This window comes from Rhinichthys klamathensis, unplaced genomic scaffold (assembly GCF_029890125.1).
Source record: "Rhinichthys klamathensis goyatoka isolate OS25496 unplaced genomic scaffold, OSU_Roscu_1.1 h1tg000412l_1, whole genome shotgun sequence".
NCBI classification, from domain to species: domain Eukaryota; kingdom Metazoa; phylum Chordata; class Actinopteri; order Cypriniformes; family Leuciscidae; genus Rhinichthys; species Rhinichthys klamathensis.
In genome coordinates, this window is record NW_026606912.1 from 2,273,304 (window position 1) to 2,342,372 (window position 69,069).

General features: G+C 40.7%; 7 protein-coding genes across 9 annotated transcripts; 4 read left to right on the forward strand and 3 right to left on the reverse strand.

Annotated features, from left to right (window-relative positions):
- Nucleotides 1–7,469: 7,469 nt before the first annotated feature.
- Nucleotides 7,470–12,244, reverse strand: LOC130070593 (kelch-like protein 10). Its single transcript, XM_056235014.1, has 8 exons — nucleotides 12,098–12,244; nucleotides 11,251–11,740; nucleotides 10,325–10,744; nucleotides 8,766–8,963; nucleotides 8,401–8,550; nucleotides 8,101–8,217; nucleotides 7,724–7,815; nucleotides 7,470–7,602 (listed from the first exon to the last, which is right to left on the reverse strand). Exons 1-8 carry the CDS (start codon nucleotides 12,238–12,240, stop codon nucleotides 7,470–7,472), a joined length of 1,743 nt encoding a protein of 580 aa, XP_056090989.1. The 5' UTR covers nucleotides 12,241–12,244.
- Nucleotides 12,245–17,800: 5,556 nt separating this feature from the next.
- add3b (adducin 3 (gamma) b) lies at nucleotides 17,801–34,294 on the forward strand. 2 transcript variants are annotated; one of them, XM_056235034.1, is made up of 15 exons: nucleotides 17,801–17,924; nucleotides 18,885–19,132; nucleotides 21,184–21,319; nucleotides 21,479–21,630; nucleotides 24,492–24,572; nucleotides 24,737–24,886; nucleotides 27,655–27,798; nucleotides 28,084–28,182; nucleotides 28,824–28,994; nucleotides 29,142–29,402; nucleotides 30,105–30,221; nucleotides 30,418–30,507; nucleotides 31,493–31,610; nucleotides 33,122–33,229; nucleotides 33,392–34,294. In XM_056235034.1, the coding sequence occupies exons 2-15, from the start codon at nucleotides 18,911–18,913 to the stop codon at nucleotides 33,721–33,723; spliced, it is 2,181 nt and encodes a 726-aa protein (XP_056091009.1). In that variant the 5' UTR covers nucleotides 17,801–17,924; nucleotides 18,885–18,910; the 3' UTR covers nucleotides 33,724–34,294. The 2 variants fall into 2 exon arrangements, with proteins under 2 accessions (XP_056091009.1, XP_056091008.1); XM_056235033.1 differs by having other exon boundaries at nucleotides 18,888–19,132.
- Nucleotides 34,295–34,634: 340 nt separating this feature from the next.
- On the reverse strand, nucleotides 34,635–38,156 carry smndc1 (survival motor neuron domain containing 1). The gene is made up of 6 exons (XM_056235039.1): nucleotides 37,997–38,156; nucleotides 37,369–37,488; nucleotides 37,034–37,176; nucleotides 36,752–36,910; nucleotides 35,395–35,548; nucleotides 34,635–35,289 (listed from the first exon to the last, which is right to left on the reverse strand). The coding sequence occupies exons 2-6, from the start codon at nucleotides 37,486–37,488 to the stop codon at nucleotides 35,152–35,154; spliced, it is 714 nt and encodes a 237-aa protein (XP_056091014.1). The 5' UTR covers nucleotides 37,997–38,156; the 3' UTR covers nucleotides 34,635–35,151.
- A 1,886-nt stretch (nucleotides 38,157–40,042) lies between these two features.
- bnip4 (BCL2 interacting protein 4) lies at nucleotides 40,043–42,383 on the forward strand. Its single transcript, XM_056235000.1, is given in 6 exon segments — nucleotides 40,043–40,259; nucleotides 40,807–40,885; nucleotides 40,887–40,916; nucleotides 41,011–41,092; nucleotides 41,511–41,740; nucleotides 41,826–42,383. Coding segments are annotated over 6 exon segments (510 nt in total). The 5' UTR covers nucleotides 40,043–40,216; the 3' UTR covers nucleotides 41,872–42,383.
- A 1,414-nt stretch (nucleotides 42,384–43,797) lies between these two features.
- Nucleotides 43,798–51,416, forward strand: ebf3b (EBF transcription factor 3b). The gene is made up of 16 exons (XM_056235087.1): nucleotides 43,798–43,960; nucleotides 44,671–44,827; nucleotides 45,705–45,768; nucleotides 45,888–45,943; nucleotides 46,167–46,240; nucleotides 46,431–46,499; nucleotides 46,780–46,861; nucleotides 47,462–47,573; nucleotides 48,441–48,571; nucleotides 48,834–48,960; nucleotides 49,176–49,264; nucleotides 49,801–49,866; nucleotides 50,115–50,268; nucleotides 50,345–50,608; nucleotides 50,890–50,966; nucleotides 51,209–51,416. Exons 1-16 carry the CDS (start codon nucleotides 43,887–43,889, stop codon nucleotides 51,221–51,223), a joined length of 1,611 nt encoding a protein of 536 aa, XP_056091062.1. The 5' UTR covers nucleotides 43,798–43,886; the 3' UTR covers nucleotides 51,224–51,416.
- A 1,409-nt stretch (nucleotides 51,417–52,825) lies between these two features.
- On the forward strand, nucleotides 52,826–55,167 carry mgmt (O-6-methylguanine-DNA methyltransferase). 2 transcript variants are annotated; one of them, XM_056235088.1, is made up of 4 exons: nucleotides 52,826–53,001; nucleotides 54,185–54,336; nucleotides 54,761–54,900; nucleotides 54,979–55,167. In XM_056235088.1, the coding sequence occupies exons 1-4, from the start codon at nucleotides 52,871–52,873 to the stop codon at nucleotides 55,123–55,125; spliced, it is 570 nt and encodes a 189-aa protein (XP_056091063.1). In that variant the 5' UTR covers nucleotides 52,826–52,870; the 3' UTR covers nucleotides 55,126–55,167. The 2 variants fall into 2 exon arrangements, with proteins under 2 accessions (XP_056091063.1, XP_056091064.1); XM_056235089.1 differs by having other exon boundaries at nucleotides 54,200–54,336.
- Nucleotides 55,168–66,527: 11,360 nt separating this feature from the next.
- On the reverse strand, nucleotides 66,528–68,269 carry gnrh3 (gonadotropin-releasing hormone 3). The gene is made up of 4 exons (XM_056235026.1): nucleotides 68,141–68,269; nucleotides 67,148–67,292; nucleotides 66,895–66,969; nucleotides 66,528–66,800 (listed from the first exon to the last, which is right to left on the reverse strand). Exons 2-4 carry the CDS (start codon nucleotides 67,283–67,285, stop codon nucleotides 66,729–66,731), a joined length of 285 nt encoding a protein of 94 aa, XP_056091001.1. The 5' UTR covers nucleotides 67,286–67,292; nucleotides 68,141–68,269; the 3' UTR covers nucleotides 66,528–66,728.
- Between the last annotated feature and the right edge of the window lie 800 nt (nucleotides 68,270–69,069).

Consider the following 69,069-nt stretch of genomic DNA (forward strand, 5'->3'; position numbering starts at 1 on the left):
TGATTGACAGCCGCAGAGGAGGGAAAACGAGTTTCCGTATACTTAAATGGTGTAAATAGACTTCTGTCCCTCACATTAAGCTATGGAATGACTTCAGATGACTTTGTCACCCAAACTGACGTAAAAAAAAAGCGAGAGGCGCCGAAAAGCGCGCTGTTTCCATCCCTGCTTGTCAAAACGTGGCAAAGACACATCAAAAAGCTGCTGTAACAGTATACTGTAACCATTTGGCACTTAAAAAGAACGTCACGACACATAATGCCCCGTCTTCTTTTACTAAAGAATATTTTTGACTTATTTATGAAATGCATAACTGATGCTACTAAAATGTATTCTGGCCATTGGGGTGGCCATTGGGGTGGCCAGGAGTCGGCCAGGGGTGGCCACGGCCACCCCTGGCCACCCCCTGGTGGCGCCATTGCTCGAGTTTGGGCCAAATGACTGCAAAGTCATCCTCAAACCGAAGCACGGTTATGTCCCAAAAGTGTTGGGCACTCCCTTTAGAGCACAGGTCATTTCTCTTTCGGCTCTGCCAGTATCTGATAGTGAGAGCAATGTTAATCTCCTCTGCCCCGTCAGGGCGCTGAGGACTTACATTACGCGCTCCGCCCCTTTCAGGCGTTCAGAACAGCTCTTCGTTTCGTTTGGTGGGCGCAACAGGGGTCTCGCCGCCTCGAAACAGAGCCTGTCTAGATGGATAGTGGAAGCTATCGCATCCGCCTATGGGTGTAAAGGCCTGCAATGCCCCCTGGGCATCAGGGCGCACTCCACTAGAGGCGTGGCCTCGTCGTGGGCTTGGTCCAGCGGAATTTCCATTCACGACATTTGTGAGGCGGCAGGCTGGGCCTCTCCGTCTACTTTTGTCAGGTTTTATAACCTGGAAGTTCCCGCCCTGCAGGCTAAACTTCTGTCAGTATGAGATGTGTGTTCGTCTTGCCCAGATTTATCATGCGCAGACGACTCTCATGTGACTCTGGCTCTTCTGGTTGAGCCGCACTGTATGGTGATTATTATATGGACCGGCGCTGCCGCTCTGTATACCCTATATGTGCTATATTTGTGCTGGCCCGCTATGCTGGCCACCTGTTTCCCACTTATCTATGTTCCCCGGGAATCCCTGGGACTTATGGAGTGGATGCTGGACACGCACGACGTTGACAATGGGTTCCCGTAGCGTAAGCAACTTACACAATACGAGATAACCTCTCGTAAGAGAACGTACTCGGTTACGTACGTAACCTCGGTTCTCTCTAGTAGAGGGAACGAGTATTGCGTAACCTGACAATGCAGGCGCCAAGAGCGATTTTTCGCTTCAGCTGATGAAATCAGTGATGCAGCCCCCAAGCCCGTCTTATATACGCTAAGCCACCCCCCTTTCTGGCGGGCTGTGACGCGTAGAGGGCGCGACGTCACGCGCGAGGCTCAGCGGTAGGCTGCAGCAGTTGCCGCAAGGCAGCCAATGGGCACGCAAGATAGCCTGCTCTAGGTCTGCTGCTGCTGCACTGCGTTGACAATATATGGAAAATAAAGGATAATTTTTGGCTTCAATATCTCGAGAAAAGATGACTTTACCCGTAGCGTAAGCAACTTACGCAATACTCGTTCCCTCTACTAGAGTGAACCGAGGTTACGTACGTAACCAAGTACGTTTTAACAGCAACAAATTTCTAAAGGTTTGTGTGTGTTGACGGCTGGTTAGAGGGCGGAAAAGTGAGTGCTTCACTGTTTCAGTTCACTGTTCAGTGTGGCCGCGGTCATTCCCCTGTGTGCTTCGGCACTGGTGATGGGTCTTATTTCCCGAAAGAGCAACACGGGTGCGTTTGCGTCTTTTAAAAAAAAAAAAAAAAAGGGGTTTTTTTTTTAAAGATGTCATTCCACCTGTGCGTTTCTGGATGCGGTCGTTCCCTTTTCTTCTGACGGTCACAATTGTTGCATCACGTGTTTGGGCTTACAGCACGCTGAAGCAGCTTTTGTGGGCGGTACCCTGGCCTGACAGACCTATAGCAGCGCCATGGCACGCAAGAGGAGGCGGCTTGCCCACAGGCTTTGTAAGTTCTGCCCGTCGGAACGGACGAGAACTCACAGGCCTTAGGGGGGAGATGAGGATTCCCCCAAAAGGCAGCGGCTGCCGGACACAGGTGCACCATTGTGGGAATATGACTGTCGCGGTGTTGAGATTGACCCTTGCCTTAGTCCGCGAAGCGCGAGTCCCCATTACCATGCCCCACCCCCGGGTGCCGTGTGGGATGGGTGAACAGAGGAAAGTGATGGAGGTCTCGCCCGGTAACCATTCCCTGTGGGCTCCTCACTCCTCCATCACACTGCAGCCGATGGAATTCCTGTTGAACGTGCTGGTCCCTCTGTAATGGACCGAACAGCTGTTTCAATTGGGGTTCCCCCAGAGGATAAGATGTCGATAGCAGCATCGGAGGGTGCACCTGTGTCCGGCAGCCGCTGCCTTTTGGGGGAATCCTCATCTCCCCCCTAAGGCCTGTGAGTTCTCGTCCGTTCCAACGGGCAGAACTTACAAAGCCTGTGGGCAAGCCGCCTCCTCTTGCGTGCCATGGCGCTGCTACAGGTCTGTCAGGCCAGGGTACCCATGGACATACACGAGGGTAGCCCAGACCGTGCGCTCATAGGTGAGCATCGCACTGCATCTGACCTCGCCCTCCGGGCACGAGTGTCGTGGCATGCGCGATCGGTCTGGCGGTGTCCACCTTAGTGGTCCAGGAGTGCCACCGGTGGCAGTTCCTCCGCCTGCTCGTCGCCGAGGGCATTCCCCTGCCGCCGCTCCCACTGGGCCTCCGCAGCAGCCTCCAGCCAGGCCTCAGGACGCCCAGCCCGCTCCAGGCGCTGCCAAGCCAGGTGGCAAGCCACAGCGAAAGCATTCCGGAGCGGGCCACTCAGGGATGGAGGAGGATGCTCTGGGAGTTCGTCACCAATCCACTCCCTTCCCCCGGGTGAGGGCCGGGTGGAGTCTTTGTGTGTGTGTGTCTGTTCCTCGGCTGCTCCCAAAAGAAGCGGAGCAAGCGGTACCCACACTCCAAAGAAAGAGCAAATTCCTCTGTTCCTGGGTCCCAAGAGGGCGAGTCTGGCGGTGTGCGACCCTGTAAGCCTTGCACCCCTCAGCCGCCTCTTGTTCGCCAGCACGGCAGCTGGGTGCGGTTCGAGGACCCGGTCATCCGCCTTCTCACGCATCCCTGGCCGTCTCGTGGAGACAGGTAAGTGTCATACACCACACTCCGACCCTGCTTCGGGCCGCCTCCGGGCCTTCCGAGCCGGGTCCCTGTCCTCCACCTCGCTGCCCCACCTCGGGTGCGTCTGTGGTTCCCTGGCCCCTGGCACGGTGTGTGTAAGCATGAAGATGCTTCCTACAGCTCCAGCTGACCCCGAAACTACCAGCAGACTCGGCTTGCGATTCATTTCGCTTGGCTTCGCCCTGGCTCAGTGATATTCATCATACCTAGGTGTTGAGCTGAGATGCTCCTAAGATTAGTGATATTTATCACACCTACGTGTTGAGCGCTGCTCCTGTCCTGTGTGGGCACGTCGCAGTCCTACTGGCGAAGGACGCGATGTTGCCTCTCCTCCAGCCGATATGAAGGCCGGTTTCTATAAACCCGTACTTCATTGTACCCTAGATAGGTGGTGGGTTATGGCCATCTTGGACCTGTGTCAATTGAAACGGGCCCTTTTTCGAAAGCCTCCGTTCAATTACTACACAGAGGCATTTTCAAATGCTCCGTCCCCAAGGTTGGCCTACAGCGTTCGACCTGAAGGACAGTACTTCAGATCTCTATCCTTCCGCTCCACAGACCATTCTGTGTTCTGGCGTCAAGGGTACGAAGTATCAGTACAAGTCCTACCCTTCGAGTGATCCATAGCCAGTTGGGTCTTCAGGTCAACTGGGAGAGAGTAATCTCGCCCACGGGCTGAGTATTTCTGTTTCAGTTCAGGAGAAGGACTCGGTCCAACACGTCTCTTCAAGAAAAGTGTGTTAGGCTAGTGCTAGAAGTGAGAAAGGGTTCCACTGAAAATTTCAGAGGCTCCTGGGGCATATGGCGGATGCAGCCGCTTGGCTTCCTCCATATGAAGACCGCTTCAGCATGATCGAGTCCCGAGGTGACCGTGGCAGAGCGGCACGCCCTGTGTGATAAAAGATCACCCCGGCCTGCCGCCAAACTCTCAGCCCATGTTCAGACCTTCAGGTCCACTAACACTGACTGAGGGGCCATGTACAAAGGGCATGCTTTAACGGAGGCCTGGGCGACCTCCGACTGCATTGGTATTCGTTACCTCGAGTTGGCAGTTCACCTCCCTTTGAGCCACCGCTGCTCAGCCAGCTGGTACTGGTCTGAAAAGACAACATTGCGACCGTTGCGCTAAGCTTCCCTCGCATGTCACAACTCGCCCGTCACCTGCTCCTTGGAGTCAGAAGCTTCTGAGGTCGCTTCATTCCACTATAAAATTCTACCAGCCTGCTCAATCGTGCCGCCAACGAGCCTCACGACAGCTATGGCCAGGGAGAGTGGAGACTCCAATCCCCTGGCGGTCCAGCTGGGCAGGGACCACTTTGGGGCCGCACAGTTACATCTGTTGCCCCTCCGGACTCGTCGCTCTGCCAGTTGTGTTTCTGTCTGAGCGGACATCCCTTGGATAGACACTGGCTTTCAGCTGACCCCGGGGCCCAGCAGAAATGCGTTCCCCAGTGAGCCTTCTAAGAAAGCGGCTATGCGATTCATTATTTTTTGGCGCTGCCCAAGTTCAGTGATGTTCATCACACTCAGGTGTTGAGCAGAAATGCTCCTGAAGCTCAGTGAATTATCACATCTAGTGTTGAGCAGTGCTCCTGTCTTGTGCGTGCATGTCGCTTGCACCTACTTTGCTAAGTCAGGAGTGGCACAGGTCTTGATAGTTGCCCCTTTTTGGCCCAACCAGATCTAGTTCCCTCGACAGCCTTCCTGACTTTCCCTGAATACATTTCAGGGACGGGGCATGATGGCACCCGCGTTCAAATAACTGGACGGGGAGGTTCAGGTCGCTATCACAAGGGTATGTGGTAGTAGTGACCATCACTTCTGCAAGCACCCCCTTAAAGGAGAACTCCGGCGCAAAATGAACCTTTGGTCTAATTACACATTGTTACCTAGTCAACCGTTATCTGAGATTTGTTTTCATGATTATCGAATGTAAATAGTTTTATCTCTAAAAACAGTTTAGCCTATAAAGCTAGTATAACGCTACTATATTGGGCATAGTGTAATGACAAATAAAAATCGCTTGTTAATACCACTAACAAGGCTCAAAATAGCCCCACACTAACACGGTAGCATAATGAGGGTCCCTAACTTCAAACCGAAGCATTGAGAACTTTGTCAGTGTCCAGACAGTTTAATAAGAAGATATTTTAAACATACAGTCAACTTCGCGTATACAGGCAGAAGCCATCTTTGAAATAAGTCTCTACCAGTCGATCTACGAACGCCGATCCAAGTGCGCTGGTGAGAATGTGAACGAGCTATAAGTTGTGATAAGGTGAGCGCGAACAGCAGGCTTGGATCGGCGTTCGTAGATCGACTGGTAAAGACTGTATTTCAAAGATGGCTTCTGCCGGTATACGCAAAGTTGACTGTATGTTTAAAATATCTTCTTATTAAACTGTCTGGACACTGACAAAGTTCTCAATGCTTCGGTTTGAAGGTAGGGACCCTCATTATGCTACTGTGTTAGTGTGGGGCTATTTTGAGCCTTGTGCCTGCGCCCCTCTTTATCCTCTTGGGCCTGTCTCTGGTGCTGTTGCAATGCAGAGACCGCCCCTGAGCCACTGCAGGCAGTAAGTTAAAAATTCTGTTTTTAACAGTTCTCCTGCTCGCATGGTCTCTTCTAGAGGGTAGGGACATGCTCGCTTTCGGTCAACGACTTGTGCCTGGAATTCGGGCCGGCTAACTCTCACTAGCTGAGACCCCGGCCTGGATATGTGCCCAAGGTTCCTACCTCTCCCTTAAAGGGACCAGGTGGTGAGCCTGCAAGCGCTGCCTGGAGGAGGCAGACCCAGCCCTGGCTTTCTCTGTCCGTCCGCTTCATTGCGGTTTTACGTGCACAGAACGCAAGCCTTAGGACCTCAGATCAGCTCTTATCTGTTAAGGAAATCAGCAGAGAGGGAAGGCTGTTTCCAAGCGAGGTTGGCCCACTGAAGTGGCTGCCTTCATCTTGGTGAAATTCCCGAGATGCACATGTCCACTTAGGTGGTGAGCTCCTCTTAAATGAGTGTGTGCTCCCGCTTAGGCGTTGACACAGAGTGCTTCGCTGACAGATATTCTAGAGTTGAGGGCTGGGCGACACCTCAGTCGAACCGCTGCTTCCCGTGGGCTCCCTTCACATGAAGCCAGTTTCACTGTAAGCCCGGTTCGTTGTGTCGGCTTGCTGCGCCATTCCCCTCCTCTGGACTGGATACGTGCGCAATTCTTGCTCCAGTTAAGTTCCCCTTTTTAGCCGAACCCTGTCGAGTTCCTTCATACCCTTCGGCAACGGACATGGCGGAATGTCCGAAGCCAGGCCTATCACTCGTATGCACTGGTGGAACCTGTGTTAGGCTGGGTCCATATGCTGTGATCCCAACGGCGATCCCATATGTGTATTCTTCCACGGTACGGTTCCCGGTGGCGAGCCCGTGTCTTCCCTTGGCAGAGCCTGCTCTGCCGTCATTGTTCGGTTGAGTCTCCCCCCTGTTAGGCTGGAGCCACCCCAGTGACATTCCATATGTTGTACTGCCCGGTCATCCGCCCAGTTCATATGTGTATTCTCCACATGTTACCTCCCTTCGGGCAGGATGTGGCTTCCGCAGCGTCCCTTCCTTCCATGTTCAGGGAACGCTTTCCCAGTGGTCCTGTAGGAACAGCAGTGACTTCCCTGGCCTAAGCCCTGTCCCTTCCCCGCCTAATTTCGGGGGGATCTGGAGGCTTTTGTCTAGGCACTGGAAGGTGGCAACACTAGATGGCGTTTTAATTGGGATCCCAATCAGTCGACACGTCGACTACGTCAAACGTGAGTGACTGAAAGGGAGCGTCTCGGTTACGTACGTAATGGAGACGTAGTCCCGTCGCCACTATTGCTGGACCACCGCTGACTCCGAGTTATGCTCGGCTCCTCAGCGAAAAACAACTAGTGCGTGCATCCACTTCCGTATTTATACCCGCGCTGCGGGGACGGAGTGTCAGTCGACTACGTCGACTACGTCTCCGTTCCCTCCTTCAGGGAACGAGGGTTACATACGTAACCGAGACGTTCTCAATATTAAATGTTGGTTTGTTGAGCTGTAAAGATCCCTTGCAAGGTTTCATTTTTTAAATGAACAACACTACACCTGAGAGAAAGTTTAACATTCAGAATACAGCCTCTTTTTTAATGCATTTATTCAGGAAACATGACACTCCATTTGTAGTCAGACTGTCAGATCTGCAAGAAGGAGATCATTCACTGTCAGACTCGTCTTGTGTCTGTACGGTGTCTCGTAGGGCAGCATACTGTGCCATGTTAGGCAATCCTGATGCTACACAACAGCTCAGAGCACTGCGGAAAATGGCCATTTCATTTCCATCAAACCTGTATAGAAAACAGATGCAAGGAATGCAATGAAATATAGTCTGTATTAGACTTATAGACTTATACTTATATCTAACGCAGTGTGAAATGATCTGTGAGATTTAGTGTTTGTGGAAGTTACCATTCATCTGTCTTCTCATCGTAGCACTCCACATCAGAGGTGGTGCTGAATCCATTAAAGCCTCCGACAGCAAACAACTGACCATTTACTACCTGGATTTTGAGGAAGTTAAAAAAGGAAAATAAATAATGTACAGCTAATGTCTTTAGCTTTACATTAATAAATCTTATTATAGATGCAACGCTTCATTTAAACATAGTTAGAATGTTTTGACACGCATTGATCTTTGAACCCTTCTACAATTAGGGTGCAACTTTCCAATTATTCTCAATAGGGGACCAAAAAAAATGTTCCCCCATATTCATTATCATCAAATCATTGTTGTAAAGTTATTTCATAGTTTCACCAGAGACAGATATTAACTGTCCACATCTCACCTCAATGCCAAAGTTGCTGCGTGGATTGTACATTGATACAACGTCACGCCAAATGTTAGTCAGCGGATTGTAGGCCTCCGCACTCCGCAAACGACTGGCACCATCAAAACCACCAACCTTTAAATAAATATACTTTTTATTTATGTATTCTGTGCATTTGTATATGCACATTGCACATCCATGCATGCATTTACAGAAGTGCAACCTTTAAACTGTGATGTTCCATATTTCTGTATTTGTGTCATGGTTATCATAGTTAATTAAAACTATAACACTGATATGTGTGTGTTTAATACTCACAGCATACACTAGATCTGCATAAGCGATCACACCAACACCACTGCGGCGGGTACTCATGGGAGCGATGAGAGTCCACTGGTTTGTTTCAGGGTTGAAGCTCTCAGCAGAAAAGAGACACTCGATCCCAGTAAAACCACCACAGATATAAATCTGACAAACACAAAAATAACATGCATGATGTTTGTGCACAATCATCACAGATTGATCAGAAAAGCAGTGTTTAAAACACTCTGTAAATTGTATGATATTCCTTTTCATATTTACACTATTCCCATGCCATATCTCAATTTCACCTTTCCTTCATGCTTTACAGGCATTAATAGTGTCCAGCAGAATAGTGTGGAATCATGGGTAAGTGCTCTTACCCTGCCCTGCAGTGAGGTGGCGCTGGAGTCACTCCTCCGTTCATTCATGGGTGCCATCATTGTCCACTGATTGGTGTTTGGATCGTAGCACTCTACTGTTTTAAGCCGTTGGTGTCCATCAAAACCTCCAATGGCATAAATGAGCCCGTCCAGAACAGCAACACTAATATAGCATCGGCGTTCATACATGGGGGCCACCTACAACACACCAAATACATCAGTGTGCGAACACACATCAATACACCATCTCATTGGTTCTGTCCTATCAGTTGCACAAAAGTACATTATTACTATTATTATTTTTCTTAATGGTATTTTTTTTTTACACAATCATGATGGTAACTCTGGTGTATTATATTATATTATATTATCTATCTATAAATTACAGGAACGTCTGTCTGTGTGTCTGTCTGTTATTCGCATATCTCTCGAACCGTTAGTCCGGTGGATTTCAAACTTGACAGGTGTCTTGCTACGGGCACAAGTAAGTGCAGTGCCAAGTTTGACGTTGTTTGGATTAGAAATGCAAAATATATCGGTAAATATATCGGTAAAAGAAGCACACATTGAAGATGTTTAGATGATGTTTAGAAGGTTGTGGTTTAAAAATAAAAATTCTGACATAAACACTCTGTCAGCTAAACATTAATTCAGCTACACTGTTTACTTCTAAATATTATATTTTGTTCACGGCCATCATTTGTAGTAGCCTATTCACAAACTGTTTGCTCAAGCATAGAGTTTTTTCGGAGTTCACTGTGTAGCTGCTCCCTGAATCGTTATTCATGGATGTTAACTGAATCTGTAAGTCAGCTACACTGTTTACTTCTGAATATTATATTTCATTCTGGTGCGCTTAATGTTATCGCTGTTTAATAGTAGCCTATGCTACTCACCAACTAAACATATCCTATTCAATGCGTTCACAGTCTCTTTCACAGCCATCATTTGTAGTAGCCATTCACAAACTGTTTGCTCAAGCATAGCCTGGTCTCAATGCTAAGTTATTACTGTGTCATGCGCGCTGAAGTTAGCCTGTAACTATGTGATGTTGAATATGCTATGTTAAATTGCTATGTAATCTAATCTAAACTCCTGCTACCTGTACACAGATACATCTCACCTAATATCACCTTTATAAATTGTTATGCAACCAGTTCAATTTTCCATATTTATTGTCAGTATCAGTATTTGCTTTCTACCATGCACAAATAAAAATGTCACTGAACTTTTGCTGTGTAATTGTAACAATGAGCACTCAAACACACCAAACCAACAATTACTAAAAACACACAAAACAGATTTTGCACGGGCACTGCACTATTATTATTCAAAGCTACAACAGTTGCTGGAACACAAACAAAAATGTATCATGGTTTTACCACTTTTTAGACATGTAATATGGTAATACAGTGGTATTCTTTGAAGTAATGTGGAGTACAGCACATCATTCAGCACTATGAACCATGTCAAAGTACAATCCAGTACCATCACTGTACCACAATACTGTTTTATAAAGGAAGCTAAATTAAAGTTACATGTTGACCTACATCACTCACCTCTTGCCAAGTCTGAGTGATAAGATTGAATTTCCTCACGCTGTTGAAATACTCCACACGGTCAAAACCACCAATACAGTAGACAAACTCATCCAGGACTGCTGTACCATGATAGGCTCTGGGACGCTCATCCTCTTGAGTCACACTGACCCAGCAGTCTGCCTTCACATCATATGCCTCAATCTCATTGGTGGGATTGCCGTCGCTCCATCCTCCGATGGCCAATAGGATCGATGAGGGCAGACGTGGACGTGTCAGTTGATGCATGAGTTCTGAGTTGGTGGGTTCATCCATGTTGAGGTCAAACAAAGTCTTCATTGCATTGATGATAACAGGCATGCAGGCTTGATTCTCCATCACTAGTGCATTGCCCTTTACATTATTGATGAAGTAGGCTGATGACATCAACCCCAATCGAACCTAAAGCACAAGGCAGCGTTTAGATTTTCAGAGACTGTTGCAAGACTATTAGTAAGCAGTTATAATATGGTGTTCAAAAATGAAAAAGGATTTCCAATGTTAATGCTTGAAACGAGAAAAAAAAACTGTCAGAAAGGGAAGAGAAATAAACTTGTTTGCCCTTTGAATTAAGTTTCTTTTTATTACCCCATGCCAGGATTATTGTAGTTAAACTAAAACTAAAACCCTAAAATAAAAATAAAATTAGAATAAACTTTAACTGAAATAAAATATTTAAAAACTTAATCTTAAATAGTTGTCAAGGCACCTTTTCTCATTTTCATTTTATTTCATTTCAAACTGAAATAAAATTAGTAAATTATAGACACATTTAAACAAAAAAGAAATGTAAATGACAAAACCACAAAACAAAATGACAAAAAATAAAATTATAGCAGAAAATGTATCTTGATTTAAGAGTTTTGAGATATTTGTAATGAAAAACAAGACAAAAATCTCTGTTTTACCTTTGGCAAAAGCACTGCAATGTGTTGCCTCCTGTTTGCTGGTGCATGATTAATCCAGTGGAGGACGGCTTCAAAAACCACCTCCTCCTGTTTGATGTTCAGCTCATCCTCATCAATGATCTCCTCAAGCTCTTCCAGGGAGAGCTCCAGGAACTCCCCAGATACGTGCAGAACCTCCTCAAAGTGCTGCAGGATGTAGTGCTTTGCTTTACAGCGGAGCTTTGAGCAGGAGAAAAAGTCCTCTGTAAACTTGCAGATGCCAATGCAGTTCTCTGGGCATAAATGTGACTCCAGGAACTGACAGCAGGAATCTACAAGACCTGAGACTAAGATCATTTCAGCCGCCACCAAGAGCTCCACCACATTCTCTTGAGTAATGAGCACAGATCTTGTGTACGCATACTGGATAATAAGAGGCATGATGTCTTGGGATATTCCTGGAATTTCACAGAAATGTTGTGGGCTGCTCCAGTTGTTGGAGAAAAGAGCCCTGTAAACAAATTTGACAAAGAAATGCATTAATAATGAGTATAAAATAACTTTTCGTTATTTACATTTTAATTTCAGCCAAATTTACTTAGAGAAATAGATTAGTTTCATATTAAATTCGAAATGCTGGGTAAAACTTCATTCATAGCCACTTCCAGAATCAAATTTCAAGAATGTTTTTTTCCTAGATATCATAGTTACATTCTTTGTTCTGGCAATACACTCATTCATTTTCATGCATTTATATATTTGGACAGCTTAGGCAGTTTCAACAGAATAATGTTAGCAGTGGAAATGATGTATTATAATAATTTCTAGGTAATTTGCACACAATTGCAGTTCAAATGCTGCTTCTCACCTAAAGTAGGTGCTGCAGCCACACATGATGATCTTGTGCACTTGAAATTCTCTGTCGTTTGACTTGATGATCATGTCAGTGTGTTCTCCCAGTAAACGTGCTTCATCAAACACGTCAAAGGCTGTGGCTCTTATGTTCTCCATGTTCTTTCAGGACTCTCAGTCTTCTCACCTCAAACTCTGATTAAAGTCACCTCAGGATTTTGTCTTTGTGGGGACTTTTGCTCAGGAGAGTTCTGTAGAATGTCTTTGTGACATCATAGTTGTAGAGCTTGAATATTTTTTCAGTTTGTGTCTTGGCCACATACAGTTTTGTTTTATCGATTCCTTTTGCATAAAACATCTTCACAGTCACAAAGATATTATTAAAAACTCAGTGAAATAAATAAAGCATGGGATTAGTGATTTGAATATGCAATCATCCATTTTGATTGCACAAAATACTAGTGAGTTTTTGACAGTAGGACAGATTTTTCTTGCATGGTTTGACTGTGACCCCAAATAAGTTTAACAGAGGCCTGTATGAAGATAATTATTTTTCACAGATGTCATATTCCCATTCCAAGGTTACTCAGCATTAGGCCACATCATGAGGGAAATGTCTTGCTTTTATTAGTTAAATCTGTAAATTTAGAATTCCTGCTATTATAAGTAAAATTACCAATAACTGGCCAAGCTGAGTTTTTTTTTAAAACAAAATTTACAAATGGAAATATTCAACAAACAAGACTTTGAACAGTCACTAAGACACTAAAGCTGTATCTGAAATTGTCCCCTATACCAGCTGCAGTTCTCCAACTGGTTTTATTATTTTAGGAATTTGACCTTCTTAAAACAAAAAGAACACTGAATTACATTTAAATACAATAAAGCAATACATGCACACAAAAATGTGTAAAGTAAACAAATGTTTCAAACTGATTCAAGTGCAAAAGAATTATAAAGAACAATAGGTATCACTTTACAATAAGGTCTCAGTTAAAGTTAGTTAATGCATTAACTAACATTAGCAATAGCTACATTTGTTACTTTCTTTGTTATCAATTAGTTTAAAAAAACAATTGATCATTTTTAGTTCATGTTAGCTCATGTCCATTATACAACTTTTGAATTTAATAATATGTTGATGTTGAAATGTTGAAATTAATATTAACTAAGATTAATAAATATTTTAGAAGTATTGTCCATTGTCAGTTTATGTTAACTAATGAATCGGAGCCTTATTGTAAAGTTACCAAACAATAATAGAATCAGAACATTTGCAATCAATGTGTAGAGCAGGGGTTCTCAACTTCTATTTTCCTGCAGAGTTTAGCACCGCACTTGATCAAACTCACCTGCTTATTGATCTTATGGGGACGTTTTTGGTCCCCACGAGGAAAACAACTTATAAATCATACTAAATTGTGCTTTTTGTTTGTTTGTTTGTTTGTTTGTTTGTTTGTTTGTTTGTTTGTTTGTTTGTTTGTTGAAAACTTTAAAATGGAGAAAGTTGTCGGTAATGGGTAAATTTAGGATTAGGGGATAGAATTTGTACAGTATAAAAATCATTATTCCTGTTGAAAGTCCCCATAAAACATGGAAACCCAACACGTGTGTGTGTGTGCGTGCGTGCGTGCGTGTGTGAGTGAGCAATAAAGCCAGAGGTGTCACAAATATTGTATGTGTCATGATCCGGCCTTCTTGTCCTTGATTTCCTCTAGTCTTGAGGCTGGATCATGACAGACCCGTGTTTTGTGTACAAGCGCATGGCCAATTGCTTGGGCCATGTGCTTGTGTTGTCTCCGTTACGTTACCCCGCCCCCTTGTTATCCTCGTCTCGTCATTATTGTCTTGTCAGTTTCATCTGTCCTTGTCTAGTCAGCTTCACCTGTCTTTGTAATTAGTGTTCCCTTTATTATCCCCTTGTGTTTGCTGTCCTGTGCCGGTTCATTGTGAAACTTTGTGATTCATGTCTGAGTGATTGTCTAACATTGTCATCCTCGTGAGTATCCTGTCAAGTGTATTGTCTACAGAGAAGTTCTGCTTCCTCGTTTGCCGTTTTGTTTACCGTCAAGTCATTATCTAGTTTTTGTCGATCCTGTTCCAGTCCTGTTTTGCCCCCTCTTTGGTTTTGTTTTCCCTGTTTTTGTCAGTCAATAAACCTTGTGTGAACGCATACTGTCTGCGCTTGGGTCCATCCTCCATTTCATGACAGTATGCTGTAATACTATTCAGGTAACTTAACAGGAAACAAAGAGCAAGAGCGGGAAGATTGATTTGATGCCCCGGGTGGTGTCCTGCTTGCATTTGTTGGTTTCAGGGTTCAGATGATTCAAAAGCAGGCCAGTGGCTGCTGGGGCATGAGGTAATTGAACAAGCTGAACTCTCACACCTCTCTAAGTGATAATTTTTAAATGTTTACACATCTAATTCTAAATCTATTGTCTCAAATACATGCAAAACGTTTTGGTCTTGTAAAAACATGGTATTTTTTAAGGTCAGTGAACCTACCAAACTTCCACCATTTATTATCTTTGACATGGTGTTTCAGCCTTTACAGACCCAGAAACCACTACTCAAACTTTTTTTTTTTTTACACTTCTTCATTGTTGATTCATTTTCAGAATGTATATTAGCTACTGTTAGTCTGGAAATTTGTATAGGAACTTAGAACTAAGGTAAATGTATAAATTATTAAAATACAAATTTTGTACCCTATAAGTTGTTAAATAGCTCATGTCATGATGCCTAAAATGTATTGTGATATCGAATTTGTACCCCTTTTACAGTACCTTTGCAGACCCCTAGGGGTCCACAGACTCCTAGTAAACCCTGGAATAGTTTATCCAGGAAATGTAGATCTGGAAAGATTGGTAATCTGGAGAGGTTTTATAAAAATTATATAAAGTGTATATATAGTGTCCAAACGACTGACTGACTTCCACAGAAGAAAGTCATGCAGGTTTGGAAACATGTAAATGATGAAAAGATTTTTTGGTACGCCTCTAAGTTTATCCAATAGCCCTAAGATTTCAACATTCTCTTATTTCTCTGTAGTTCAACAAACATCCACCAGAGAACAGCTTGAGTCCATGCTGAGAGAAGGCCCTTTTTTATGTTCCAATAAAAACAATTCAGCAAGCATGTGGGTGCTGATTTCAGGTCAGCATTTTTATTCTACATGTGAATGTTAAATGAAAAAGAGAATTACTTGACTAGGACAAAGCATAATTCATTTTTCTTACTCTCTTGCAAACATAATACATTTTTTTTTTTTGGTCTATTTTTTCTCTCCCTTTTTTTGTCTCTGATACATGCAAGAACTGTGAGTCAGGCTAAGTAGGCGGAGGTGAGAGCGAATTGTAAAGGGAAAGACGCTGCAGATGCTCACTGTATTGTATGCAGCATGAACACATAATATTCAGTAGAGCAATACAGATTGGTTACTACACTACCATTTTGGACCATAAGCCACAAAACTCTCATTTTGATTTCACAGGGTCTTTTCTAAGGTGTGTCAACCATGACAGCTGCAATAGCACAAAAAACTACATTGATTATGACATCACCAATACAAATAACCTCTAAAATGCCAGCAATCCCTTTGCCGAAAACAGCATTAAATATAAAACACCACAGACTAAAATGCAGAGATTTGTAGACTTGAATTATTTGACTGCTGCAAAAAAACATTAGAAAGTTTTATTTTCAGTTTGAACAGAGCTTAATTACAGTCATGAGATGTCATGATGACATTAAAAGCATCTCCAGAACAGATCATCGGAATTTAACAGAGCTGAATGGGAACACGAGAGTCAACAGTTTGTGTGAATGGGAGTGTATGTCTCAAGAATAAACAGCAGCGATTATGCAAGATCCTCATGGGGAAACTGTCCAGATGTGCCTATTGAGACATGATACTTTTTTACTCTCTTTTCTGTCCTTTAAATGTACACTTTAGTTCTGTGACATCTGGAAACTCAAAAATATAGAAGCAGTCACCCTCCTCCAGATCTTACAAATGTTAAACACTGTTTTGATGACAAGAGTTCGGGACAGGGGTCATGAGTGTTATGGACAACATAGTTATGCCTAAATTGTATTTGCCATTTTCATAAGGTCAGAGGTGGAACAGTATGTATGGGACTGACTAATGTCAGCCAAGTCTTTCTTTCCAACTTCATCATCCTAACGGGGTTGTTACAAACAAAATACAAACACTATTAACTCAAATTCAAGCAAGTTTTCTAAAACTGAAAACTAATGCAATTCTCATAAGTAACTTAAGTATCATAACATAACTTCTACACTGACCCTAAAACAACACAATACATACATATATATATATATATATATATATATATATATATATATATATATATATACACACACACACACACACCAAGAATGATTCCTTTATCATTTTTTATGGGACATGTATAAGCAGATTCATCCTATTAATCTAATGGCAAAATCTTATTTGTGCCGTTTAAGTAATTAGGAATCACATACCAGGGGTTTTCAACCTTTAGAGACCCAAGGACCATCACCAAGACACACTTATCTATTCCAGAGATCCCCAGAATAAAAAGAAATGGCATTAAAAACGAATTTATATGTTTTATATATTTTCCAGGGACCCTCGACATAAACAGTTTTGTAAATTTATATAAATTAAAAATTCTAATTTCATCTATGTGGAGAAAATTCTCATAGCGGCCAAAAACAAAAGCAGGTGTTCATGTGTGAGATAATGTGAAGAATAATTAATCATTGTTTGTCATTTGTTTGCTCAGGTATTGAAGTAATTAGTGTAATTATCCACATTCAAACACAAAAAGGGGGCAGGATGGCCACAGAGTCCTGGCGTGTGCAGGGCTAAATGATTTACTGAAAGAACAATGCATGGTGGGTGAAAAAGAACAGAACCAGTCATGAGAGATGTCAGATCTGGGAGGCTAAAAAGCAGTTATGACATAGATATGGTGTGTTTTGTGATATAAAGTGTGTACATGTGTGAGGCTGAAAGTGTAAGAAATAGAAATATCATGAAAAAGAGACGACTACAACTTCACTTTGTTTTCTTATTCTATCCTTATCTTTGGGAGTTCTTGTGCTCATAATTGCTGTGAGTTTGGAGCTAAACCAACTAGTTTCAGAACAATGTGTGTTTGGGGATAAAATCCTAGTGCTTTTTTATGAGGTGTATTTAAAAACCTGTGTAGATCATTCAAAAGTTGGTAATGTCAACATTTAATAAAAGCTTTAGAATTATTTTTACTCACTCTCGAACAGATGCAAACAGGCCCAAGGTCAGTTTATATGTGCAATATAAAAATAATAAGCTTTTTATGGGGAATATATTACATATACATGTTCGTTATTTATAGATGTTTAAGAGAACAGAATGATGCTATAAAGCTACCAAACATCCCATGCAGCGTCAGCAAGGTTGTATTAATGTGTGTTTGATGTCTAACATCTGGCTCGTATCTTCACGTTTGTATAAACTCTTCTCTGTGTGTTTGAAAGATAAGGCTCAAGGAGGTTGTGGTGGTCCTGCCAAGGCGCGAGCATTAGTGGGCGGACAGGACTAGTCACGTGATCCTTTCACCAAGTTCCCACGCAAAACACTCCTCACGTACATCCACGCGCGCTCGCGCTTTCGCTGCGCGCTCACGGCCCTGATCGCAACACAGTTCTTCAGAGAAGAAACTGAGACTTGAGGGGGAAATAGACGTGGATGCATCTGATGTGCTGTTGTTAGGTTTCCTGGCTGAACTGATTTGCAGAGTTATGTTTCCTGCTGCAGCTCTGGGAATAAACTTAAGCTGAGACCGAGAAAAGTGAGTATAACCATAGCTACTCCTTTATATCTACTAATGGACTTGTTTGGATTTGGACAGACGCAAAATGTTTGATAGGCCTAAAGTGCGTCTGCACAGCAGCAGCTTGGTTATCTTAAATTACAACATGAGTGTTCGATCTTAAATAATTCTTATCTTTATGAATGTTAAATTAGTGTCAGTTAAATTTCATATTTAGTTATACTATAACGCAGCAGCAACTACACAGTGTTAGTGAACTCAAAACTTGGTGAACTGCCGACCTAGACAGCATTTCGGAGCATTAAATTCGTGCGCAGTTCTGTGGCAAACTGACTCGGAGCGCGCAAATAAAACATTCGTGCCCCCCTGATGCCCCCAAAAAATATGTGGCGCCTATGACGCCGAAAAATGCTGTCTAGGCAGCTCACTAAGTTTTGAGACAGCTAATTGCTTTTACGCATTCAGGCTGGGGTCGCGAGACGCGCGTCAATGATGAGGGAGATTCAGGAGCTGCTTTTCTTTGCGAAAAAGACTTTGCCTGACATATATGGGAGGGTAGTTATTTTAGTTTGTTTATGCATACACGTCATATACATTAATGGAGCTTTAAAACAATTGTACAATTGTATTGTACGCGAAATAAATAAAATGAAAAAAAAAAAATATTCAGATGCAAAAACTTGTGTGGGGGTGCGGGGTGATTTCAGGCTATCAGGGTGGAGGGGAGGGTCACTAAAGGTGTGAATTGTTCTCTGTGGGGTGCGTGCAGATATGCATGACTTGTATAGGATGTCAGCTGGAGAGCAGACACACAGGTGTTGTGTGAATGCATGTTTATTTGTATGTGTGTGTACAGACAATTCATTTGTAATCCAAAGTGCCCTGGCCTTTTTGTATTCAAGCAGCAATTGTGAACACCGCTTCAAGTGGATCAGAAAAAAAATAGCCTACCCCTCTATTTTTTATCTCTCTCTGAAGCAGAAGGTTGTGTGTTGTGTTTATGTATGAGCGAGGGTGAGCGTGGTGAGATGATTGCGGGCGATGAAGAGGGCGGATTACGCATCCGCCCCCCATCCAGTCTAAATGTGAAGAAGGTCTACAGCGAGAGCGCAGAAGAACTCCAGTCCCCAGAGGCTCTGAGGAGCAGCGCTATGTCACCTGACCTGAGGCAGGACTTCAACATGATGGAGCAGAGAAAGAGAGTCACACAGATTCTGCATAGTCCAGTAAGACGTCACTCCCACACACACTCGCACCAAAGTGAGAATTCGCATGCTCTCTCTCTCTCCCTCCCTGTGCATTTTAAAAGGAGCCCACGCTTGTGTTTGATTGCATAACAACCAACAAGTGGAGACCCGTTGCCATTAGTAACCATGCACAGATCACCAGAAATGCTGGGAATGAGTGAATTAAATAAAGAACCTGAAGTGATTTCTGTGTATCATGTTTTTGCAGTATACTTTAGTCTAGGCACGCTTTCTGATGTCTTAGATGAAGCTCATCTCTTATGTGATTATAGCTTTATCTAGTTTTAATTTCCAAGTAATTTGGAGTGGTATAATCAACAAAACTGCATGATGATAATGCCCTAAATACACAGAAAATTCTTGATGTTAAAGTATGTCCATGATTGTTTTAAAACCAACATCATGATTTTAAGATTAAAGGTAGCCTATATAAAGTGTAGGCCTATATCTTTTTGTCCTGTAACAAGCATGTATTTTTTTAAATAATGCTAATCACCTTTTTGCCTTACTAGTGAATGTTTAGTAGTACAAATGGTCCTGTGGTGTGACAAAATAATTTGTTATTAAATTAAAAAGTACAAATATTCCATGCATTCTCTCAATTTATATGAGGTCATAAAAGCTGTATGCATGATAGCCTAATTATAAAACGCATAAAATGCTGTTTAAAATAGTATTAAATGAAGTATAGCATGTCTCACCGCAGGACATGTCATTGTCAACGTCCCGGAACTATTTCACAGTAAAGGCACTTATGACTGGACCTTCTGTTAACTGAACTTTCTCTTAAAGCCTGTTTTGTTGTCAGTGATTATTCATTACCATGACATAATAAGCTATGAACAAATCAGAAATGTCCTATATTTAAGGAAAGTATTTCCACACTTAAGCCACACTTTAAATCAATTTGATTGGATACACATACCATACAAAAGTTTAGGCTTGGTAAGATTTATATTAAGAAGTCTCTCATGCTCATCAAGGCTGCATTTATTTGATCAAAAATACAGTAAAAAAACAGTAATATTGTGAAATATTATAGCAATTTAAAATAGCTCAATATATCTTAAAATGTAATTTATTCCTGTGATTTTAGTCCATTAATCTAGTCTTCAGTGTCACATGATCCTTCAGAAATATAATAATCTATATAATAATAATCATTCTAATAATATGCTGATTTGGTACTCAAGAAACATTTCTTCTTATTATCAAGGTTGATTTTGATTGCTAAAAAAATCTTTTTGAGCCCAAACTTTTGATTGGTAGTTTAGAATAAAATATTCAGAAGATCTGCAAGCAATGTATGCTAAACCTTTTCTTAGATCTACATCTTAGAAATACAAAGTTCTGTCATGAAACTCTAGATGGTGCAGACTGATAGGTCCTATAATCTGCTTGTAATCACATCATTCTCAATAGGGCACAGCTGATTGGTTCCTGCTGTATCAGTAGCCAATGAGCTTGCTGCTCAACCCCTTCAAATACTGGTCACAGTAGTTTCTGTAGCAGTTGCATAGAGTGTGCTTTCAGAAACCCTCCACCTGTATAGATCTACTATGGATAATTCATGTATGCTATTTTGTACAGCAGCAGAATGTCTTACTTGCTCACATCAAGCGTGTTGTGTATGTATTAGTCGTAGCAAGTCCCATACTTACTCTGCAGCAGCAACAATAACCAACAGCAGCAGCATAGCAGATCTATTCCGCCAAGACCAAACATATCAACATTGTCATATCCATTACCATGCTAAACACTCAGAGAGTTGTCGTGACAGAACTAACTTTCTTGAATTTCTCGCAATTACATTTAACCAACTGGTCATTTTAGTCAATATGTATTAAACGGACAGCATATCTATAATTTTAGAAAATGTTGTGCTTGAAAAACAAGTGTTACTAATTGCCAATTGGTTTGATATTTTGTTATCCAATGCAATGACATTCTTAAGTGTGGCTTAAATGTCCAAATATGTTTTTTTATTACATTTTAGTTAACGTCTCTGTCTGTGTGTGTGTGTGTTGCAGGACTTTAAGGAGGAGTTGGAGTGTATGGTAAAGGAGCAGTGCTCTAAAGGCAGTAACTCTGGTGGTTTACTTGGTCACATCGCACACCTCATCATCAGCAACACTCTCAGCAACACTGGAGTGTACAGTCCCAGCAGTGAGTGCACACACATAAACACTTTTATTTACACTTTATACTTTCCCATTGAAGATTATTTGTTGTCATGGTAAACAGGCAGGCATATAATTCTGAAAGCACGTCCAGATATCGCCAGATATTTATTTTTGTTGTGTCGCTGTGTTTGTGTGTTTCCAGGTGCAGGGTCAATCAGTCCGGTAAATGATCTGTGTGGGATGGAGTGGTTTAATTGTTCTAAAGCTGAGAGACAGGGCCGCTGTAAACTCGCCTGCTTGTATCGTCTTCTGGACCTGTACGGACACACCCACTTCCCAAATACATATATAACTGTGAGTACTCGCATTCATTACACACTTTTTTCCTAGCCTGACTTCGTCAGACTTCGTACTTCCGCTCAATTTCATTTCGCTTCTGTACTTAGTCTGAGACATCGACATGTCTCTCAGTTTTCCTCCGGCCTGAAAACAGCCGACCAATCAACGAACAGAGGGCGGGCTGAGAGCCTTGACGTAGACGCTAAGCGCCGAGTTTAAGATTGGAGAAATCGAAAACAACCGCGGATATGGAGACACGGGATGCAATTCGCTCTGTTGTGGAGAATATTCCTGGCATTTCCAAACTGAAGCCCGAACAAGAAGAGTGTTTGTTAAACATTTTGAATGGAGGTGAAGTCGTGGCCCTACTCCCGACAGGTTTTGGGAAAAGTTTAATTTATCAAATATTAATGATCGTCAGCGAGAAACTGGGCAGGCTAAAGCCCGGCAAGGCGATAGTTGTGATTGTGTCCCCCTTGGTTGCACTCATGGAGGATCAGGTTAAGGAGGCAGCAAAACTCAGTCAGCCATGTTCACTCCAATGATTTTGCCCCCGCCCGCGATAAAGAAAACACTTTACAATGATGACATGCCAGACTCTGTCTATGAAGCAAAGCGCAGTAGCAGAGTTTGGTATTACCAGGCTACTTTTTTCCACCCTCAGCACACAAATTGTTTTTCAAATCTGATCTAGGACTGACTGTGCTCCCTGTCATTTTGCATGCAATAAAATTGGATCCTTTTGTTCGGACAACATTGGTTGTCATAGTGATGGCTTAAGTGTCAGAACAATGCAGAGAGAGAAGAGAATAGCTGCCATTGTGGAAAAAATAGACGAAAAACTGTTCATTCTCCCTCTATTCTATCATGACATGTCACCGTGATGTTATAGTCATCGAACAACCAAAGCATCAGATGGATTACTGTGCTTTACACAATCATGCATATGTGCCGCCTCAATCACCATTAATTTCATAGTGAACATGTGAGTGCAAATGAGTGAACTGAGACAGCTGTAGTCACTAGTGCACTTTGTGTAGGATGTCAAACTCATTTGCACCCTGAATGATATAAAATTTCAATCTTATTTGCCAGAATTTGTGAATTCATTCTGATTCACAAAGCATTTTTTTTTTTTGCTGTTTATCGGTGTTGCGAAAGCTACTCTGAAACTGTGGCTTAACAAGCTACAAGCTACTCATAAGTTACATTAGTTAAGATACAGTCAGTATAGCGGCAGCCAGTAACCGCTAAGAGGCTGAGTAGAGGGAATAAAGTTGACGCGTTTCCACTGCTAATCCGGTGGTTTATTGCAACATTGAAACTGACAGAAACATGATGAATGAGGACAGTAAAGTAAGCATAAAGCAATTAAATGAAAATAAAATTAAATTCAATGAAAACGGTCAACAGAAAGTGAGCGTCCCAGCTACTCACCCCCTTCCTACATGCTAACCACCCGCAAACTAACAGGTAATATACACCTAAACCAAGTGACGTAACAAACTGAAAGTAAAAATTTCAAAATAAAAGACATCAACCCAAACCTGGCACCTACAGTCAGGCTACCCTTCTGAAAAAGTAGTTAGCTACATTACAAGTTACTATCAAAAAGTAGCTATCTACATTAAAAAATACTTTACATTTTTTTTACAATGACATTTTATATTACAAATAATTGTTAATGAAGAATGTTTTAAAATATTTGGGGTTTAAAACAATGTAATGCAATACAATTATTATTTCAAAGAGTATTGTTTTATTTTGTACACTATCCAAAGACACGCACAAAACACAAATATATATCTCAAACTGGCTGTCAAAGTGCAAAATTGCTACAAATGTAACATCAATGCAAGAACAAAATGTATGCAACATAAATTGGATACACAGGTGTAGTCGAAAATGTAGGTTAAACTCACAGCACATGTAGTGATGGAGCTCTGAGATGCGAATCATGAGCTGCTTGCATTGGACACAGTGGGCTTCGCTCTGAAACCCGCCGCAACTTATTTAATTAGACCACAGTTTTCCGTTCGAGTGACAGATGCTTTGCCATTTTAAGTTTTGGTTTGCAAAATTTACATACTATAGTGTAACCTTTATTAGTCGATTCATGTGAAATATCAACCCACTACTGTATGTCTTTTACATAATCATTAGACGATCTCTTCTCAGTGAACTGTAAAGAAACAATAGACGGTGGTAATGCACAATTTTAGTTTAGGATCTAATAAGAATTAGATGCTGCGCTGCTTGAATGTATTGCAGGCTCATCAAAACGCAAAACAGAACGTAGCTTTTGGTCGCGCTACGTGCTGAAAAAAAGTAGTTAGCTACTGGAAAGGCTACACTGTTTTAGAAGCAACTGAGCTACTGTCAAGCTAATGAAAAATGTACTTAAGTTAGTAGTATCGCTACTTGTACTTAGCTACTCCCCAACACTGCTGTTTAGATAGTCAGATGTCTGAACATAGTCCGATCCTCATTTTAGCTTATTCTGGCCAAATGCCGCCCACTTAAAAAGGAAGAGGCCACCTGTGCTGTTTTTTACTTGCTGTTTAACTGTGGAGCTTGCAGTTTAAGATAACTAGCTTACTTGCTACTAATCCCTCAATCCAATTACACAAAAGCAGCCAATCAAATTGGAATTGGTGATTTCCAATGCATCTGAAGTTCTTGTCTTTTTCTGTGTCTAATCTTAAGGCTTTGGACTATCTTGAGCATTTATGCATTTGATACTAGAATATACTATAATGTTCTCTCTCTCTCTTTCTCTCTCTCTCTCTCTCTCTCTCTCTCTCTCTCTCTCTCTCTCTCTCTCTCTCTCTCTCTCTCTCTCTCTTTTACAATTTCTCTGTCATTTTCTTCTTCAGTTGCGCATCAACAAAGAGCAAGATCATATTCTTATTCTTCCTAGAGGACTGTCATTCTCTGAGGCCACAGCAGCTAGTCTGGTACATACACCCCCACACATTTTGAACATGATTTATAAGGTTGGGAACCATGTCCATTAGCAATTGAATATAAATTCACTATTGTATATAAAATATGGAAAAAATATATGGAAGAAGCTGATGAATAACATTCATCTGTTTCTTGCACCGTGTGTTGTTTACAGGTGAAGGTGAATCTGATTGGTGAGGTGGTTGATCAAGGAGCGACTGCACTACCTGTGGATGTTTTGGGATTCAAACCACATTCTGCAGTGTATTCTGCCCGACCAGATGCCAAATGTGTTATACATACATACACACCAACTACAGCTGCAGTGAGTATACACGCAAACACACACACATTTGCCTTTCAGGTCTCCCACATTCACATTTGTTTGAATTCAAGTAAATGGAACGAAAAGTGTGTAAACTCTTTCCCTGCCATTGATAGAATTTTCCGTCTTTCCATGTTTTCACTGTTATATGATAGGGGGCACTATTATGCATCTTCGAGAAGAGTAGAGAATCTCCGGATCAAAACACAGGCAAAAAAGGATCAGAAACAAGCGATAAAAGCATTGTTAAAGGACAACTCCGGCGCAAAATGAACCTTTGGTCTAATAACACATTGGTACCTAGTCAACCGTTCTCTGAGATTTGTTTTCATGATAATCGAATGTAAAGAGTTTTATCTCTAAAAACTGTTCAGCGTATAACGCTAGTATATAGGGCATAAAGTAATGAAAAATAAAAATCGCTAGTTAATACCACTAACAAGGCTCAAAATAGCCCCACACTAACACGGTAGCATAATGAGGGTCCCTATATGCAAACCGAAGCATTTAGAACTTTGTAAGTGTACAGACAGTTTAAAAAGAAGATGTTTTATAAAGACAGTCCACTTTGCATATACAGGCAGGAGCCATCTTTGGAAAACAGTCTCGACCAGTCGAACCACGAACGCCGTGCCAAGTGAGCTGGTCGATCGGAATTACGTTTGTGAAATCTAATTACATGGGAATGCATGAATTATATCTGTTTAAGTCTGCACTGGCTGGGGAGAGGGAGGGCAAGAGGTTTTTGCCCTCCCATGCAGATCAATGAGCAAGACTTACAGCTGGCGATGCAAACTAAAATCACGCAATATTTGCTCTATATATCAGAAATAATTGCACCGATTTAAAACATAACTTGTCTAGTGTACTTACTCAGTGGATAACTGTCCATATGGTCCCTCCGGTATCGGGTCGCCGCCTCCAATTTATTTTCGGGACATGGAAAAAAGTTTCAAGTAACTTACAGCCTTGTTTATCAGAGCGGGGAAATCTTCAGACTGTACAAAACAATGCGCCTCTTGGTTGCCGCGACTCAACAGGTCCCGCTCCGTGCAACACAGGCACTCCTGTTCGGTGTCCATAGCTTCACAATGTCCGCAGGTACACCACCAGTTTCCCGAAGTACGAGGCTGTTTTGCGGCATTGACCACCGGTAGCTCTCTCTCTCTCTCTCTCTCTCTCTCTCTCTCTCTCTCTCTCTCTCTCTCTCTCTCTCTCTCTCTCTCTCTCTCTATTTATTTATTATTTTATTATTTTCTCTGTTGCGTTCAGTGCTTCTCTTATGCGCTCACCGCTCAGTGCTTTCTTCCGGAAACAACTGACCATTTCAGATTCACAGTTCAGCTCACTTAGCACGGCGTTCGTGGTTCGACTGGTCGAGACTGTTTTCCAAAGATGGCTCCTGCCTGTATACGTGAAGTAGACTGTCTTTACAAAATATCTTCTTATTAAACTGTCTGTACACTTACAAAGTTCTCAATGCTTCGGTTTGCATGTAGGGACACTCATTATGCTACCATGTTAGTGTGGGGCTATTTTGAGCCTTGTTAGTGGTATTAACTAACGTTAGCGATTTTTATTTTTCATTACTCTATGCCCTATATACTAGCGTTATACGCTAAACAGTTTTTAGAGATAAAACTCTTTACATTCGATTATCATGAAAACAAATCTCAGAGAACGGTTGACTAGGTACCAATGTGTTATTAGACCAAAGGTTCATTTTGCGCCGGAGTTGTTCTTTAAGCATTGCAATATATTAATTAAAGTCATCCTGCGGCTGAGGCACCCTAGTGCAAGTGTGTCCGACTGCGTCCCACAGTACTACAAACCATGACCACTAATTACGCCCCCTACCTCAAGTTATGCCCCCTACAATGAAACAGCTATTCGTGATGTCATCAGAGCCCCTCCCTCTGAAATTGTTGATGTCGTCACTACTGCTCTTCTTCTAGCTTTATGAAACTCTACAGTAAATTTTTATTTTATGGAAAGGGTAGTGTAGCAGATGTAAACGTTCAGATCAAGGGAAGGAAGAGGACAGGGTTGGCTTGAGGAGACTGTGGGTATTTATTCAAACTCAAAACTCTTTTCACATAAACAAAAGTCGCGCAACGTGCGCTGAACAAAACAGACTCAGTTCGCTGCAATCAGCTGTCATTCGACGTCACTCGCTGTCGTCGATCTCCACTCTTTCTCTCCCGTCTCAGTCCAGTTCACCCACAAGTCTCCTCCGGTCTCTCTCAGCCATTCTCTCGTTTCCTTGTGACTTTTATCCGTCTCCCCACGCCAATTACTGAAATAAGACACAGGTGTTTGTCATTCACACTTAACCCACTCACGCCGCACCTGTCTCCCGATCCTCTCTCCCATTACAGACTTAGCTTAACCACGCCCCCCTTGCCACAGGTAGCTTTAGGGTAAGGTATAGGTTTGGTTTTAGCTATTATTACCATGAGTCTGTATTCATTTGATAGTATAATTTATGTTTTACTAGCTGTTATTTCATACTTCATAAGATTCTAAAGCAATATAAGATTTCATACATAAAACATAAAAAAATGTACTTCAAAAGATTGTTTTAGTTAATGACATCCATGCCCGTTTCTTCGCGGGAGGTGTAACTTGCTGTAGAGGCGTGGTTTCTAGTACTGCAGGACGCAGACAGACCCTTCTCCCCTTGTGGGCCCTGGCACCTTGGTTAAAAACCACTGGCACAGACACATATTCACTCTGCCTGTTACATGTCCTTTCTGTGTGTCCTGTAGGTCTCTTCTATGAAATGTGGCATCTTACCCATTTCCCATGCAGCTTTGCTGCTGGGAGAGGTGTCTTATTTTAGCTACCATGGTGATTTAGCTGACGAGCAGGAGAGGATGGAACTTCAGAAAGCTCTGGGTCCCACTGCCAAGGTGACTGTCTGTGAATTCTGCCATTCGTTGGCATGACAACCCTTAGTAATTCACTATAGTACAGCATGGAAAAGCTTAAGCAGGGAAAAATAGAAGGTTATAATCATTGGCACATTAAAAGATGCTTTTTTTAAATATTTGTTCATTTTTGTTTAGTCAATGCTAATGTTAAATTTATAGCCGTTAAATAATATTTATAGTATCATATTTATAATATTATTTTGTGCATAACTGGGATGCGTTACGTTGGATTCGTAAAACTGATGCAATTCTACTTGTTTTTAGGTTTTGGTCCTGAGGAATCAAGGTTTTCTGGCATTTGGAGAGACGACAGAGGAAGCTTTTCACTATCTGTATCACACCCACCAAGCCTGTGAGATACAGGTACACACACACAATCAAAAGGAAATGAGCATATATGTGGATTAATAAACAAATATGAAAATAAAGTTTGAAGAGGTGAATACTAAATGGAAAAGGAATATATGTACTGGATCAAAGTACACAGCAAATGGAATGGATTGACAAATCAAACTGCCAATCTTTTTTTTTTTTTTTTTTTTTTGAAGGCCCAGATAAGGTCCAGCTCAATTCTAACTATCAGTACCTTAATGTCAACAGACAGGCTGCGTCCGAAATCACATACTCGCTTGAGTAGGTACTTATTTTGAATAAGTTATTACTTCACAATCGCTAAATAAGTACGTTCTCTATATATATATATATATATATATATATATATATATATATAGTATATGTGTGTGTAGCATGAATGTAATCCGGACATACTACATTTTGCCATGCTGTCATTATCATGTGACCTACCAGCGTCAATCACAAATCCTCAACAGTGGCCTCATCTGCTTTTTGCCTACTCTTTTATGAGTACTGTGAATTCGGACATACTACTTTTGTTTTTCACCTACTGTGTAGTATGGAAGTATGCGATTTCGGATGCAGCCCAATGGAGTGGTTAGACTTTCATTCAACATCATCTCTGTCTTTCTGCCTTTGTTTCTCTTCAGGTAAGCGCTCTGCTATGTGCGGGTGGCGTTGATAACCTTTGCGTGTTAGAAAGAGCAAGTCTGAAAACAGCTCCTATGAAAAATCCCAGTGGACAAATGCCAGACGGACAGATCAGATGGAGGGTTGGAGAGGCAGAATTTGAGTCGCTTATGAGGATGTTAGATAACTTAGTGAGTGGCCTGTGAGCTAATCTATACCAGATGTGTTTGCAATGTTTAAATGTTGTCTTTTTGATGGCATGGAGGATGTATTATGAAACATTTGACAGTAAAAAAAAACAATAGTGCCTACCAACATGCCACCTTCTGCATTTCCAGGGTTATAGAACCGGTTACACTTACCGCCATCCCATTGTTAAAGAGAAACCTCGACATCATAACGATGTGGAGATCCCAGCAACCGTCACAGGGGTGGCACTAGAGGAAAAGGATGTCTTTCCACAGAGTCCATTGCACATCCTGGCACAGAAGCGGGACAGAGAGAGGATACGATGGCTAAACTCTCCGAACAGCTACTTAAAGGTCAATGTACCTGAGGAGTCCATCAACGGGACCTGCAGCCCCCGGTCCAAAACTACGGTATATTTGTATAGAATGCTAATTTACAAACATGCCCAAACACAACATGCTAATATTGAGGGTTTTATACAGTTATGCATTATTACTATTCATAAATTCACTTCAGCAACATAATGAGTCATATTTCAGTGTGGTTAATCATGGATCAGTATGGAAGCATGTTTCCACCAAAGAATAAAAAATAAACAGGTCTTAGTCAGGGTGGTGCCATATTTAATTTTTGACCAGAATGAAAATGAGGCCGTGAGTGATAGAAGTAAAGTGTGTTTAATGGATTTGTACTGTAGTTGAACAACTTTGCCAATTGTTCAGCTGACAAAACATCTTCCCAAATAACCTTTCAGTAGACAAAAACGCCAACAGCTTTGAAAGTTGTGAGTTTTGAAAATCATGTGATCTAATACATTTATATAGTAAATACCAAGACTGTAATCTATCCCTCACTGCCTTGTTTTCATCCACACAAATTCAATATGGTGTCTGGTCTGACTAAGGTCTATCGTGAGATCAATTTTAAAGTAAGAAATAACAAGAAATAGTGACAAATTTGCAATTAATTTGTTCTTCTTTTATTACACTAAGGGAAAATGAGCTTCCATAGATCAGAAACTTTGAAAGAAAAATTAATATATATATATATTATGTATGTGCTGCTTAATATTCACTGTTTTCTTAAAATCATTATTTTCTTTATCTTTTTAGTGGATGAAGTCAGAAGATTCAGGCAGCTGCAAGGACACTCCAATTAGGATTGAGGACCCCAACCAGTTTGTCCCACTTAATACTAACCCCAGTGAAGTACTGGAAAAAAGAAATAAAGTGAGTGAGTGAGTGAGTGAGTGAGTGAGTGAGTGAGTGAGTGAGTGAGTGAGTGAGTGAGTGAGTGAGTGAGTGAGTGAGTGAGTGAGTGAGTGAGTGAGTGAGTGAGTGAGTGAGTGAAAATACAGACTGAACAGACTGTGTCCACAGATTGTGTTCACTACACTAAAGCACTGCTTTGTTTGTGGTGGTTTAGATTCGAGAGCAGAATAGAGTAGATCTGATGACATCTGGACCGAAGTCTCAGCTGCTGGCAGACATCGTTATAGACAAGCCTTCTGGACCAGTGCGTAACTACACTAACACAAATACTAAACAAACAACCTTTGAAAGGGCACTAAATAACTTTTTCTTCTGTAATAGTACTTTTGACAAATATGTTTAAAATGACACTCATGAGATGACAGCATCAGGCTAGAAAAAGCTGCCTTGTCATGTGATTTCATATTGTTTGTGTATTTTGTTTCCTCAGAGTAAAACATGTAATTGCAACTTTATCTCACAAAGTGACTTTACTTCCTTCCATTATACCAACAATCTTTTTTTGCTCTTCTTCTTCTGTTCAGAATGCTTTCCTTCCTTCCTTCCTTCCTTCCTTCCAATCTTTTTTTTCTTTCATTCCTTCCTTCCAGCATACCAACAATCTTTATTTTTTCCCTTCCTTCCTTCCATACTAACAATCTTTTTTTTTCTTTCATTCCTTCCTTCCTTCGTTTTTTTCTTCCTTCCAGCATACCAACAATCTTTATTTTTCCCTTCCTTTCTTCCTTTTTTCTTTCCAGTACACCAACAATCTTTATTTTTTTCTTTCTTAATATTTTTGATCCCTTCCTTTAATTCCAACATTTTTTTCTTTCCTTCCTTACAGTATACCAAAAATGTTTCTTATTTCTTTCTTTCCTCCCAGTACTCATTTATTTAGTCATTTCTCCTTCCTTTTTCTTTAGTTCTTCCAGCATAGCAACAAATTCCTCCTTCCTTTAATACCTTCCTTCATTCCTTCCTTCTATACCAAAAATATTTATTTCATTAATTACTTCCTTCAGGTCTTCAACAATCTTCCTTCCTTTCTTTATTTCCTCTGTCCTTCCTTACATACCAACAATTTCTTTCTTTCTTTCTTTCTTTTCATTTTTCTCTGAGGTAGAAACATGATTTCATAGATAGATGCCAGTATAAAGTCCAAAACCAGTGTCCTTGCAAAACATAAACAAAAATTACATAACAGACACACAAGTGTCAGTCAATCCCTTTGCCATTATTATTTTCAGGCATTCATTTATGAGGATGAGGAACAGGCAGCTGTTCTACCACCCAACCCTTTCAACCAATCAGAGGCAGAGCTACAGGAATACACACAAACTGTGGAGAATAAGAGCAGCCAATCAGGTACAAGCACACTATGCATACAGAGGGTGCTTCTCAATTCTTATTTGTGCATCCTCGTTTCCTTTCCTCGCGTCTCAGCTCCACCCCTGCAGGATGCGAGGGGAGGCTGCAAAGAAAAGAAAAGGAGGACGGAGGAATCGAATGAAAGCTTTTTTATACATTGGAATACTTGATCACTCGAGCGTTACTTCACAGCGTCATCAGCAGTGCTCAAAGGATCTACCCTTATGTTGTTAAAGTTTGGTTATTTAAAGGTCCCGTTCTTCATGTTTTTTTGAAGCTTTGATTGTGTTTACAGTGTGCAATTTAACATGTGTTCATGTTTCGCGTGTAAAAAAACACAGTATTTTTCACACAATTGACTTATCTGTATACCGCTGTTTTCACTGTCCAAAAAACGGCCTGATGACTTCCTTGGTCTATGAAGTCCCTCCTTCAGAAATACGTAACGAGTTCTGATTGTGCCAGCGGTTCCTGTGTTGTGATTCGACAGCAGCTTATCGCACGTTGCCCGGAAAGGTCACGCCTCTTACCATAAATTGGAGATGCATGCACAGCTGAAGTGCTTCTTCTCTGTGGGAGCGCAACAAGACCACGCCCCCTTTTTTGTGTATTCCTGTGGGCGGAGATTAGTCAAAAAACTGTTCTAGTTACGTAATTAAAAAAGGAAGTAGAGGGATGTAGTCCAAACCGGCCGTTCGCTGTATGCTTTGAAAGGGGACTTCTGTTAAATAAAATATCTCGCTAGCCATTGAACTTTGAGCTTTATAATTTTACAGGTATTATTTATGCTCTAACAGCAACATTACACACTAATTAAAGTTTGAAAAATGGAATCGCGAAGAACGGGACCTTCAAGAAATTCATAATAAATAATAATAAAGCAAGATACCCTGTTGAAATATGTGAGATGTGTAGTTTATTTAAACTGCAAAGGTAAAGTATAAATTTAACTTATTGTGACCGACGTAAAGGGGGAGGAGAATGGATACTTGCGTGTTGCGTCACGTTTAGTCGGTAAAACTCTTCCGCAAAGGATCCACCTGTGTATCCTCGCTCATGACTCCTCTGGAAGCCTACTTACTCCTCGATCCTCTCGCGGCGCAATTAGAGAATTGAGATGTCCTTCAAGATGGCTGAGCTCGATCGGTTTCCGGGTCATAGGATGGAGGAGAGGAAACGAGGAGGGATATTGAGAAGCACCCAAAGACACAGAATGACACTACCATTCAAAGGCTTGGGGGCAGTTAGAGTTTTGAAAGAAATGAATACTTTTATTCAGTATGGAACCATTAAATGGATTAGAAGTGACAGTAAAGGCTTTTATAATTACAAAATATTTATTTTTAAATGCTGTTCTTTTGAACTTTTTATTCATTAAAGAATCCTGAAAAAGGATTTCACTAAAGTATTAAACAGCATGACTGTTTTCAGCATTAGCCATCTCTATTTAGCAAGATCGTAAGGCTTCGCTTAACCTTGTTTGTTAAAATGTGTTTTCTTGACATAAGCTCTTCAGTCAGAGGCCGATGAGGAGTTCACGGACGGAGAAATGACCACATATGACGGCTCCACAGTGTCCCTGTCGATCTCACCTCTCATGAGCCCTGAAAGAGGAGGTCAAGATTTTCTCATATAATCTCTTGTAGTCTCGTATAAACTGTTGGCTGGGATTGTATGAGCATATTATCACACTGGTATTTGATAACCAAATTAGTTGCTGTTTTATGGTTTCCAGCTGGATGACCTCATGCTGAAAAGTCTCTTCCTTTCATCCTCAGACTGTCTCTCAGCTCTACTGCAGAGCAGTGACGGCGATGACCTGACGCAGGATGATGACCTCACTCTACAGGTCACGGAGCTCAGCATCACTAAAGAGATGGAGGTCTCCATAACTACCACTGTCGCCAACAACATTTCAGTCACCAGCTCTTCTGATAGTCAGCCAAAGTCACCTAAAAAGAAGAAAAAGAAATTTCGTACTCCTTCTTTCCTGCGAATGACGAAAAAGAAAGAAAGAAGAGAAAAGGAGAAAGGAAAAGACAAAGAGAAGGAGAAAGAAAAGGAGCAAGAAAAGGAGATAGAGGAAGAAAAGGAATGCAAAAAGGACTGAGTGAACAAGTCTGTTAGACACATGCTGTACAGGGGCTAGTGGGTAATGTAGTTTCAGAAGGGTCCAATGATAAATGTGATGACTAGCAGGGATATGGATATGGATATTAGCGTTAAAGCAATGACTTTTATGTATTGTTATTAAACAGAATATTTCAGAATACTTTTCTTACAGCCATAAGCCATATTAAAAACTAGAGCAAAAAGTCTAAATAGCCTAAGAATATCCACCTACACTTTTATAAACTGTACATAAGAGCACACGTATACACAAAATAGAAATTCTAGTTCTGATCCGCAACTCTAAACGCTGAATTTGAGAAGTATCAGAAACATTTTGATGGCTCTGCATTTTGTTTGTAGATGAATTGATGTTTTGTGCTGATATATCCAGGTGACAGTGAATTGTATGAAAGACTGCATCTGGATTCCTGCACATTAGGAATATTAAAGAAATGGGAAGCTGGCCATTCAGTGTGATATGAAGCTTTTTTGATTTGCTGGTTTTATAAATGGAGATGTGGTTGATAACATTGTTATTCTGCTTCTAGTTTTATTGACTGATTATATACGGATTATGTTGTACTCACTATATGTTGATTATATTAAGCTATTATCACTATACTATCAAATACACCGTTATTAACCAAAATCTTATGCTGTATTTGTTAATAGTGATGTATTCTTGTGCTCACCAAGGTATTTGTCTTCCATAGTCAAATACTGCTTTTGTAATTTGCAGTGTCTCATGGTCACATGTGTAAATGTAATGTAACCGCTGTGAAATAAAAGTGTGCTGCAAATTCTTCATAGTAAATGTCTTTATAACACAGATCTAACCTGTCATTTGGAAAACTTGAATAAAAAAAAAGTCAAATTAATTAAAATAAACCACAAATTATTTTAAGAATGTCAAGAAATCAATGTTTATTCCTCTCAAATATGTAAATATACAAAACTGAAAAGCAAATGTAACAACAAATGGCCTGCAGTAGAATGCTTATTAGACACAGAGGTGAAGACAGCAAAACAATCTGTTAATCTGTTCAACAACACCAGTCAAAGGTGTATGAGGGCGGCCAGAGCTTTCCATATGCATTTGTTCAACACATCATAAAAACTATAGAGCAGTTTCCATCCTCAGCAGCTCGTGCAGAGACTCGACCTGAGAGCATGAGGAGAACCAGTAAAACTAACCAGGAGCTGTCCTTCACTGAGGACTGTTGAACATCCAGAGACTCGTTCAGTACAGAACAGCTCCAACATCCACAGACTAAATACCCACTATTACTGCAAATAAAACAAGGGGGAAATGTGTTACTATATTCATATCATGTCCAATCCGATTTGTTTATGACTTCTAAGTGGGTTTCAGTTCGTTTCATTTTTTATGGTGGATGATTACAGATGGTCACAGACACAAGGGAGATCACTGGGGCATTAGGTGCCTGACATTATACTTTGAAGTGTCATTGTACTGGGTCATGGGTTTATCTGCGATACCACACGTGCCGACGCCAACCTTTCCATTCACACTCTCTGGAGATGCAAATATACTCCTCTTCACCTGCAGAGGAAGATCATACAACAATGTAACAGGTTTTTTTTTAAAAAACAACAGCATTTAAGAGAACATTGCAAAGTTAATCAGGCTTTATTCTTATATACACACCTGTCCTTTCTTATTTTTTGAATAGGCTTTATTGTTAAACTGCTGCCACTTGGACTTCTGAACTTCTCTCTCTTGCTCCAGCTCCTTCATGCGCAGCACCTTCTTCTGGGCTTTTTTCTTCTTATATTCCCTCTGTTCTGCCAGCAGCTCTTTCCTAAGAGAAAACACAAAAAGATTTGTAAAAATTAAAAAAAAAACTCTAAACTGTTGTAGTGTATAATGTCTGTGCCACTGATGGAAAAGTTGTATATAAAAAGTATACATATACACTTTTTAATATACACACACATATATATATATATATATATATATACACACACAAAGCAAATGTGTATATATACACACACGTGTGAGTAAAAATTATTTAGATTTACATATATTTACAATTCAATTAATAGGAATACTATATTTTAAATATACAAATTTTAAATTGTAGTATTAACAACTGTGCTCATTTACAACTTTTAAATCATATTATACCTTATAAAGATATGTTGCTCTGTTCAGACACTATGGGCCTGTTTACACCTGGTCACTTAATGCACTTTCTCTGAAAAGACCAGGTGTAAATGCCCTCCGAAACGCTTTTGAGACGGATTTAAATCCGATCACTCAAACCACTTCAGGAGGTGGTTTGAGACGCATTCCAAACTAAACTGGACAAGTGTAAATGCACCTGGTTATTGAAACCACATTATGTAAAGTTATTCCTCCCAAAATGATAAAAAAAATAAACGTGAGAGCGTGTTATAGGCTATATGACATTTTATAGCCATATATAAAAGTAAATCGCAGACGCTCAACACACAATCATCTTCATTAAAAGTGAGACTAAATGATCTTACCAGTGCTGATGCCGCTCTTTCTCCTATTGCGGCCTGATCTTGAAATTAGCTGATGATAAATAAAATGCAGCTCATATATGTTGCTTTTGTTGACGTGATCTCCGTTAAATTTGTATATAGAGCGGGAATATAAGATCGGATTTATATTCGTTTTGCGGAGACAGATTTACGAGGCCAAGTGTAAATGGAAAACGTGTTAACAAATCCAGAGGTACAAAGTCCAGGTTCAGAAAGTAAAAGTCCTCCTCAGTATTTTGTTCCAATCAGCTGGATTTGCTAATTAGCACAGTTTTTCAGCCAGGAGATAGAACTAATAAATGAAATCATCAGAGTTCATGGGTGGAATAAACATATGGCAGGACTTTTACTTTCTCACCCCTGGACTTTACACCTCTGAACTAATTAGATAGGAACAAATTAACAAATCGGAAAAGTAAAAACACATGAAGTGACCAGGTGTAAACAGGCCCTATATTAAAACAGATCTAAAACGTATGTGCATGTCTACTTACTTGGATTTGGGCTTTCCGTCCTTCTCTTCCCTGCTCCTGCCCTCCTCCACTTCTTTGAGCACATGAAGTGGCAACACCTCTGCGTTGCCGTAGCCAGCGAAGGTGATGGCTGCCGTGCCATTCTCGCTGTCAATCTCTTCAATTTCCGCCTCATACAACCTGCCAATCACACAGCACTGTAAGCAGGTGAGTACGGATATATACACATGAATCCCTCTTCCAAATGTAGCCGAACACAATCCCTATATACCTCCCAGCACTGTGTTGGTGTGTGATACTCACTGTCCGTCCTGGCTCCAGGTGGCCATGCAATGGTCTCCGACCCTCCAGCTGTGAGTGGGAGCGACTGTCTCTGAGCTTTTTGTACTGGTCGTACCCTCCACAGGCTGTGATGTCAACAGGTCTTTAGTCAACTCAATCACCTCCTATAGTGACACATAACAGCAATGTTTTGATGAACATACTTGCATAAAAGGCACTTTCTTGTCAGAGGCTATCAAGCGTCAACCTAAGTGACTGGACCCCTGAAAAACATGGCAGACCGCTGAAAGACTCTGGTCTCATCAATGAAAACACATACTAAAAAAAAAAAAGCAGAAGATAATTGTGTCCCAAACCTGGAGATCCTTCTGCAGTTTACGCAGATCTTCATTGTCTGGATCTGTAGAGAGTGCCGCCTCCACCTGCTGCAGCTGAGCTTTATAATTGCTCAACTGCTTTACCAACTCTTCAGACATCTGAAAAATTAAATGACACACCTTTCAATAAAATAGTGAAAAACACACCCACCCTTGCCTTACATATATAAACATCAAATGTATGTTCTCTAGAACAGGAATCCCAAATATTTGTTATCTGAATCCGACCTAAAACCATTTTTGAACTAACGTTACTCCCTTAGATTTACAACAATGTTAACTTCTCAAATAGAATGAAAATTTTCAACATATTGGCATGTTTATTTGAGAAATATTTAGTCATTTTCCTACTTACATATCCCATTTAAGGATGCAAATATATTTATCAATTTGATCGTTTTAATTATAAATGCTTACATATTTAATACAGTATTAGCATTCATTCACAACATGTCTCACACAGCCTTGTTTTGATTCAGTTAAACAATACAAAAGCGATGTGGAGAGTCACAAATAGAACGCAAGGCCGCACGCTCGGCAGAAGACATGTTTACATTTATAAACACAGTATAACGTTCCTCGAATCATCCTTTACCATGCGTCTTACCTTTAAATATTCCCAATATAACAATTATATGAAAAAGTGTTTAATTAATGTGTTCGGTGTCCCATGTACGATGATATTTTCGCGCAAAAGACGGCCGTTCCTTCTACGTTTGTATCTCTTCGTGGTATCGTTTTTTCGACCTTTTCCCGGATGTGACGCCACAGTCTCGCGTGATAAAACTGTTGTCGCGATGTTGTCGCGCCATCCTGTGGCAGAGAGGAAAGGTATTTTACTGTCCGTATGTTTACTGTCTATTTATGGGACTTTTTTCGTTTTTGAAATCAAGTTTGATTTTGAATCGTATTTTATACTTAAGGCTTTTATAGCTCATATAGGCTAGTGAAAATACGTAGTTCCGCACTCTGGGAGGAAAAAAGCCGCACTTTTAAAACCTATTATGAAATTATGATAGTTTGTAATGTAAATTAATGAGATCTTTATAACAGCAAAGCAGACTACTTACATAAAATGTAGGTAAATATCAGTTGTCACTCTATATTTCCTAATAATATGTCTTATTGCGGATATGTTTAAATTCTAAATAGTTGTATAAAAGCTCTAGTTTTCAACTTTTCATTGCAGTGGAAAAGCATATAGGCATAGGCGTCGATTTCGGTGGGGACGGTGGGTACGCGTCCCCACCAGATTTCGTCATGAGTCATTTTGTACCCACCACTCTTGGAAACATTGAGGCACGGTCGGATGTACCTAATACAAATAAAACATCTCCAGTTAACTAGCAGAGCATTCATTTAGTTCGCTCTTAAATAAGAGATCTAGCTAAAATGTTTTGTTTTTTAACTCAAGCTGAGGGCTCGTGTCCGCTGCTATCAGTGTCGTGGATACAGTGTTCTCTGTGGCTCGCGCACAGTCTTCACTCGGACGCGCACTTCAATCTATCGCCGTTGCGGAGAGACTCTGTATATATTCATTCCGGTGAAATTACAAAATAAAATGCACACAAACGTGTCCCTGGCTGCTTGATATAGACTGTAACCACTGATGAACATTATTAAGTTTTGAGAGAGAAAAAAACTATACCGAGGGCGGATTAGAACCCGTCACCTCTGACACGCTTGGCAAAAGATCTACCACCAGACCATTTAAGAACTCAAACAAAAATTCGCGGATCGATGCATTTATTTACGGGTTAAACAGGCTGCAAAATTTGTACCCAGCACTTTTGAAAATGCACTTCCGAATGCGTCTCTGTCCCCACCACATTTCAAACCAAACTGACGCCCGTGCCTATAATAGAATGCAATACAGAGATGATTGAGCGAAAGCCTGATGTATCCTATTCGATGCATACATTTTAAATGATTATTCTTATATATATATATATATATGCATGTATGGATAATCAAGGAAACCTATGCTGCTTACGTAAGTTCGTCCTGAAATATAACTAACATTATTTGTCGTTTTGCAACGTTCTGCATAATAAGGACTTTAATAAAACTGTCAGTTCGTAATTTGACCATATAGTACCACATTTTATTTACTGTCCAACAAAGGCAAGTCAAAGTTGCTGCCTGTGATTGTGAATGTATGTTTGCAAGGCTCCTTTTTTTACAGTCTATGCTCGAAACGCACCTCTTCTAGGCAAGGCACCTAGCCTACATTAGATATTGACTTTACAAAAACAAACATATGCACTACAAAATATGTGCAAATGTACTACTAATTACATCGATGTGTAATTGGTTTGGTTTAACGACTACTCAGTAGAGGTACAAGTTAACTCCAACTCCAGAATTAAGTGCTGACTCAAATTGGTAAACTTATGTATTACAACCTTACAACAGACAACATTTTCACTGATTACTACTTTTCATTTTTTTTTACTGTAAATTTGACTAGTCTTGTGTGCATCCGTAGCCTACATCAGTTACCAAAAAAAAAACTTTTATTATAACAGTAAACAGAAATCATTATTTTCTTGTATTTTAATAACACTCAACACATTGGTGTAGCGTGTTCGCGCCAAAAGTTCTATCGCTCGACTCACGTAGGTTGAGATGATTGGTCTAACGTCTGACCAATCAGAGAGCGGTGTCTGTCTGTAAACAAAAGATTTCGTCAGTGTTTTCCAAGAGCGCTTTCGTCAGTGTTTTCCCATATGGTTCTAAGGGCGAGCAACCTTTATATTTTGGTCCACAAACAAACAAACAAAATTTAGGACACAGACATTTAAAAGCAAAATTACAAGGAACAGCCATGTCAACGCAAAAACTTATAACTCAGGAGGAAAGTCTGCACGGTAAGTTGTACAATTTGTCTCGCTCTATTAAACAACGTACCTACATCGACAGCTAATGAAAACAATAAGATTATTAATAGTAACAATAAATTGTAGTAACAGTAAATTATTTATTCACATTCCTGGTTTTAATACCAATGTTCATCATGTTTTTCTTTTATAAATCTGTACAATGCAGAGATTGCAGACAATGATTTGTGTACAAATCCGGTCATACTGCCAAGTCAGCAACTATTTTGCTAAAACAAACATTTGTTCTATTTTTGTTAGTACAAATATTTGATAACGGACAAGAGGCATTTACAATGACCCAATTTTGTACTGATTATGTTGGTATTCATTTACTAACATCCAAAAATGTTCATGGTTACATATTTGAAGTTTGAACCCTTTTTGGTTCAGTTTCTGTTAGATCAAGTGTAGTAAAGCATGAGTGGTTTTTGTAAAATGTATGAGAAAGACCAAAGCAAACATTCAGCACTTCTAAAAAGAAGAAACTGCTTTCAGTAATCATTTCTAAATTCTTTGATGTACTTTTCTCCACCAGACTCATGGGTGGAGCTCCACTTTGATTCATGTAGTGAACACAGTGAGGACACACCATCCCTGTCTGATATCACAGACCTGTAGTTCACGGACAAGCTCTCACTGCAGCAGGTGTGTACAAACCACTTCAAGAGATCTGTGTACAGCAAGACAAGGACTTGTATGATTATTCTAACCACAGTGGCTGTTATTTATTTGCTCCTAGTCCTCGACATGTCCAGACACCTCCACTCATCAGTGCAGCCTCCTTCAACACACAGCCTCCTTCAACACAAGGCAATGCACAGGTAAAAAAAAACGACTTTATTGCATAAGCTTGCATTTAATAAGATATATAAAAAAAATCACAAACCTTATAGTCAGGAACAGTAGGTTTAAGTGGTACAAATTTTGCATTAATTACTTATCATCCCCTGGCATATATGTAAAATCATGAATTTGTTCTTGGAGCAACCTCTATTTTTCAATAAGATTTCAATATGATATATACATGCAGGTTTTTTAGAGGTCTCACAACCAGACCTCGCTGCAATATGGGCATATGGAGATCTAATTTAACCGACATATGTATGCTGATTCTTGTAGCACCACTATAAACATTCTATGTTTTGACTGCATTACAGACTAGCAGAGCTTAAATGACTAGACCAGACATCAGTGGTAGTGAAATTGCCAAAGATCTTTCACCTGCTCTTTCACCCCCAGGGGGAAGTTGTACCAGAGAGCAAACCGGAAGTTGAGACTGTCGCAAGGATCTGTGACTGGTCCAGCCGTCCAGAGAATGTACCATCACCAGCACTGATTATTAAACGGCCAAAGCGGAACAGATTGTGCAGCAGAAACTCAGACAAGAACGACAAAGAAATGAACACAAACTTGCTGAAGTTACTGTTACCCTCTCTAGTTTTGACACACATCCTCATGCTTGGGTTGGGGTAAGACACTTATGAACTTACAAAGTCTGACTTTTTGCCTGCTGCTCTTTTGTTCACTGTTTGACTATTTTTAATCTCTCTGCAGGGTCTGTATTGGACGGCGCCTCTCCACTCAATGCTCTGTTATCTGAGTCATAGCAGATGAATGCGTGTGTATGTTGTGTGTCAGTGTCACTCTGGGATAGTCTCTAGAAAGATCCCTACAGCTTTTTGCTGGAACACTTTTGTTTTCCTCCAGGAGAAATGCAGGACTATGTAAGAGGACGCTGTGAAAATAAGATGAGAGACAAAAACTCTCAGCATTGTTTTTTCTTTGGTTCTCCTGCGGGGATTTTGGCACAGAATTAATAAAGATGAATCCAGTTGTGTATGGATATCAGGAAATATGCCTAATAGATTTCAGATTTTTGCTTGAAATTAAAAATATTTGTTAAATGCATCGGCATGAATATTGTTTTACTTTCCAGGTCACATTGTAGTCCTTCAGCTGACCTGCTTTTTTACAGCATTCCGAATCATTATTTTTTTTAAATGCAAATGTATGTTTGAGAGAAAATTCAGAGCCATATAAATGCATATTCTGACATATATTCGAATGTGACATGCTATGGAAAAATAATAAACTGTACTGCAAAAATTATAATCATCAAATTTGTGTTAAAAAATACTTTCAAATATTTTGCATCCATCATACCAGGTAAATAAAAATACTTCATTTATTATCGATATTCAGTGAGCTTTTATGTTTTACTCATTGGTGGTAGAAGCAAACATTTTCAGGTACAGCACGAAAATAAAAAAATTACAGAACATTTACAGTGTTTCACTTGCTGCCAAACTCCTCTAGAATCGTCTAATATTTTGTACTGAAATTTCTGGGACAGCAGGTGGCGGTATGATCTTGTTTTTTGCTGTGATTTGCTTGATCTAGTACCTAGCTTTCTCTAAAATGTACCAAACTAACGTAATTTATTCAAACAACCAATCAGTGACTGACAATTATATGAATATTGGCAACATCGGTTTCAATTATAAGCAAACCGTAAATTGTTCATGAAGTATCTTGAAGTACTCCAAAAACGGATAACTACATATTCAGCATAACAATGCAATCTGAAATATATAATTAAACGTAACTAAAGAATAAACTGCTTAATGAGAAACCATCACAACTATTTTAATTATCAAATGACATGGCCAACAGAATAAGTAATTGTGTGACAGCATGGACTTGGAAATGGCCTTTTAGAGCTACAGTACTGCAACCCTTGATTAAATTATTTTGGGAATATTATGTAGAACCGTTTCTATTTCCTCTCATCTCTTGCTGTTTTCTTTTAATGCTTTCCTTTTCACTTATTTATTTTTATTTAACCAAAGATGGCCTTTTTGTTTTGGAGGGAGACAAAAAAAGAGTAATAATGAAATTGAGGACTTGATGATTTGACATTATGAATAGCATTAGGTTTCATTAATACCTTTCTTAAGTGTGAACATTTAAAACATATATTTTTAAATAATATTTTAAAAAAATAATAATAATTATGCTGTTTCGCACATTCAAAATTGGTCACTCTTCAGCATCAAACTATTATTAAACTCATGATGTTCGAAAGTGTATTTGGATTATTTAATCATTCTGAAGATTTATTTGTAATAATACTTGGAAAATTACATTTTGAATATAGGCTAGGCTATCTGAGTTATGGATGGTTTAATTAGCCTATATATTTAGTGTTTAATCCAAACAAAAAATTACAGTTGTATATAGTGATATAGTAGGCTATAGCCTGGCTACATGGATGATTTTTAATGGCATATACAACATTTTTAAATGGCATATAATTTTTAAAAAATCATCCATGATCATCAGCAGCAGGTGAAGAATGAAATAGCTCGTTATTCACGTAATCATTGGATGCAGCAGCGCGCGCTGCACGGTTTCCAACTTCCAAAGTGCTTTACAGCGTGACTGTTTTACGTCTCTGTGCGTCATAGCCACGCCCATACAGCACATTATTATTTACACATGACCTAACCAACCCATATTCTTATCATGCGGTTTGGGTTGTCTACAGACGGCAGTCCTGAGGGAGAAGGAACTTTGTTGTCAGCTGTTCTCTTGCATGCCTGTGGACTGGGAGTGATGAAGCAGGAGGTCAGGTCTGCTCTGGGCTCAGCTCTCCTCGGGCTGGCAGAGGGTAACCTTTCTGCTCAGAGGTAAGCAAGTGCATCCCATTATCTTCTGTCCATTTCTTAATCCAGTCAACTTTAATGCCATTTTTTTTATGTGTATGATGGATATCTAGCGTACAGCATTCGTAAGCATATGGAAAAATTTGAATTAAGCTACTTATTTATTTCATTCTACAAAAAATAGGTCCCACTTTATATTAGGTGTCTTTATCTACTATGTACTTAAGTAAAAAAAAAAAAAAGCTAGGTATAATATACTTATTGTGTTCATGTTCTTTTGCTGCTAATGAGGTGGGATAGCTTGGTATGAGTAGGTTAACTTACAAATGTAATTACATGCAGGAATTACTAAAAATATATTAAAAAAAGTTCATTGTATCAAATTATTATTTATATTTAAAAATATCTGCAAGTCATTTATAGCAGTAATTAATTAATGACATCTATAACACTGTTGACCCTTGCTTTACCACTTAACCCACCCTTAAGCCTACCCATAAACTAAACCTGTCCCTAACCTTACCCGTATCCAGCAGCAGAAGTGTTTTTCAACACAATATGAACAACACAATAAGCACTATGTACCTAACAATTTTTTTGATGTAAGTACACAGTAGTTAAAGACACCTAATATAAAGTATACATAATTTGCTATACATAATTTGCTTTAATGGCAGCAGCACTCAAGTACTTAATTTTAAACTGCAAATAACTAGTTGCTCTTTTTCCAACAGAGGTGTTGATCTTGCCCGGGCGCACTTCGAGAAACAGCCGCCCGCCAACCTGCGCAAGTCAAACTTCTTTCACTTCGTGTTGGCTTTATATGACAGTCAAGGTCAGTCTGTGGAGACTGTGCACACTGCATTTGTGGACTTTGTTGAAAAGGAAAAGGTGAGGAGCAGAGGTGGACAGTAACAAAGTACATTTACTTGAGCACTGTACTTAAGTACACTTTTTGAGTATCTGTTCTTTACTTGAGTATTATTTTTTCTGGAAATTTTTTACTTTAACTTCACTACATTTGAAAGACAAATATCGTACTTTTTTCTCCACTACATTTCTGTCAAGGTCCTTGAGTAGAAAGTAGTAACGTCAGTCAGGGGAAGATTTTGGTTGCAGGGGTTGCATTTTGGTTGCAAATCGGGTTGACGTCAGAACCCGACGGAGAGATGTTGGTTGGAAATGAAAGTCGGGTCAGAAAGTCAGATACACAATACAAAGTCTGTCCAACGTTGGAGATTAACGTCAATCTGAAGTTGGATTCTGACATCAACTTGATTTTCATTTTCAACGTTGGGTTTGGTCTTCTAAATGCGAATTTTGTCATTGTTTTGGAGCACACTAGCTTATAGATAACAGTAAGGCTAATATATTCATACCAAAATCCAAAACACTTTTCATAGAGACTAGGGCACTATTTGAGGGAACAGCCATTTGGGTGTCTGAAACCATTGTGGACGTTATTGAGTGCACTTATTCAATCTTACATTCAATCCCACTACTGGAACTGTGTTCTAGAAATAAATGGGATATTGATATGAGGGTATAGGGGCGATTTCAGATACAACCAATATCTGATTAACGTGAATAGTATTACTAGTCTTCTCGACTAGATGTCATCCTTTTTTTTTTTTACCTTGTAGGATGTTACAACGGGTCCCTGAGGAAAAATGTGGATGAAACATTGGGTTTATTGGGTTTGATTAGATTAGAAGTTATGATGCCATGTAAGACAAAGCATATATTTGTTTTTTTCTGTTTGATTTAGGAGCCAGTAAGTGAAAAAACAAACAATGGAATCCATTACAAACTCCAGTTACTGTACAACAATGGTGAGTAATGCCTGCATTACAAATAGTCTACTATTACTATAGAAATACACTTACTTTGAACTGTCATTTGTATGTCGTTTTTGTACTGATATCGTGCTATTAATTCTCCTGTCATTTAGGTGTCAGAACTGAGCAAGATCTGTACATCCGTTTGATAGACTCTGTGACCAAACAGGTAAAACAATTTCGGCACTTTCATCTTATTTGCAAGAATGTGGTATGCATCTTAGAATTGAAAGTTCGCTTCAGTCAAGATTAAGTGTTTAAAAAAACGTGCTTTGTTCACAGAGCTAAGATGATATTTGAAATACTCATAGATATTATCATGATACGTTTTATATATTTTATTATGCATAAAATTAACCTGTCATTTGCTTACATTACCTCTACTATGTCAGGCAATTATGTTTGAAGGTCAAGATAAAAACCCTGAAATGCGTCGTGTTCTTCTCACTCATGAGACAATGTGCAGGTAACTTTTGTCAATCTGCACTATTACACACTAATAGACAAAATCCCATGCATGCTGCAAACAAACACGTATACTCATAAAATATTCTTTAAAATTTAGTGTTTGTTTGCTTTAATTCCAATATGCAGGTTACTTTTTAAAAAGTTGATGCAGTGATAATTGTGTGTGTCTTTATCTGTGAATATTACAGCCGATGTGCTGATAAGAAAAGTTGTGGAAACAGGAATGAAACGCCTTCAGACCCCGTGATTATTGACAGGTAGGACAATCAGTTACATTCTATAACATTTTAATTGAGTAATGAAATGTATTTACTGTAATATGTGTATGAGAAAAATGAGGGAGAGAAAAAGTTGATTGTTTAACGAGCTAGGATTTATCAGCATTGCGGATAAAATCAGACAGACAGTTTGTACTCTACATCATTCTCTTTTTCTCCATTCCCTGATCCACTCATACTGTACCTTCACATGTTTGCAGAGGAAAGGTGTTAGTCTTGCCATCCAAATAATGCCCTTTTCTTTTTCTTTTATATTTAGGTTTTTCTTGAAATTTTTTCTCAAATGTAATCAAAATTGCCTGAAGAACGCAGGGAACCCACGAGACACACGTCGTTTCCAGGTACACACAAAAAGTTCAATAATCATATTACTGATGTCCTTTATGTGTCTGATAATAGATTGGTAACACTTTACAATAATACTAACATGAACTAACAATGTGCAATATATTTTTACTGCATTTATTAACCTTTGTTACTGTAGTTAGCTAATAAAAATGTTAGTTCAGTGCATTAACTAATGTTAACATACTTTTGATCTTAAAAATGTATTAGTAATTGTTGAGATTAACATTATAGATGAAAATTATTAAATCTTAAAGGTATTAAAATTATTAAATCTTAAAGGTATTAAAAGTATTGTTCATTGTAAGTTCACATTAACTCATGTTGCTGTTAACAAATGAAACATTATTGTAAAGTGTAACCAATAGATTTAATTAACATGTTTGTTTAAAAAAAATAAAAAATAGACTGTCCCTTATAGTCCTGGATCACACTTTAGATTAAAACCACAATGGTAAAAATTATAAATGTAGCTTGCATTAATTTAATTAATTAAAAAATGTAGGAAATGTATTTAACCATCCTTGTCCAACATTAAAATGTTCTTTTGTGTGCTACATTTCCTGCACTACACTAAAATGTACTGTGCATTGCAGGTGCTGGTCTCTACCACAGCCTCCGTTAAGGGCCACATTCTAGCCATTTCTGATAACATATTTGTCCATAACAATTCTAAGCATGGCAGAAGACGATTTGAGTTAATTGAAGGTACAGTAATCACAAACATATCTGCAACTTTTTGTATCATTTAGCAAAATTACACCAAAAGAACAGTGTTGGTGCTGGATCATTGAGAGAGAGAGAGAGTGTGTGAAAGGGGAAATACAGTTAATCATTACAGTTAAGAACCAGTAACTGTTTTTTGTTTTGTTTTGCTAACAGTTCCTGCACTTGCCTTCCATACTATATTGTACCAAAATACTCTAATTATAGCAAAACTTATTCAGTGGCACCTCTACACCATTATTGAATCGACAGCGCGACACATAAGGTGTGACAAGTGTAGTCTGATCCCCGAAAGAATGACTCTTATGAACCAGTTCAGAAACATACACAGTGTCCAGTGTATTTTGATTACATAATGAATGACTCTGATGAGTCTGTTCCTGTTAGTGAATCAAAAACATTTATAGAACAACATGTGTAGTCCGAGTTGGAGACAAATTACTCTAATGAATCGGTTCTGAATCAAACCCTAACTATGCAATTCAAATCAGTGTAGTTACATGACAGTTTGTTCATATGACAATGTATAGTTAAATATATAGTAGAAGCAATGCTACCAAATATTTGGTTTGTTTAGTGTTTGTTGTTTAATATAGGCCTATTGTTTCAAATAGTTAAGGCCAATTATTGGATTGCATTTATGCTGACTCTAAAAAAAACATTAAAAAGTCTGTTTTTATGTGTGTGTGTGTGTGTGTGTGTGTGTGTGTGTGTGTGTGTGTGTGTGTGTGTGTGTGTGTGTGTGTGTGTGTGTGTGTGTGTGTGTGTGTGTGTGTGTGTGTGTGTGTGTGTGTGTGTGTGTGTGTGTGTGTGTGTGTGTGTGTGTGTGTGTGTGTGTGAATGTAGCAGAGATCCCCTGCATCAAGGCCATCAGTCCGAGTGAAGGTTGGACTTCAGGTGGAGCCTCAGTGATTATTATTGGAGATCAGTTCTTCGATGGTCTACAGGTGGTTTTTGGAACAATGCTGGTCTGGAGTGAGGTGTGTAACAGTCTCAAGCTCTGTTGCCAATCAAAGAATTACTATAAATACATTTTTGTGTTTCATCTTTAGCCTCATCATTCCAGTTGTTCGGTTTTTTTTTCTGCCTTGGTCAAATCTAATCCATCCATCCGCCACCAAAGATTTCCCACAAATCTTTGCAAATTTTGCAAGGTGTGAAATACATTTTTCCCGATGAATTTGATGGTGAAGTTAATCAGAATTTCTATACTTCCTGATGACTTTTTCTGTTTTGTGACAGGTCATCACACCACATGCGATTCGTGTGCAGACTCCACCTCGTCACATCCCTGGTGTTGTGGAAGTTACACTGTCCTACAGATCCAAACGGTTCTGCAGGGGACCTCCAGGACGTTTTGTTTACACTGGTGAGAATTATGAGTTTGCGAGAAGAATAAAAAAAAAAGAAAATAAAAAAAAACCTTGGCAATTTACTGTAATCGTAGTTATACAATATTTTTTAAGAATATGTGAAACCGTATTATGTTACATAATGCCTTTTTGGACTTTTAGAGATTCTCATTTGTTTTGTTGCTGGCAAATGCATTTGAGTTTAACTGAGAAATGTGTTCCTCTGTTTAAGCTTTAAATGAGCCAACCATTGACTACGGGTTCCAGCGGCTGCAGAAGGTCATTTCTCATCATCCTGGTGATGTGGAAAGACTTCCAAAAGTGAGCCAGAAATACTAAGTGGACTTCCCATTTCTCAATTTACATTTTATTTATGTGTTCTGTTTTCACTGTTCTAGGTTCTGCTTTAAGTGTTTAATTAAAATTGAAAGAGATAGTTTCCCTCAAGTTGTTCCAAACCTGTTCAAAAATATGTTTTTTTTTCTCTGCTGAACACAAAAGGAAGATATTTTGAAGAGTGTTGGTAACCACACAGTTGATTGGCCCCATTGACTAGTAGGTTTAAAAAAATACTATGATTGTCAATGAGGTCCGAGATTTGTTTCAAAGATTTATTCAAATATCTTCCTTTTCAGCAGAACAAAGAAATGTATACAGGTTTGGAACAACTTGAGGGTGAGTAAATGATGACAGAATCAGAATTTTCATTTTTGGGTGAACTATCCATTTAAGTCATAAAAAAGCATGTCTAATCACCAACTGATATTTCCAAATGAAGAAATGATTCTGTGCTCACCGTTTTATTTGACTCTTGGAAATACACAAATAGCTGTATTTATTTTATTTTTGATTGACAGGAGGTCTTACTGAAGAGAGCAGCTGATCTCATAGAGACATTTTATGGAATGCCTCACAACAACCAGGTGAACAGCATTTTTATCAACATATCAACATTTAAATTTTTTTTACTCAGGCTTGCTACCCAAATAGACAATATCGTCAGAGAGTGCGTCAAAAATACTTTGGGTGCATATTAAAAACATAATTTTTTAATATTTGCTTTTGTAGCCCTGCAAATAAAGGCTTTTTAAATACAAAAATCTATGCGAGTGCTGAAATCCAGAGTGGGAAGTGTTGTCATTTCTGTACTTCTATATGTGCCTGACAATAGGAGATGATTCTGAAGCGTGCGTCCGACATAGCAGAGGCACTCCATGGGAGCCCACGAAACCCATCCCACACAAATTCACACAGGATAATGGGTGTAAACTCTTTTAATGGACAGTTAACTGCGAACACAGAGGTTTCACAGGATGTAGAACGAGGTATGCAGTATGTGTGCATGTGAGTATGGTACATATGCCACACAACAGTGTTTTAATAAATGAATGTCTCTTTCAGTGGGATTCAGTCGGAGTTCAAACACTGGCTTTGTTTTAGGCAGCACATCCCAACAGCCTGATTTCACTAATATCAACACATGCGCACACGCACATTCGCACCTTCACTCCAACATGCCAAGGCACTCACACTCAAACGCACACCCATCCATGGCCGGGCACACACAAACACACGGACGCCAAACTTCCTCTGTGCCGAACTTCTCCATGGCTGCCACACAAGCATTCTTAGATAGTCCCACAGAGGACACACAACACTACATCGGTAAGAAAACGTCTTACTCTTCTATCAACTGTCAAACCTCAAGACTTTTTTCCCAAAAAAGCCAACATTCAAAATGTATCTTAACAAATTTTGCTTTTTGAATTTTGCTTACTTTTCTACTTCTGCTTTTCATGACATTATTAAACTGAATCATGGTCAAATTGCATATGTAATGATCATAAGCAATTATTTACACTCCTGAAGACAAATATATATTTTGGTGGTTTCAGATGTTTATTTAATCCTTCCTTGTCTTCTTTCTCTTTCTTGTGGTTCTATAGTGAAGCAAAAAAGTGCATTTGCTCCAGTTCTGAAGATGCAGTCTTCAACAGCAAGTTCAAGTCTTCCCATTTGCACAGTGAGAGCACAACACACATACACACAACTCCTCTCTCCTGCTCTTCTCGTCCACCTCTACATTGTTCCTTTATTTACTGCATAAAGTGTGTATATATATATCAGCTATATATATATATATATATATACACACACACACACACACACACTGCCTTAGGGAGTGTGAAGTGCATACACACATATAAATTTGTGGAGTGTGAACATTTGACAGATTCATGTCTGTTCTCTGTTTGTCTTTTACAGCCTTGCATGGACTAGTGACACCAGTCGCTCTCTCACATGGGCAAACTCAGAAGTGAAGGAGTTAACTCAGACTCTTTGTGCCTGAGCAAACTCAGACTCAGAAAAACTCAGACTCTTTGTGGTGTGGGGACAACAACATCTATTTTGAATGTTGAATGTTTTCTCATTGCAAGCAATACAAAAACAATAAACTATATGTTAAATCGTGTTGGTTGGCGATAAAGCAATTGTTTTATTCCTGTGATTTTCAGCATCATTACTCCAGTCTTCAGTGTCACATGAATCCTTCAGTAATTATTCTAAAATGCTGATTTGGTGCTCAAAACATTTATTTTTATCTGTGTTAAATTATTGTGCTGCTTAATATTTTTGTGGAACAAGTGGTGTGTTTTACTGTCACATTTTGTAATTTTTTTGTCCTTGTTGCACAAACCTTTGAACGGTAGTGTATGAGGAAATATTTTTCCATCACTCTGTATATACCAATAAGACATTTTCTTACATTTAAACCTAGATTTTATAAGAACATTAGTCTTCAAAAAACGTACTACTATTTAAGGGAAAGAAAAAGGTCAAAACACTGGAAATAGATTCGTACTTGACTAACTGATAACATGACAATAGTTATTTTCTAATGAAGATTCATTGAAGCCCAGTTTCCACATGGCCCCTCTCGACAAATCTATTCTTCATGTCTCATTAAATTATCATATTTGTTGAGAATTGCTCGTGTTATGGGAGGCAGCTCTGCTTGTTTTCTGTAAGATACTTCACTGAATTCTCAGATAAGCCCTCCATCAACCATCAAGTTTTACTATGAGGAGGAGGCATCAGAAATAAAAACAAATGCTGAATATGGAGTTTGTCTCTCATAAATCTGAGTGTGTCCTCCCTGTGCATTAGAGAGGAGGCTGCACACTCGTAAACACCAAAGAACACAATTGTGTGATAACTGTGTCATGACCACAATTATCCACTGTCTGTTGTGGATGCTCAAAACCCTTTACAACACACAGTGTCAATTGTTCACATTACACACATTTGTCTTGTCCTTTATGAAATTATGTGCAAAATGAGTAGTATAAAATGTCTATTGTAGTCCTCTTTATTTGAAGTAATAAGAGTTGATGCATGATTCAAGATTATTGCCTTTTTTCTTATTGACTTAGACCATTGCTAGACCGCTACTGGCCCCCTTTCGGCGGTCTGCATCAGTGAGGCTGGCTGAGAGCAATATTGTCCAATCACAGAACTGAGCACAAACATGCTGTGCTGCGATTGGTCAGTTCTACTGATTTGTTTAGTACATTTTCTAAGCAGGAAGTTAAATTTTTCGGTCATGTTCCAGAGATATAATTAAAAAAAACCTGTCGTCCGTTGTAATCGTGTAGGTAATATATATTATTTTACTGCTCACAACTGCAATAAAAGAATGTCGTCTTGCATTAACTATCGGTGATATTTAACTTACTGTGGCATTTTACCTGTGCACAAAAAAGTAACAGTTGATATTTTGTGTGCTCATGCGGGATTATGATGTGTGAGTCCGTGACCATAGACTGTGTGTGGTTGTCATAGCTGTAGACGTTATGACTTTACTAGTATATATACATGTGTTTGACGGCGTTTTGACAACAGATTGCTTGCTGTGTGCAGTTTGCGATGACTGGCAGCGGTCATTGTGTGCTGCGTGATGTGACTCTCTGCTCGCCAGTGGGGGAAATCCTGCTGAGCGGCTGTGAGAAGGGAGTCCACACCATTAATATCAAACTGGGAACAGATAAGGATGAGAGGTAACTCACAAACATGCACACAAATTGAGTCAGCAGTACCCAATTACGACATGTAAACCACAATTAAAGTGCAGTTATGGGAGCAATGAAGCTATTCGAAACTTAATCGAATTAAGCAATTTATAAGATGTACTTTTCTGTTTTTAAACCCTTGCCTTGCCATAAATACTTCTTAAATTCCCTTTGTGCAGTTTTTATTTATTTATGGGTCAACATTCTGTGGTGATTAATTGCATGCCACAGGTTCTGTTCATTATTATTATTTTATTATTATTAAAGGGATAGTTCACCCAAAAATGAAAATTAAGTCATTAATTACTCACCCTCATGTTGTTACAACCCCGTAAGACCTTCGTTCATCTTCGGAACACAAATGAAGATATTTTTGATTAAATTTGAGAGCTGGATCACTGCTACATAGGCTTCCTAAGGGAGTGAAACTTGACGGCCCAGAAAGTCAATGTTTAAATAGTCCAAGTGACTACAGTGGCTCAACTATAAGTTTATCAAGCGACGAGAGTACTTTTTGTGCGGAAAAACAAACAAAAATAACGACTTTATTCGACTATTCCTTTTCTTCCTTGTGGGCCTGAGACGAGAGTTCAAGAGATTTCCACGACGCATGCGCGAGAACTGAACAACAAGTAGTAGAAGAAGAACGTCCTCTTCTCAGTTCTCGAGCATGCGTCGTGGAAATCTCTTGAACTCTCGTGTGTGCAGTGATCCAGCTCTCAAATTTAATCAAAAATATCTTCTTTTGTGTTCCGAAGATGAACGAAGGTCTTATGGGGTTGGAACAACATGAGGGTGAGTAATTAATGACTTAATTTTCATTTTTGGGTGAACTATCCCTTTAAAGTTGCGTGCCCTAACAATCTTTAATCAAAATAACTTTCACTTTTTTTGCCAACAACATCTCTTCTCTAATGACATGTTTACTGGCCTGAGGGCAGGACAACCTGTCAATCACGTGAGACCAAAGCAATAGCAAACCACAACGACGATCCAATGACCCAATTAAATCTTCTCGATGGTCAAAATCAAGTCCCGCCCTACATTTTTCCTTGTTCGAGATGCCTTTTCATTCAGATATACATCACAATAGTGGAGAAATGTCTATTGCAACTTCGTTGGATCGTCGTTGTGAACTGAACTTCTATTTCATGCTGACTTTAAACTAAAGTGTATCCTGTTGTAGTGTATGCCCTGTTGGCCAGTCAGAAATGAGCCCTGAGTTACAGTGCTGTGTTGACTGGCTTCAGTGCTACTTCATGAAACCCGAGTCCCTCAGCACTCTTCCTCTGCCTCCCATACACCATCCACAAATGCAGAGTGGTTAGTCACATACACACATCACCACTGACTTATTTATGCCCGGTTTCACAGACAAAGCTTAAGCCTAGTCCCAGACTGAAATGCATGTTTGAGCTGTTTTAACTGAAAGCAACTTGCCATGGTTTTTTTTCAAGATGCACACCAGAAATGTTTTTTTTTCTACGCACGTTTATAAAAGCTACTTAATTGTCCTAATTGAACTAAGGTCTAATCCTGGCTTAATCTAAGCTCTGTCTGTGAAACCAGACCTTAAAGTAATAACCAGGGCTGGGTTTCTCAAAAACACCTTAATCCTAAGTAGATCGTAGAACCATCGCCACTAATGGTCTCTATGATCAACTTGGCTCACGATGCTTTTGAGAAACACAGCCCAGGACTTAGCTGCCACTGTTTTTCACTGCTTTCCTCCCTCTCTATTTCGCAGATTCTTTTAAAGCGCATGTGCTGTGGACTCTGTTGAAGGAAGTGGGGCTTGGGAAAACGGTCTCGTACAAGCAGCTTGCTGAAATGATTGGGAATCCAAATGCTGTGCGAGCCGTGGGCTCAGCCATGAAGAAAAACCCTGTGAGTTTTGTTGGAATGATCATCATGACAGATTGATTTATCTCATCTGATGCATCTTTTTCTCTGTTGTTCTCTCAGATTCCACTGATAGTGCCTTGCCACCGGGTGCTGCGCAGTTCAGGGGCCAGTGGATCATACATGGGAGGAAAGGGAGATGACATTAAAGTTTGGTTGCTCACTCATGAGAAAAAAGCATTGGAGCTCAATGCTTCAAAGAGTGAATAATCCATCGGATGGACCCCAAAATTTTCATGCTGCTTCTCAAGTTTTTTTTTTAGGAAGTCTGAGTTTGAAAAACATTATGACAGATTTTTGATTGTTTGGATAAATTATATTCCAATTGAGAGAACAAACTCTTTGTTATAATCCATATATTGTCTATAGTTTTAGAGGAATCTGTTTGGAATTGTGTTTTTGAGAGCAGGTGGTTTGATTAGTTGTTGTTGTTGTTATGGTTGTCAGTGTTACATTGACATTGTTAAATGTGATTTGAAAAATAATTTTATAAACAAGATGTTTAATCCAAAGGATTACAGAAAGTTATTTTAAAGAAATTGCCAAATCTTTTTTTATTGTTTCATATTTTGTAATCTTTTATTCCTGAAATTCATATATGACATTTTTGCTGCAAGTTATGCATATATAAGTTATGCTAACTAGAGTTTTATTAGAAATAAACAGCTCTGTAAAGCAAATTAGATGTTTATTAATGGTGGATCAATTATCTACACTACCGGTCAAAAGCCGGTAGAAATATTAAATTAATATTTTTTAATGTTTTTGAAAAAAAGTCTCTAATGGTCACCAAGACTGCATTTATTTGATCCAAAAAACCCAGTAATTTTGTGAAATATTGTTAGAGTTTAAAATAACTGTTAATTTGAATATATTTTCAAATGTAATTTATTCCTGTGATGGCAAAATCTATTTTGTCAAACTGATAAATGTACCAGACATTTGTATTTTTTTATTATCAGTGGCGAGTTTTATTTTGTGTTCCTCCATAATGTGTCATAATGAAATATCATTTATTTTCTCAAGGACAAATATCAAAGATTTTTTTTAGTTTTTTTTTTTTTACATAAAGCATTTAATTTCAGTCCACAACTTTTCAAATGCATACTGCATTTGGCCGAGGGTCAAACAGTCCAAGAATCACTCCTTTAGCATGCCATACTAACACTTCACGTATTTCAAAAGAGTTCTTAGTTCCTCTGGATGTCAAACACACAGTTGTGATCTCTTTAATGGAAGGATGAAAGAAGGGCGTCCCTAGTGAGATATCCACAGTCAGTAGTGTATACTGCGTTATATTGTGTTTGATCATATGTGACATGAGCTGCATCCACTGCCTCAAGCTGTGCTGATCTCTCACTAAGTCTTCACGTACGGCACCATGCCACCTTACAGAACAGCAATTTGTGCCTGACAGAAAAACAGTTGGATCGTGCTCAGTGAACACAAACCCTCCCTGTAATTTCAAATATTTCAGTGAAGTGTGGGAGCTGTTATCATAACTCTGTAGACTCTGTGTGAGAGGTGTGTCTTAATCTATATCTGTATTAATTTCCTGTGACATTTTCCATGAGGAGTCTGAAACTCTTTTATTTTCTTCTTTTCAGTACATGATCAGAAAAAAATGTGCTGTTTTATTTTCTATTCATTATAATCATTTCTATAATATTAGTATATATATATATTGTTACCAGAACTGTTTTGTTTGTGTTGTTAAAACCCAGAGTAATGTGTAATTTTGTACAATAAACATGAAAATAATAATAATAAAAAAAGTAATATTTTTTAAAAGGTTGGGTAACGTGTGTATATATTTAATTTATATTTATATTGAATTTGTTCCTTTAATGCTATAGAAAATTGTAACAGGACACTAAATTTGGGGAAAATAATAACTGTTTAAATGAAAAAAAAAAAAAAAAGTCTGTCTTTCTTTGTTTTTATACAGTTAATTGCAGAAAAATGTTTACCTTTTTTGATGGTATAATAACATTTAGACCAAACTTATTGGGATACGGATCTCATACAAACTGCATGAAACATTGTGTAAAAAAGAAGCGATGTTGGGTGATGCTTTTTTGAAATGTCATGACAGCAGAGATGGAAAGCTAATCTGCTGAGGATAAGACCACATACTAACAAACGATTTAAAACTGTTAAATCCATGTAAGGTATAAGATTTTACATTTAGATTTAACACTATATTACCACGATACACTTGAACAAGGGAAACCATAGGGGAGTATCCGTGTAATTAGTCTACTGTAAGTCATTTGTCAGGGTAAAGGCCAATTTATACTTCTGCGTCGAGTGTACGCCGTAGTGTACGGCGTAGGCTACGCACGTAGGCAACGCCGTCATGAGCATTTATACTTCTGCGTTTAGGTCTGCGTTGCTCTGCAGTACAGCGCCGAAACGCTAGTTGGCGGCGGAGGGTTTTAATGTTCCACTGTGTTTAGATTCCTCGCGGCAAGAAGAAGAAGATTCCTCGCGGCTGTTTTGAGTTTAGGTTACTACAAGCAATGCCGACTGAAAGAGAGCAGATCATGTTGGAGTTGGAGCTTATCGAGGTGGAAAAGGTAAATTTTTAGTTTTTTTAACAGTTTCGCTGTACTTAGAATTTAAAAATGGCGGGCGGTGCAGAAGAACACGCCGGAAATGCATAGGAGGAAATGCGATGCTACCAAGCCGACCAATCACAGATCTTGCGGTCCGCGTCGTCGCGACGTGTAGTTACATTTTTGAGGAGGTGCGCGTCAGGTTACGGCGAAGGGTACGGCGTATGGTACGCGTCTGTGCGTATGCTACGCCGTACGTACTGCGCGCACCCGACGCAGAAGTATAAATTGGCCTTAAGACGTGATCAAACTGGATTAATGGTTCAGAATGAGAATACACTCTGATTAAAGTCTAAAGATTCTCTTTTGATTGACAGAATGATGTGATTTACAATATGATCCCTGTGCTGCATTAGTCCCATGCTGGTGTTTTAATCTTCAAAGCATGTGTCAGGACATCATTCATATGGGTTACTTAAAGCTGCAGTCCGGAACTTTTCCTCTTTGTCGCCATCTCTCTGTTCGAAATCTGTAACTGCAGTGATTCGCGGAATTATTATCTTTACGTGGGTTGTAAATCGGCATGAAACAGCGCGGATGAACACAGTGCTTTGAGGCGAGTGCTGCTGTCAGTCACCGCGCTGTGTGGATACTGGCATACAGAATCACAGATTCACTTTTTGAAAGTTTGACCAACATAAGAATTTTCATAAGAAAATGTCTTCTGAACAAGTAAGTAAAATCCATTTTTGTTCTGACCAACTAAGGTGGGAAAAGCTCAACATGATTTACAGCAACCGTGCAAATTATAGCCTACTTTGTTCTCAAATTGTTCATGTTAACAACATCAGCATTGCGTGACTAATGTTAAATTTAATGTGTTTTATGGTTAGCAGCTACCTGCGTAGTTCAGAATTCATATTCTCCATAATAGCAAAACGAGAAAGGCACAACAAAGGAAACTCCATAACTGTGTGAATTAAGAAAACGTACTGTTACACGATTGAACTATTGAAATGTCTTACTTGTTCAGCAGAAAAAAGCCGTCTCTTCTTCCGTTTTGAACCCCTTCAAAACACGGAGTTCACGCACTTTTCAAAAGCCCCGCCGATGTTTAAATCCTTGTGTTCGCATGAGACGGTTTCTTTCTCTTTCTTTAGCCACCTTAAATCCGAAGTACGAAGTCTTTTGGGTTTTATAACTGCTGAATCTCTAGTTGACACTGATGATTGTTGTTTGGATCTTTCTGGATGCCATAAGTTTAATTATGTAAAGTGCTGCGAGAAAAGCCTATACATCTAAACATCTCGTCACGCGCAGTATAGCCGGCTAGCCGAAACTCCTTCTTTATGTGTACGGGTGTGACGTAATGACGCAAAGACATGCTCGAATTTCCCGCGGAAACCCACCAGTACCACTGGAATTAAAATCATTATTACAAGCTAACCGTTTTGAATCTAGCTATGGCAAGCAGATAGTTTTGACCACTGGCAGAATAAGCTTTTTTTTAATATAATTATTTTGGATTATTTTTAACTTAAAAAAGTTACGGACTGGAGCTTTAAAGAAATGCTTCAGACTTTTTAAAAATATCTTTATGAGCAGCTTTTTGCTCAACCTCAACTAACCCTCACCTTTGACACCTGATTCTCAGATTTTCAGTTTGTTTCTGTCAAATGTGAACGTATAATGCTGTGTTCATTACGCTTTATGCTCTCAGGTGATAATTGCACTTAAATTTAATTAATATGTCTGTCAGACACACACACACCATTGTGCAGTTCAGAGGCAATGCCAGATCTCACCTCACACATTCACCTCTGACACTCACATATGAATTTCTTTCATTTTATGAACTATGTGGAGCAAAGTCATCACTGCTGTCAAAGGTGTCAAGCTGTCTCAATCAGAATCCAAATTTAGAATACCTTTTGGAGAAGGACTAAATGTTCAATCGCTAAATGGTATATTTACCGCCAGCTGCTGAGTCAAAGATTGTTGACACTTTTATTGAGCATGCAATTGCTTTACTGAAAGTTAAACTTGATGCATAAGTCAGTTAAACAGGCGGACTGTTGTGTTTGTTTCTCGCATTATACTTGATTCCGTTTTCGTAGTTTGTAACGCATGATTCAAACCACCAATCGGATATAAATGCAGTTCTCTTACGAGAGGTTCTCTCGTATTGCGTAAGCTAGCTTACGCTGCGGGAAAGATTCATCTTTGCTGAGATATTGAAGCCAAAAAATTATTTCATAATTTTGTATCCATACACAACGCAGTTCCTCTGCGGCAGACCTAGAGCGGGCTAGCTAGCAGCTCATTGGTTCGCTCAGAGAGAACTGCTTAAGCCTATGGGAGAGCGGGGCTGAACCCGCTTCCAATGAGAGGCGCCCGCGCGCTCATTGCGTCATGACCCGCCAGAATGGGCGTGGCCATGGTGTATATAAGGCGCTCTCCCAGGCTTATATGTTGATTCATTTCATCTTCAGCAAGCTGCACGCTTCTGCTGTTCCTGAGAAAAGCCATCGCCGTCGAAGAAGGCATCCTCTAGCGAGCTCAAGGACCCTGAAGAAGCCGGCCGTCTTCGCCACCTTCAGCCGCCCAGCAAGCTAGGCCATCCGACGATTGTATCCTTTCTCTATTTCTAAAAGAGCCGAGCGTCTTTTTAAAGATGTCTCGTTTTTCCTGCGGCTCTTGCCGCGCTCGTCTCGAGGACGGAGACCGCCATGTCATCTGCGCTCTCTGCTTGGGACTCGAGCATGCAGAACTCGCCCTCGCTGATGGAGGATGCGACCTCTGTGAAAGCCTGCCGTTATCGTCCCTGCGGGCACGACTTCTGGCAGTGAAAACCGCTCCCGCGCCGCCTATTCTCTCGCCGCGTAAAAAGAAACGCCGCTCTCAAAGGCCGCCGGAGCCCCCAGCGGAAACATGCGGGCCGCCGCCTCCCGCTTCCCGCTCTCCCTCCCCGCCCCTGCCGGACATTCAGTTGCCGCCGAGTGGCCGCTCTGTTGTTTCCGATGACGCCGCGGAGGAGAAGGACTCCTGTTCACTGCTCGCTTCTGACAGTGAAGACTGGTCATCTCTCGGATCCGCGAGAGAGTCGACGGGGACCCGCGCCGGGATAGAAGAGGAGCTGATGCGCCTCCTCTCACAGGCCGTCGAACGCCTCGGTCTCGAGTGGTCTCCTCCACCCGAGCAGGCCCCGAACCGAATGGACGGTAGCTTTTTTCATCGGCGCTCGACCCCCGCGTGCACCCGGGCCGCTCCATTCCTGCCTGAACTTCACGCAGAGCTGACAAAATCCTGGAATGCACCGCTCTCGGCTAGAAATCGCTCCGATGTATCCGCCTCGCTGCGCTCGGTGGACGGAGCCGCCGAGAAAGGCTATGCAGCCATGCCGCCCGTCGAGGACTTGGTCGCCACACACCTCTGCCCGCCCTCCGCTAGATGGCGTTCTTCACCCACGCTTCCTTCGAAGGCTTGCAGAGCGACCTCGAGCTTTCATGCTCGCGCTTACGCCGCCGCCGGTCAGGCCGCCGCTGCGCTTCACTCTATGTCTGTCCTCCAAGTGTTACAGAGCGATATTCTCCGTGAATGGGCCGAAGGCGGTAGAAAACCCCCCCCCGCCGTCACGGATTTGAGAAGTGCTACGGATCTCGCCCTTCGCGCCACTAAAGCCGCCGCACAAGCTCTGGGGAAATGCATGGCCAGCCTTTGTGTTGCTGAGAGACACTTATGGCTCACGCTCGCCGACATGGGAGATTCTGAGCGCGCCGCGTTTCTCAACGCGCCCCTCTCCCCGACGGGCCTGTTTGGATCTGCCGTCACGGGAATTGTCGATCGCTTTTCTGAAGTACAGAAAGCTTCTCAGGCGATGAACTTGTTTCTACCCCGCCGCGCTAGCTCTTCAGCGGGCCGCTCTCACGAGCCCTCCGCCAGAGCCCCATCACAGCGCCCCCCTCCGCAGACTCAAACAACTCAGCGCAGTCAGAGCGGCCGCCCTCGCCCTCGCTCTCGCTCTGACAGCCGCCGCAGACCGCCGCCCCCCCGTGGCCCGCGACCCAAGATCACGCTGAAGCCTGATCATCAGAAGTCTGCCTAACAATGTCAAGAAAACGACGGTGCTCTCCCGCCGCGGCCGGACCGCCGTCAAAGCTTCGCCCTCTGCCAGTCCCCGTTATTTCGCCGACTGCTGTAGTGTTGACCGCCACAAACAAGCCGGTGTCCCAGCCCGCTTGCGAGCGACAAAAAGCCGTTTTTACGGCTACCCAGAGAAATCTCAAAAAGAGAAATTTTGCCAGTTGTGTAGAAAATGTGCCCACAATCATGTGTTCACCCATACACACAAGCATAACATATCCCGTGTCTCTATCAGAGCCCCATCACATGAAACGGGCACAGCCCGCTCTAATATCAGAGAACATAAACACGCCCACGAGCTCGTGCACGTGTCCCCTCTCTGCTCGCTCTGTGTCACGGCCCATAGACTCCTTTCTGAGTGCAAATCCCGTTGCCACACACATTCAAAGCGCGCCCACACACTGTGTCCAGCCCGCTATGTGCAGCAATCAGGGCAATACAGCCATTCGGCCACTAGCCGCATGCTCCAAAGCGTGGGAAGCCATTCCAGGCATTTCCCCGTGGGTGTTAAGCATTATAAAGAACGGCTACCTGCTACAGTTTCGCCGCCGCCCGCCTCGTGCGCGCGCGCAGCTCGAATCTTCTGTCAGCCCGCTGGCCGCCGGCACGCTCCGCTCAGAAATTGCGACGCTGTTGCAAAAGGGCGCGATAGAGAGAGTCCCGCCATCTATGACCGAGTCGGGGTTTTACGGCCGTTATTTTCTGGTTCCCAAGAAAGACGGCGGCCTCAGACCGATCTTAGATCTCAGGTCTTTGAACAAAGCGCTCATGAAGAGACCGTTCAAGATGCTCACTACCAGGAAACTCCTCGCGCAGGTGCGCCAAGGGGACTGGTTCATATCTCTAGACCTGAAAGACGCCTATTTTCAGATCCAGATAAATCCCCGTCACAGGCCATTCTTACGTTTCGCCTTCGAGGGTCTTGTTTATCAATACGCCGTTCTCCCGTTCGGCTTATCTCTGGCGCCCCGTACATTCACGAAGTGCATGGATACGGCGCTCGCCCCCCTGCGAAGCCAGGGGCTGCGCATTCTGAATTATCTGGACGACTGGCTGATTTTGGCCCAATCACAGACGGAGCTTCTGTCGCACCGCGCAGTTCTCCTCGACCATTTGGAAACGCTGGGCCTCTCTGTCAACTGGACAAAGAGCTCCCTTCATCCCAGTCAATCGATTTCCTTCCTAGGAATAGATTTGGACTCGGTCACGATGACGGCTCGCCTGTCTACACAGCGCGCGCGCAGTGTTCAGCGTCTAGCCGCCTCGTTCCAGATGGGCACCCGCAGGCCTCTGAAAACTTTTCAGAGGATGCTGGGTTACATGGCCTCAGCCTCCGCTGTACTTCAGCTGGGCCTTCTGCACATGCGCCCGCTTCAGTTCTGGTTGAACAGCCGTGTACCCCACCGCGCGTGGAACACGGGTCGCCAGCTGATCAGGGTTACGCAAACGTGTCTCACGGCGCTGCAGCCATGGACAGTAGCAGAATGGTTTCGTCTAGGCGTCACGATGGGGACCTTTTCCTGCCGAAAAGTCATCTCGACAGATGCATCCAACACGGGTTGGGGTGCAGTCTGCGAGGGCTCACCGGCCTTCGGCCACTGGTCGATTCAGGAAAGCCCATTACATATAAACTGTCTGGAAATGCTGGCGGTCGAGAACGCGCTCTCGCACTTTCTCCCGCGCATCCAGGGACACCACGTCCTGATCCGTTCGGACAATATGGCCGTGGTCTCCTATCTCAACCGTCAGGGCGGTGTCAGATCCAGAAATCTCTGTCGACTGACGCACCGCATTCTAGTTTGGTCTCAGAGCCGCCTGCTCTCGCTCAGAGCGACGCACGTGCCGGGCCATCTGAACAACGGTCCAGACATACTGTCCAGGAACCTCATCTCCACAGGAGAATGGTCCCTGAACTCACAGACGGTCCAGTTACTGTGGCGACTATTCGGCAGAGCAGAAGTAGACCTCTTCGCGTCAGAAGAGAACGCTCACTGCCCAATATATTTCTCGAAGAGCGAGGACGCGCTAGCCCAGGAATGGCCTCGCCGCCCGCTCTATGCATTCCCTCCGATCGCTCTGTTACCACAGGTAATTCAGAGGATCAGGGACACACGCCACTCGGTGCTCCTCATAGCCCCGCGTTGGGAGAGTCAGAATTGGGTTCCGGAGCTCACGCAGCTGTCACAGACAGCCCCGTGGCCCATCCCAGTCAGAGCAGATCTCCTCTCTCAAGCTCGCGGCACGATCTGGCACCCCCATCCACAGCGCTGGGCGCTGCATGCATGGGTGATCAACGACTATTCGTTGATTTGCCAGAGGGAGTAAGAAACACTGTCATACAGGCTAGAGCACCTTCCACGAGAAGGCTCTATGCGTCTAAATGGTCTGTGTTCTCAAAATGGTGCACCGACAAACAGCTGGACCCACGGTCGTGCGAGGTGCCGTCTTTGCTTGTTTTCCTTCAAGAGATGCTGGACAAGGGCAGGTCCCCCTCCACTCTCAAGGTTTATGTGGCAGCCGTCGCGGCGTTCGCGGAACCCCGACGCGCTCAGTCATTGGGCAAAGACGAGTTAGTCATCCGCTTCCTCAGGGGAGCTAAGAGGATGAACCCTCCGCGGCCCCCGTCGGTTCCGGTTTGGGATCTTTCTATAGTCCTTGAAGCTATGAAAGCACCCCCGTTCGAACCGCTCGAGTCTGTGGATCTGAAATACCTCTCGCTCAAAACCGTTTTCCTGACGGCTCTGTCCTCAGTTAAACGCGTTGGGGATCTTCACGCGCTCTCATCCAGCGCCGCGTGTCTTGAGTTTGGACCGAATGATTCGATTGTCATTCTCAAACCTAGGCATGGCTATGTCCCGAAGGCGATTGGTACCCCGTTCAGGGCTCAGATTATCTCCCTATCGGCTCTGCCTTCATCCGATAGTGAGCGCGATGCCAATCTCCTTTGTCCGGTGCGGGCTCTGAGATTGTACACTACGCGCGCTGCCGCGTTCAGACGCGCTGAGCAGCTTTTCGTGTCGTTTGGGGGGCGCACCAAGGGTCTGGCCGCCTCAAAACAGACACTGTCTAGATGGATAGTGGACGCTATCGCCTCTGCTTACGCATCTAAATGCCTGCCCTGCCCTCTGGGCATCAGGGCGCACTCCACTAGAGGCATGGCCTCATCGTGGGCATGGTCCTGTGGAATTTCCATTCATGACATTTGTGTGGCCGCGGGATGGGCCTCCCCGTCCACTTTTGTCAGGTTTTATAACTTGGAAGTTCCCGCCTTGCAGGCAAAATTACTAGCTGTCTGACGAACAGCTCTCTAAGAAGCTGCATTTCTGGAGGTCCCTCACAACCGGTTCGCCCCTTGTGCTCTCCTGTAATGCTTATACACTTCATGTGCCCGCTCTGCTGGCCCCATACATGCTTATGTGTACACTTCATGAGCCCGCTCTGCGGCCTCTTTGTACATTCACTCCACGTTAAGAAATTCCCCCGGTATATCCCTGGGTTTTTCATGAGTGGATTCGTAGCGCGCACGGCGTTGGCCAGGTGTTCCCGCAGCGTAAGCTAGCTTACGCAATACGAGAGAACCTCTCGTAAGAGAACGAATCGGTTACCTAACGTAACCTCGGTTCTCTCTAGAAGAGGGAACGAGTATTGCGTTCCCGGCCGTGCTTGCGCTACTAGCGTTTCGCTTCACGCTGAAATAAATCAACATATAAGCCTGGGAGAGCGCCTTATATACACCATGGCCACGCCCATTCTGGCGGGTCATGACGCAATGAGCGCGCGGGCGCCTCTCATTGGAAGCGGGTTCAGCCCCGCTCTCCCATAGGCTTAAGCAGTTCTCTCTGAGCGAACCAATGAGCTGCTAGCTAGCCCGCTCTAGGTCTGCCGCAGAGGAACTGCGTTGTGTATGGATACAAAATTATGAAATAATTTTTTGGCTTCAATATCTCAGCAAAGATGAATCTTTCCCGCAGCGTAAGCTAGCTTACGCAATACTCGTTCCCTCTTCTAGAGAGAACCGAGGTTACGTTAGGTAACCGATTCGTTTTAATCTATCGATCAGGTGTCCATAGCCGTTAACAAATGCAACAAGATAACTGATAATCTATGTGGGGAGACCGCGGGGATGCTCTCTCAAAATTTGATACATGGTAGCTACATTTGTCTGCTACAAATATAACCCACTTGGACATGTACAACACAATCACTGATTTTGTGCGTTAATGTCAGAGTTTTACAACCTACCCCACCACTGAGGTGAGTTGTAACACTATCGGGGCGGGGATTGATGTAACAAAAGAGAGGTTTGCTGAAATAAGATCCACACAATCTACATTTGCCGAGATGCGCATTATTTCTAAAAATGTGCACAAAAAAATCGAATGAGCTCATTTGGTGGATAATGTTTTTATCCGATAAGATATGCGCATAAGCTATGATAGAAACATTTAGCCTAGTACCTCATAAAATCCCTCATTGCGCAACAAAAAAAACTCATGTGATTTTGTCTTAACAGGCATCATTGGCATCATTTAGCTTAAGTTTTTGCATGTAGGCCTAGGTTTGAAGTTAGCATGAATGCAAAGCTAGAGAACTGTCTGTAAACTGGCGTCGTGTTACAACGGTCTCCCTTAAAAATGTATGATATATTTATTGGCCACAACTAATTTAATAGGCTATAGTAAATATCAGCATAAATGACCTATCTCCAGAGTAGGCTACACAAATTATTATAAATGTCACAAATCTTACCCATGAAATCACTGTGTAAACATATGTAAACAAAACAAGAGCGCCACGACGTGGAAGCACAGTTGGGATGTAAAGCCTATCCTAAATGTTTGTCTGTATTTTGAGGAGGGGGGGGGGAAGGCATTTGGTTGTTTGAATAATTAGTGTTACTCTTGCTTCAGCTCTCAACACATTTAGCCTAATGTCTAATGATAAATGAGCGAGGGTTGATTTTGAACAAATATGCACCTCTAGTGCTAGACTTTTTATTAAAACCATGAGGAGGATATTTCATCAGGACTTAATAAAACATGTTGTTCCCATGGAATAAAACAAAATTGTATTATCATTGGCTCCAAGGGTTCATCTTCATCTTTTAAGCTTTTACATTCTTCCTCGTCTGTTGGGAAATCTCTGTTCTTTCAGAGGCAAACCTTCAGCGTCCACCTCATTCATCTGTAATCAGACGGGACATCACTGATCAAATACAGTTTCACACTGGGAAATTAAGCTGCTGATGTTTTCCCATTAGAAAGAGTCATGCTCTTACAATGTGTATAGGTGAAAGCTGCTCCATCGGAGTGTCCGCAGGAATAGACAGCAATGTGTCACCAGCATCCATCATCTGATCTGACAGAGACAGATATTTACTCTATCACACATCTCAATACTTTTAATATTCTTAGTTTTTGATGTCCACCCTGTGTCACTCCCGGTCTCCCATACTTAATAATAAAAAAGACCAGTTGGATGAATAGAGTTTAAATGACAGCAGACAGAAGAGGACAAGAGGATAATCTCACCCTGAATGTTGCCTCCACTTCACCAACACTTCTCTTTCCGCCAGGAAGCCAACCGTATGACCAGTGCTGGCAAAGACTAACCTCCAACACACACACTAGCATTAACAACTGGACCAGCACCCTTCCTTTCCACTCCATGCTAAAACTGAAACAAAGACATTTAATAGGCAAAATCGTACTCTCAGGTAAACATTCATATAAAATATATGAAAATTGTTTAGTTGTTGATAGCAAAAAATAAATAAAAAAAATCTTACAATGAAAAAAAAAAGCACTCTTATCCAATTATTTGGTTTTATAAATCTATTGGAACTAAATTATTGATCATAGTATACTAATATTGATCAAATAAAACAAGAAAATTATAAAATTGTATTTATAAAGCACATTTTAAAATCAACCTGGGTTGGCCAAAGTGCTGTACAAGAAAGTAAAAGTAAAAATAAAAACAAGAAACATGGAAGAATTTCAGAAGATTAAAAGTGCAAGAGAAAATATGCATGGATTAAAATTCAGCTGTAGGAGCTGTTTTAACATAAAACTATTGATATATCAATATCCATATTGATATTGATATGAGTACAGCTCAAACTTATTGAGTCTGAGGCGAAAAATTGACTGTCAAAGTACAACAATTTACGCAACAGCTCAACATAACCATTCAAAACATGCACAGAAATACAATAGGCCTGTTTTCTCTAAGCAATATACATATCCATAAATGAAATTCAAGTCTATTTAAGAGGTGAAAGCAGTGGGTACAAGATACAGCAATTAAATATTGCTGTAACTTAAAAAAAAACTCAACTTAAAAAGTTACCTGGTTTTGAGTTCATTGAAATAAAAAAATGTAAGTTAATACAATGGAGATTAATAAATAAAAACTCAAAATATTATGTTATCTGAACCACATTAATTTGACAAAAGATAAATGTTGTGATAACAAATCATGAAAATATTTTTTTACAGTGATACAGAATTTTAAAGTCTTACCTGCGGTCTTTGTTTAAGATGAAGTGTGTTGTTCTTGGTCTCCTTTATACAGTCCTCTTAAAATGAGTTGCAATGCTCTTTCGTCATTGGGAGTCTTGCGACCACAGGGCAGGTGCAGCTTTCTCTCTAATGCACACTCTAATGCACACCTGGGGCTGGATTTCCAAAATTGATAAAGAACTGTCACGGGGCCCTGGCTAATGGACCTGTTTAAAGTGTAAGATTTATTGAATAATGTGTTTAAATGGTCCAAAGAGACACTCTGATGGCCAGTTCAACACACAGGGGAAAAGATGAGATATAAAGGCCAAAAGAGGTATGGCTCTGTCAGAGACACTGACTGAATCATCTGACTGCCAATCAAGCATTTGCTTGGGATTGTTTTTAAATACATCTATAAATTATGTTCCTAAATAACTAAGTAACTAACTAACTAACAAACCAGCTGTTACATGGTAATTGTTTGCTCACAAATTTCCTTGTGTTCTCTATGTCTAACTTTGATATAACCAACCAACCAACCAACCAATTAATTCAATTTTATTTGTGCATACAGTACACTATCAGTAAAAGATTTGGGTTCAGTTTGAGTTAGAGGTTTTTTTTATGTTTTTGAAAGAAGGCTATGTTCACCAAGGCTGCATTTGTATGATAAAAATACACTAAAAACAGTAATATTGTGAAATATTATTACTATTTAAAATAACTGTTTTTACATTTTAATATATTTGAAAATAAAATGTATTCCTGTGATGGCAAAGCTGAATTTTTAGGATCATTACTCCAGTCTTCAGTGTCACATGATCCTTCAGAAATCATTGTAATGATGATTTTCTGCTCAAGAAAAGAAAAGAACAGAACAGAACTGAAAGTTCAAAAGAACAGCATTTATTTGTAATAGAAATATTTTGTAACATTATAAATGTTTC

Bases quoted from the DNA above. Each gene is read 5' to 3' on its own strand.
- LOC130070593 (XM_056235014.1), bottom strand. From the start codon at position 12,240: ATGGAGAACATAAGAGCCACAGCCTTTGACGTGTTTGATGAAGCACGT. The intron at 8,551-8,765 runs GTAAGAGCACTT...TGTGTTTGTCAG, and splicing joins CCACCTCACTGCAGGGCAGG to ATTTATATCTGTGGTGGTTT. The intron at 8,218-8,400 runs GTGAGTATTAAA...ATTTATTTAAAG, and splicing joins ATGCAGATCTAGTGTATGCT to GTTGGTGGTTTTGATGGTGC.
- add3b (XM_056235034.1), top strand. From the start codon at position 18,911: ATGAGCGAGGGTGAGCGTGGTGAGATGATTGCGGGCGATGAAGAGGGC. The intron at 28,995-29,141 runs GTGAGTGGCCTG...CTGCATTTCCAG, and splicing joins TGAGGATGTTAGATAACTTA to GGTTATAGAACCGGTTACAC. The intron at 30,222-30,417 runs GTGAGTGAGTGA...GTGGTGGTTTAG, and splicing joins TACTGGAAAAAAGAAATAAA to ATTCGAGAGCAGAATAGAGT.
- smndc1 (XM_056235039.1), bottom strand. From the start codon at position 37,488: ATGTCTGAAGAGTTGGTAAAGCAGTTGAGCAATTATAAAGCTCAGCTG. The intron at 35,549-36,751 runs GTAAGTAGACAT...GTTTTCTCTTAG, and splicing joins GACGGAAAGCCCAAATCCAA to GAAAGAGCTGCTGGCAGAAC. The intron at 35,290-35,394 runs GTGTGTATATAA...CTTCCTCTGCAG, and splicing joins CAAAAAATAAGAAAGGACAG to GTGAAGAGGAGTATATTTGC.
- ebf3b (XM_056235087.1), top strand. From the start codon at position 43,887: ATGAAGCAGGAGGTCAGGTCTGCTCTGGGCTCAGCTCTCCTCGGGCTG. The intron at 45,944-46,166 runs GTAAAACAATTT...CTACTATGTCAG, and splicing joins TAGACTCTGTGACCAAACAG to GCAATTATGTTTGAAGGTCA. The intron at 48,572-48,833 runs GTGTGTAACAGT...GTTTTGTGACAG, and splicing joins CAATGCTGGTCTGGAGTGAG to GTCATCACACCACATGCGAT.
- mgmt (XM_056235088.1), top strand. From the start codon at position 52,871: ATGACTGGCAGCGGTCATTGTGTGCTGCGTGATGTGACTCTCTGCTCG. The intron at 53,002-54,184 runs GTAACTCACAAA...TTTAAACTAAAG, and splicing joins GGAACAGATAAGGATGAGAG to TGTATCCTGTTGTAGTGTAT. The intron at 54,337-54,760 runs GTTAGTCACATA...TCTATTTCGCAG, and splicing joins CCATCCACAAATGCAGAGTG to ATTCTTTTAAAGCGCATGTG.
- gnrh3 (XM_056235026.1), bottom strand. From the start codon at position 67,285: ATGGAGTGGAAAGGAAGGGTGCTGGTCCAGTTGTTAATGCTAGTGTGT. The intron at 66,970-67,147 runs GTGAGATTATCC...CTGTCAGATCAG, and splicing joins AAGTGGAGGCAACATTCAGG to ATGATGGATGCTGGTGACAC. The intron at 66,801-66,894 runs GTAAGAGCATGA...GTCTGATTACAG, and splicing joins AGCTTTCACCTATACACATT to ATGAATGAGGTGGACGCTGA.